The sequence below is a fragment of the Manis pentadactyla genome, chromosome 3, assembly GCF_030020395.1.
Source record: "Manis pentadactyla isolate mManPen7 chromosome 3, mManPen7.hap1, whole genome shotgun sequence".
In the NCBI taxonomy this organism is placed as follows: Eukaryota; Metazoa; Chordata; class Mammalia; order Pholidota; family Manidae; genus Manis; species Manis pentadactyla.
Genome location: NC_080021.1, coordinates 184,981 through 249,070, shown reverse-complemented (window position 1 = coordinate 249,070; position 64,090 = coordinate 184,981). Strand labels below are relative to the sequence as shown.

The window sequence follows — 64,090 nt, the reverse complement described above, 5'->3', positions numbered from 1 at the left end:
GGTTAAATGCATATGCATATATTAACTTAAAAGTTCACAAAACCATTTACTCAACATGAACGATGAAATCTCAAATCCTTGTCTTTAAATGCCTTCTCATCAATGCATGATGGACAGTGACTGTGAAGGGGTATGTGGGGGGGACTTGGTGAAGGGGGGAGCCTAGTAAACATAATATTCTTCATGTAATTGTATATTAATGATACCAAAAGAAAAAAGAAAAAAAAGAAAAGAAAAATGCAAAAACAGGGACTACACCATTTCGAAGACGGAACATTAACAGTAGCTGAAATCAAGGCCACAAAAGTATACGTTATCTGAAAAGAAAACATTAAATTTAGATATGGTTTGATAGTTTAAACAAATATTTCATGTTTGGAAACAAAATAACCTACTACATAACTCTTGGGATAAAGAGAAAAATATAGGACACTACAAGATTCTTAGAATTTTACCTCATGATTTTGAATGTATACATGAATTCCTTTTTATTCCCATTTTACCCCAGGAATTAGCTTGACTTTCCTTTTCTCCCTGGGGATATATTCTTGGATCTCATGCCTCCCACAACTTTTGGAGGTCTGAAGACCTCCCAAGAATTTTTACTACTTCCCATGCATACTTTAAAAAAAGACATTTTCAAGTAGAGTATACAGAAAGTAATAGCAAATACCTCCAGCATACAGCACAGTGAATGTTTACATCCTGAACACCCTGTGAGACTAGTACCAATGTCAGCTAATTTTGGGTGGGATCTTGGAGCCTCCTGGGCTCCCTTCTGGTCACCCAGACCACCTCTCTTGTCAACCCCCAAGTGTGGCCACTCTGTGACTTCCTCAGCCCTGGTGATTCTTGTAGGTGCACTTTATGCCCTTTGTGTGCCTGATAGGAAAAAAATTTACAAGGACAGCAGTCTAGCCCGGGTAGCTCCCTTCTGCTGCTCTTCTGAGCAAAGACAACAGAAACTGCCTTAACTTCCCCACCCCTTCACTGCAGCACTGCCAGGTGCTCACTCCCTAACCTCACTCCCTAAACTTACTCCCTTGCTTGCTCATTTGTTGTGCACGTAGAAATGTTGCAGAAACGGAAGCAGAAAGATATATATTGCTCCCCTTGCCTTTGTTTGGGGATCAGACCTTGGGAGATTACTCCTCTCTGAGCCCGCTGGTGTAAAATTAAAACCTCAACACTCCAAGACCTCCGAGTGCCGCTTGGTTCTTCCATCAGCGATCCAGTCCAGGTTTCTCAGGTTTTTCCGTGACATGCCGTCCTTGCACTTCACCATGACCTTACGAAAGATAGACGGTATTACTGCTTCAAAATTATAGGTGTTGGGAGAAGTGTTGTTATTTGTCTGAGGCCAGCTGATACTTGGGGTAGGGAGCCAGCTGAGCAAGACAGAAGAGGGTCACGGTTACTTGTGTTTATACCATATGTGACAAGAAATGCTTAAAGAACAATTTTAAAAGGAAATAAATAATTTCTAAGAATAAAGTTTGATACAGGGCAGAGATGACCTTGGATGGCATGACAGAAGGTGCCCAACTAACCAGCATGAGTAAAAAAGGCCCTATCTGGGGACAGAGGCAGGTAGGCCCCTCTTGAAAGCCCAAGAACTCCATGCCCAGAGCGGCGGTCCCAACCGTCGAGGCCGCTGTCATGAGATGATCCAGATCTGTGGAGTCCCTGCTGTGTGCCAGGCTTCATGGCCTCACATGGAGGTTGACATTCAGGCCAGTGAGATGAGCTGAGTCACAGGTCTCTGGTTGGTGTGGGGAAGCTGGTCAGAACCCCTGTCTTTGCAAGGACAGATGCACCAAGCATGAGGCAGGGGTACAATAAACATCACATGGACATATGCACCTCCTGGAGCCCTACCTCTGGCTGCCCTTGAGTCTCTGCCTGCAACTTCCCAGTAGGAACTCAGGAGGAGCCCACCTGATTAACAGCCCCATCACCCAGTACCACTTCTTGAGGCTTCCCTGGGCCCAGGGCCCCCAGTGGGCTCACAGCTGCCAGATACCCACTGGGGCTGGGCTGGCATTGCTGCCCATCTCACCTGACTGTGGCACTGATCGTCTATCTACCTGTGGGCAAGGCCCTGGACACATGCCCTGCAGTGGACCTGGTCAGCCTCTTTCTGGCTGTATCGAGGCCCTTGGCAGTCAGCTACAAGGCAGAGAGTGGGGGCCCTGACCTGCTCTATACCCCATTCCAGGAACCTGTGGGACCATCTTGGGGACCCCATAGCCCTTGTATCCAAGCACTATCTCCACCTCTATCCCATTCTCCTTCTGCCCTTTTGGTGCTTGGGCCTGTCATGTGCTGCTCCCAGAACCCTTCACGCTGCCCCAAGGAGGTCCAGGTGCCCCATAAGCCCCATGGGCTGTGCTACCTCCTGATCCCCCATCCCTGCCAAACTGTTGCTTCTTGGGGCCTTATGCACCACTCCCCTCTTGCTCTCCTGTGGCTTCATTTTGTTAGGCAGAAAAACAGAAATGAGTGGGATGAAAAGGAGAGAGCCCCCCCGCACCCTCCCCCTGCCAAAAAATGACTCAGGAAGTTGATCAGATAGAGGCAGAGAGCCAGAAATGACTAGAGAGTTAATCAGATGAAGCCACAGGGTCCAAGAGTGACTCAGGAAATGTCCAGGGTCTTCCCAGATAAGAAACATGAGAAGCACAGGCAGGGCACAGCCAATGTCCTATTTCACCAATCAGAATAAGCCTAGAGAGCTGAGAGCTGTCAATCAAGGACCTCTCTGCCCTGCCAAAATCACATAAAAGAAGCCTCAGAATGAGCACCAGGGCCTGTCTCACCTTGTGCAGGCCCAGTCTGTTACTCTCTTTAGAGTGCATTAAAACTTACTTTACTTTCTTGACTGGTTTCTCGTCTCATTGTATCTGACTTCCCTGCCACACCGAGCAGAGTTCCTTCCTTCCTAACAATATGGGTCCCCCTTCCTTCTGCCCCCAGTCACCTTCTCATGATGTAGTTCTTGTTACCACCCCTCCTGGGCCTCCCTGACCACATTAGTGTCAGCAAACACCACCACAGAATCCTGGGCGCAAGTTTATCCGCGAACTACCGCCCTTACCCCCTCCCTGCCTTCTTGGCTTTTCTTCCACAGGCCTTACCTTTACACCCACAGCACTGATCAGAGGCTCCCCCTGACCCCACCTGCGGACAGCTTTCTCTCATACAAGGGTCTAACCTCCATTTCTGCTGACTTCAGGCACCCTTTCCTGAAGGACCCCCCCCGACCCCCTAACTTCCCTGGGGCATGTCTCCAGGAAACCCCCTCTCTCTGCTTGTGTCCCGCTGGAGGCTCCCTACCTGGGTAAACTTGCTCTTTATCTCAGACCCCCCACGACCCTTCAATAGCTGCTCTCCTCGACTCCAAACCCTTTCTTGGCAAAGTCATCGTGTTCCCTCACGCCCCAAGCCATCCGTCCGGTCAACCTCCCCTCTCAGCGGCCGTGACCGCCGCCCACCGTCGCCTCCTCCTTCGCTCCGTTTTACCCTCCCCGTTTCATGGGAGCTTTCGCTCCTCGACCTGCCCGGAGGCATGCGCGTAGCCTAGGGGAGCAGGGCTCTCCTCCCTCGGGGTCTCCCTGGTCCCAGTTGAGATGCCCAGACCTCTGCTATCACCCAGTCTCTCCGCGGCTCCCATCTCGACCCCCCCAACCGAAGCCCTACGACCCGCCTTGGTACCTCCAAGCAAAGTCCAGGAAGTCCTCGGCTCTCTCCCGACACCCACATCCAGGTACGGCCGCTGTGACCTCTCTGAGGACCCAGCAGTGCACAAAATCCCCGTGTCCTCGGAGCGGCCGCGTTGGCGGGAGTCGGGCATCTGCCATCTGTCGCTCAGACCCCGCCTTCTCACTCTGAGCCACCACGTCTCCGCAGTCAGTCCACCCCTTTCCTTAAAAGGGGCTCTCACCCTGCAAGGGAGCCCTCGCCATACAAGGAGGCCCCCAGCAGGCCAAGACTGGGGCCCCGCGATCCCGCGCTGGGAATGGATCACTCTGTCTAGGGCCGCTAGACACTGGACGTCACTCAAACTATCGGAGCCTCCTCGGCCACTCAGCGAGCGACGCCAGGCGCCCCTCCAACCTCCTCGCGGGCCCTCCAACACCACCACCCCACGACCATCTGACAGGATGGGCAAACTTCCGGGTAAGACGGGAAGGGCGGGCCCTGGCACCCCATTGCGCCTGCGCGGAGGCCGCGAACGGGAAGGGGAGGGGGCTAGCCGTTGACAGCTGTGGGAGGACTACAAGTCCCGGTGCGCACTGCGCTCGCAGAGCGACGCCTGCCCAGAAGGTCGAGAGGCTTTCGGCCCCGCCCCGGAAGATAAGGCGGCTCGCAGGCGCTCTTGGCTCTTCTTTCGGCCGCGCTCGGCAGCAGGTAGGATGCTCTTGCGGCGCGTTGGTATTAGTGCTATCCGCCACCATCCGCCGCCTTTTGTCGCCCTGGGGCCCGCGAGGGACCCCGGCCGACTCCTGATAGAGCGCTGGGGCTCATGGTTGGGGCCGGGGGCTGGGAGGTGGCCTGCGCCTAAAGGGAGGAGCTTGTGGAGCTGGGGCCTTGAAACCAGGGTGGCGGGGCGTCCGGGCAGCCAGGGTGCTGATAGTGAGCCGCTCTCAGACCACCGCCATGGGCCGCGTGATCCGTGGGCAGAGGAAAGGTGCCGGCTCTGTGTTCCGCGCGCATGTGAAGCACCGCAAGGGCGCCGCGCGTCTGCGCGCCGTGGACTTCGCTGAGCGGCACGGCTACATCAAAGGCATCGTGAAGGTGCGGGCGTCGGCTGGGTCGGTGGGGTACCCCGCCGGGACAACTGCTCACTCCGTTCTCGGCTCGCAGGACATCATCCACGACCCGGGCCGCGGCGCGCCCCTCGCCAAGGTTGTCTTCCGGGATCCGTACCGGTTTAAGAAGCGGACGGAACTGTTCATAGCTGCCGAGGGTATCCACACCGGCCAGTTCGTGTACTGCGGCAAGAAGGGTAAGCCTTGCGCCTTTAATGGAGGATCAGGGTCGGGAGGGGACGGGGTTTCTTGAGGAGGCTCACACCCTACGTAGTGGGAGGGATGTCCAGGAAGAAGTCTCACATGTTGAGAACTGCTTGGCCACGGGTACCCAGTGCGTGCCCAGAGAGCTGTGGGAGACGGCTGGACCTTGAGTGCTGTGCTGGCCCCTTGGGGGCAGGGGAATTTACAGTTGCACTGACTAGCAGTAGTCAAGACAGACCACCGTGTGTTGACTGCCTGTGCTGCGTCCCTGTGCAGCCCAGCTCAATATTGGTAATGTGCTCCCGGTGGGCACCATGCCCGAGGGCACCATTGTGTGCTGTCTGGAGGAGAAGCCTGGTGATCGGGGCAAGCTGGCCCGAGCCTCCGGGAACTATGCCACTGTCATCTCCCATAACCCCGAGACCAAGAAGACCCGAGTGAAGCTTCCCTCAGGCTCCAAGAAGGTCATCTCCTCGGCTAACAGAGCTGTGGTTGGTGAGTGGAGGACAACAGTTGAATTAGACCTGGGCTCTGCATGTGGTCCAAAGCGTGGACTTTCTATTTCTAAGCTTGGGCGTGCTCTCTTGCCCCTCAGTTACAAAATCTGTAACGTGCACGGTAGTACCTAACTCAGTGCTGGTTGGGAGTTGAATGATAATTGGGATTAACTCACTGGGACCTGTCAGGCCGGCTTGTCTGCACTCTGGCATAACCTGGATTCCTGATTCCTGCCCTAACATCCATCTGGTTAACAGTTTTCTCAGAGATGATATCTTTAAAGTCACCCAGTTAGGTGCATTAATGAACCCAGATTTGTTCCCTTTGTAGTTTAACAACACCTTTGAATCCCTGTAGCAGATCCAGTTCTGTGGGGGGATGGGAATGGGGGGCACTCTTGAGGATATGTTCACAAAATAAGGAAAATGGGCTGGGATGTGGTAGGGTGGGTTAGCTGTCCTTGTTGGAGTGGGGTTCAGAGGACAACTGACACTAGCATCAGACCCAGTGAAAAGGGAAGGCTTCCTTAGAGAACTGTGGGTCGAGGCATGTATTCCAGAAATGTTGGCTGCCTGTGGAACTTAAGAAACTTGGTGGCACAAGACAGAGTGCAAGGGTGGGGCACTGGCAAGGACCCAGCAGGGGATGCTGTTCCTGATGGGAGGGTCCTGCAGTGCTATGGAGGGTGTGATGCACCCCTCTGAAGTGCATGATCTCCCCAAAAGGTGTGGTAGCTGGAGGTGGCCGCATTGACAAGCCTATCCTGAAGGCTGGCCGTGCCTACCATAAGTATAAGGCAAAGAGGAATTGTTGGCCACGTGTCCGGGGTGTTGCTATGAATGTAAGTAGCCCAGAATTGGGCAGTGGGGGTATTGAGGGTACAGGGGTCATGAGGCTGGGTGAACAAGTCCCTTCTTGGAGTGCCCCCTCCCTTGTGTGTAAGGCAACTGTGGTAGTATGAGGGTCTGGGTGATGGTTTTTAGGTACAGGCCTGTTGGTCCTGCCCTTCTCCAAGCTAGGCTGAGGTACATTGGGGCTATCCCCATATCAATGCTCTCTGTTCATAGCCTGTGGAGCATCCATTTGGAGGTGGCAACCACCAGCACATCGGCAAACCTTCTACTATCCGAAGAGATGCTCCTGCTGGCCGCAAAGTGGGTCTCATTGCTGCCCGCCGGACTGGACGTCTCCGGGGAACCAAAACTGTGCAGGAGAAGGAAAACTAGGGTTGGGGGGTGCTCAGTAAAGCCTGTTTTTGTGCTACTAAGCTGTGTTTGCCTGTGATTTCAGAGGGAAGGGTCCCTGCTGGTAGGACTGCCATGGATCTCCTAGTATAGGTAGAAGGAGGGTGAAGTAGATGAACCAGGGAACAGTATGGGCCCTGGGGGGATCCCTTCATACCTTGACTCCTGTAACTCCCTGCTATAGCATATGGAGCAGAGAAGCCCACCCCCAAGGAATGGAGGCCCCACACCTGCACTCATCACCTTGTCTTGAGCACTTAGTCTTGGTGAGGGTTGCTCCTATGGCCACAGGTTGGAGGGCAGGGTAGCTCTTCTGAGATGGGAGGACCAAGATGGAGTCTGGCTCATCTCCCAGAAAAAAATGGGCTTCCTGATCGGTCACAGCCTGTCACTTCCCAGACTGATATCCTGGTCAAAGTTAATAGAACCAGGGTGAACAGGACAGTAAGCAAGGTGGCTTGGGACTGAGACAGGAGTGAGTGGAAGCCCAGTCAGTGCCTTAGGACCTGGACACAAGCTTCCCAGGAATCAGCCAGAGCCCCTAACCCCTGTGGCTCCCCCGTGAGCTACTGCAAAAACAAGCTGCTGTGCCGAACCTCTGGTGGCAGGTAATTAAGGGACAGTGGGGATAGATGGCAGGCTGAGGTGGTATCTTCCCTCTATAGACTAGGTGGTAGGTTCTTCACTAGAGTCTCTGATAACCATACTTTTGAAGGTCATGCATGAGAACTGGTCACCTCAGGGCTGTTTTAAAGAGACTGCCTGCAGCAGGGTCCCTTTTGGATGATATGGCCTTGCTGTGCTGTCATGTGACTCGTTGCTGTCAGTTTATGCTTGGCTGTAGTGTGAATTACTTCCCCCAGTTCTTGGTCTTGCCTCCCTGGGCCCCACCTACCCTTGGACACCCACCATGTCTAGGCAGTAACCCTAGCAGGACTAGGACCTCTGTCATGGGTAGAGAAGATGGAAAATGTTTCTTTCTGAAGGAAAGAGTTATTAGGTGTGGTGGCCTAGACCATAACCTGCCACTGCTGTATACTGCATCTTTCCAGGTAGTGTCCTGGGACCTTGGCCAAGGGAATGGCCATCAGGGAGGGTTTGCTCCAGGAGCAGTCAGGTACCTAAGGTGGCCCTTTCTCTAGTTAGAGTGGACATGGTCCTATTTACAGGGATTGGGGCTCAGGGCCCTGGGTTAAACTGAAAAGGGCTGCTGCAGTAAGATCCTCTTCACTTAGCTTTCTGGGTGATCACATGGCCCTGAAGAAGAATGTGCTTCTCTGCCTTTTTCTGTAAAGGAGAAGGCCTGATCTTTTGTTGTTTGCAGGGAGAGATTTTCACTGAAAAAGAGAACTGCTCTGCCCTGCTAGGTCTGCGAGAATTAGTTACCCAAGCCTCTCACCATTGCCTCCGTTCTGAAACGTGGGCCGTAATTCCAGATTGCCACCCGGTGGCCGCTTTCCCAATTTACAGTAATGCATTTACGTCAAGGAGGCCGACTACTGAGATGTGTAGTGCGTTTCCCAGAGCGGTCTGAGGGCGCCTTCAGCTAAGACGCAAGGTGCTTACGTCACATCCGGCCGAATCTCCTGGGCCGGGCGTGCGGGGCGGTGCAAGCGCAATAGGCTGGCGGTTTCTGTACGCTGAGGTGAGTGTGGGCGAGGGGGCGGCGGCGGCGGGCCCTCCCTCGCAACCGCAGTGATGTTTGGTGCTGAGGTCGGCCCTCTCCCGGCGGGATCCCCGACCCGTGGTTTCCCCCAGGACCCAAACCCCTATTGGTTTTGCCCTCCTCACTCCAGCCTTGTGTCCCTCTATGCGTCCAGCCACCCTAGCGTCCCGGCGTCTCCCCACCTGACTCCAGGTTGCCCCACGGGACTGCGTTTATTCGGGAGCTGTCTGCGACCCTCGTAGCCTGGGGACCCTAGGCCCTCCGCCTTGCCAGTCCTCCCAGCCCCGCCGACAGCAGCCGGTCCCCGGCAAAGTCACCCTGACACCTCAGCCCCCGTGAACTGGGTCTTTCCCTCGCAACGGGGTCCAGGGTCTGTTGGATTCCCTTCTCTCCGGACCCCCATCCCCTGCGCATGTTCCCCCACCGATTCTTTTCCTGTTGCGGGGTTCCCTCACCCCCATTTCCCTCCTCATTTGTCCTTTAGCTCAGGACAGTTAATGCCAACACACTGTGTCAACTCCCAAATTAGGCGCCCACCCCATATGTCCCTATGCCCCGTGCAGGTGCCCCTTCTGGCCTGTAGCCATTTCCCAAAATGCTGTCCCGTTGCATGTACCTTCCTTTCTCCCCACCCGTTGATGGCTTCTGGCGCTCCATGGACCATCTCCCTGCAGCCAAATTTTTGTTTCTCTTAGAGGCCTTTATTCGGGGTTTGGAATCTTTATTTACCCCATGGTTTTGCTCTTTTAATATATAGTTCAAAAAATCTTTTCTGAGAAAACCTTAGAATAAAATACAGAAATACCAGTGACTGGGATTGCCAGTTTCATTTTTGCCACATTTGTTTCAGGCATTTTTATTTTTTTAATCTGTTATAGTGAAATTACTTTTTGACTCAGTTCCATTCCCTTCCTCAGGCAACCCCTATTTCGAACAATATCCTTTCAACATCTTTTTGTTTGTTTTTTAGTTTTGTGGAATGAAATAAAATGTTGTGGTTCCCCGTGGGGATCCCACAGGCAAAGGGCTATTTGAGCTGCAGAGGGTCAGGTCAGTCAGGGCTCCAGCTGTGCTGTGAAGACACCCTGCAGCCCTTCCTGCCTGTGTCAGCAGACTCAGAGCCCCTCACCTCCACCCACGACCAGAGAAAAACCGGCCTGGAGGGCTTAAAGGAAGATAAACGGTTCAGTTCTCGTGTCACTAGTACAATCCTTTAGGAGAATAACTAGCAGTCCTCAGGGTTGCTTCCTCTCACACAGAGGTGGCATTGGAATATTCACTGCTCTTTTAAGACACTGTCCTGATGTATTAATTGACACCTCTCTTCCCTGCTCCCACCCCCTGTTGCAAAAAAGTATCTAAGATGTTCCCAAACAAGGGGCTTTGGAGCAGTTTATTAGAAATGCTGATAGGCTGCTCTTGGGCCACAGTCCTCAGTAAGACCCTGAATAAACTCTTTCTTAAATTGACAAATAGGACTTGTATATATTTAAGGTATACAACCAGATGTTTTGATATGTGTACCCTGTAAAATAATCACCATATTCAATCTAATTAGTATATCCACCATCTTACGTAGATGCCTTTATTTTTGTGGTGAGGACATTTAAAGTCTACCCTCTTGGCAAATTTCAAAATATGCAATACAGTTTTGTTAACTTCAGTCAGCATGCTCTACATTGCATCTCCAGAACTTACTCATCTTGAATACTGGAAATCTTTGCTCTTACCAACATTTCTCCTTTTTCCCCAACCACTATTTCACTCTCTGCTTCGAGGATTTGGACTCTTTTAGATACCATATATAAGTGAGATTATGCAGTATTTATCTTTTTGTGTCTGGCTTATTTCACTTATAATCCCCCCCAGGTTCATCCCTGTTGTTGCAAATGGCAGGATTTTCTAATTTATGGCTGAATAATATTCTACTGTATATACATGCCACATCTTTACCTATTCATTCATCGATGGACACTTAGGTTGTTTCCATGTCTTGACTATTGTGAATAGTGCTGCAGTGAACATAGGAGTGCAGATGTCTCTTTGAGTTTCAGATTTAATTTCCTTTGGACATATACCCAGAAGTTGAATTGCTGAATTATATAGTAGTTCCATTTTAAAATTTTTTGAAGAACCTCCATACTGTTTTCCAGAGTGGTTATACCAATTTACATTCCACCAGCAATGCACAAGGGTTCCCTTTTCTCTACCTTCTCACTGACATTATCTTTTGCTTTTCCATGACAGTCAGTCTAACAGGTGTGAGGTGATACCTTGTTGTGGTTTTATTTGCAGTTCCCTGATAATCAGTGATGTTGAGCACCTTCTCACGTTATCTGTTGGTTATTTGTCTTTTTTGAGGCATGTCTGTTCAGGTTCTTAACCCATTTTGTATTGGGTTATTTGGTATCTTTGCTGTTGAGTTGCATGAGTTCCTTATGTTTTAGATTTTTAACCCCTTATCAGATCTATGATTTGCAAATACTTTCTCCCATTCCTTAAGTGCTTTTTCACACTGTTGATTTTTACTTTTGTTGTCAGCCTATTTTCTTATACCTCTATGTACCTACCAGTATTGTTGTATTTTAAAATCTACATCCATATCATGCTACTGATATTCTACACTTAAAGGTTTTACTCAACCTTGTAGGTTTTCTGTCTCCATGTCATTGATGTGGTACATTCCTTTAAACTACTTTGACTTTGTTCCCCAAAGACAGATATTGAGCTGGTTTCCCTTTTTTTTCTTGTAAACAGGCATGTGGTAACATTTTGTGTGTGTATGTGCATTCTTTTCTTTTTTTTAAAACTTATTTATTTTATTTTTTGGTATTAATCTACAATTACATAAGGAACATTATGTTTACTAGGCTCCCCCTTTCACCAAGTCCTCCCCACAAACCCCATTACAGTCACTGTCCATCAGCATAGTAAGATGCTATAGAGTCACTATTTGTCTTCTCTGTGTTGCACAGCCCTCCCTGTGCCTCCCCCCACATAATACATGCTAATCGTAATGCCCCCTTTCTTTTCCCCCCCTTGTCCCTCCCTTCCCACCCATCCTCCCCAGTCCCTTTACCTTTGGTAACTGTTAGTCCATTCTTGGGTTCTGTGATTCTGCTGCTGTTTTGTTCCTTTAGTTTTTTCTTTGTTCTTATACTCCACAGATGAGTGAAATCATTTGGTACTTATCTTTCTCTGCCTGGCTTATTTCACTGAGCATAATACCCTCTAGGTCCATCCATGTTGTTGCAAATGGTAGGATTTGTTTTCTTCTTAGGGCTGAGTAATACTCCATTGTGTATATGTACCACCTCTTCTTTATCCATTCATCTACTGATGGACATTTAGGTTGCTTCCATTTCTTGGCTATTGTAAACAGTGCTGCAATAAACATAGGGGTGCAAATGCCTTTTTGAATCTGAGATCTTGCTTTCTTTGGGTAAATTACTAGGAGTGGAATTCCTGGGTCAAATGGTATTTCTATTTTTAGTTTTTTGAGGAACCTCCATATTGCTTTCCACAATGGTTGAACTAATTTACATTCCCATCAACAGTGTAGGAGGGTTCCCCTTTCTTTGCATCCTTGCCAGCATTTATTGTTCCTAGTCTTTTGAATGTTGGCCATCCTAACTGGTGTGAGGTGATATCTCATTGTGGTTTTAATTTGCATTTCCCTGATAATTAGTGATGTGGAGCATCTTTTCATGTGCCTGTTGGCCATCTGAATTTCTTCTTTGGAGAAGTGTCTGTTCAGCTCTTCTGACCATTTTTAAATCGGGTTATTTGCTTTTTGGGTGTTGAAGTGTGTGAGCTCTTTATATATTTTGGATGTTAACCCCTTATCAGATATGTCATTTATGAATATATTCTCCCATACTGTAGGATGCCTTTTTGTTCTGCTGATGGTGTCCTTTGCTGTACAAAAGCTTTTTAGTTTGATGTAGTCCCATTTGTTCATTTTTGCTTTTGTTTCCCTTGCCTCAGTACAGTTTTAATTGGTTTAAATATCAGCAAGCCACATGTAGCAATGCATATGTAGTTCACTAGCATCACACTGAGGGATGTAGATGGCATTGTTCCTCTGATAAAGCTCACCAAAGGCATAGCTTATCTGTGTGGTGTGAGTAGAGGTTTACCCTTGGGAATCCGGGAAGGAATTAGTGCCTGTAGGGCAGGAGGGTGGACCTCACTGCTGCTTCTGTGGGCATAGGCCCTTTGTGAACTGCCCCTTGAGCTATGTGTTCAGGATTTGCTGACTCTTTTGTATAAATATCATGCTTCAATAAAGAGCTTTGACGCTGATGGACAGTGACTGTAGTGGGGTGTGTGTGGGGGACTTAGTGAGGGGGGGAGCCTGGTAAACATAGTGTTCTTCATGTAATTGTAGATTAATGATAGCAAAAATAAAAAAATAAAGAGCTTTGGAGTACAGAAAAGATGTAGAGCTACCATGGCTTTTTTTTTTTAATTAAGGTATCATTCAACCCTTAAATAGAATTCGTGCTTCATATCGAATTTACCGAGTATCATAATTCTTCCAAGTGGTAAAGATACCTCAAGACAAATGCTGGGCATAGAAGCCACAGGGCATAAATATGCAAAGAAGTAAAAAGCTAACCTTTTCAAACAATAAGGCTTCTCTCTCACTTACTAACTTTACATTTCCCTGTATGGCCCCGGAAGATGACTGGTTAGCCAGAGACGGGTAAGATTCCTCAAGGGAGGAACAACCTGAGACAGGCACAGTCGCAGGGGGGCCATCAGGTGAGAAATTGGGGATCAACAGAGGTGAGGCTTAGAACCTCATCCCCCCTGTTCTGAGAGAAATCTTCTGCATCCGTGGATGTTTTATTGCCCTTGTCTAGCTTGGATTAACACATAGTCTACAGGCACACACCTGATCATCTACATTTGCTCTCTTACAACACTAAACTATGTTTTCTGCCTTTATCTTGCATCTACCTACCACTTCAGCATTTTATTAAAAATAATAATAAAAGAGAGAAATGTGGTATCCACATATAAATCAAGTATAAAAATCAAACGAATATTCATATTTGAACTGATTGTTTATAGTTCATAATGCATGAGCAAAACCGAAAGTTTCTGTGATGACTGCCCTTGTACTGTTCACCATGTAACTTATTCACTATGTAAGAATTTGTTCTCCATGTAAGAACTTGTTCGTTATGCTTCAGAAGATTGGAGACTGACGAAAATTAGGCTTGGGGTGGATTAATGATTGTGCATTGAGCATTGACCCCCCTATACAGAATTCTATTGTTGTTAACAACCATTTGATCAATAAATATGAGAGATGGCCCTCTCAAAAAAAAGAAAAAGTACACACTTCCAATTGTAAAATAAATAAGTAACCGGGATGTAATGTATAGCATAAGGAATATAGTCAAAATATTGTAACAACTTTGTATGGTGATAGCTGGTACCTAGAATTATCATGTATATAAATGTTGAATCACTGTGTTGTACACCTGAAACTAATGTAATACTGTGTGTCAACTACCCTTCAATAAAAAATAATTATCTACAAAAAAAAAAATTAAGGTATCATTGATGCAGTCTTATGAAGGTTCACATGAGCAACATTGTGGTTTCAACATTTACCCATTCAGCTCCCCCACCCCACTGCAGTCACTGTCCATTGGTGTAGTAAGATGCTATAGAGCCATTACTTATCTTCTCCGTGCTATACTGTACTATGGCTTTGTTTTAATTAGTGTCCAGTGTGTATTAAATTCAGCCTTTCTGTGTTATTCTAGGTTACATAGGTGCATTTTTTCTATCTAATTGGAAGGTCTTGTGCTTCTAGTAGGTGAATTTCATCCTCTGCTTATTTGCCATTATTCATCCACTGGACTTGTTTACACTAGTTTTGTACTTTTTTTTTTTTTTTTACTTTCTGTACTCTGTCTTTGCTCTCTGTGCTTTCTGTTGGCTTTTTTTTTTTTATTCCTTTTTCTCCTTAACTCTTAATATGTCTTTATTTTCTTATATGAAGTGAATGTATATCTCTGTCCTCCTGAACTAGACGGCTTGGGTGCCAGGGGCAGGGCGGGGCAGGTGACTGAGGCATCCTGCGCTGTGTGTACAGTGATGGCAGGGCAGCCCCAGGTAGGCAGCAGAGTGCACCTGGGAGGCCAGCTGTGGCCTGATGGGGGCGAGTGGGGCCCTGAAGCTGCTTATGTAAGGGGTAAGGCTGGGCCTCCATGTGTTCCTCTCTCTTCCCTCAGTACACAAGTGACTAGCTCCTGCCTACCACCCCTAGGAAGCCCAGGTACCAGGCAATGGCAGCTTTGCACCAGTCTGCCCTGCACCAGGTGAGTGTCCATCCTCCCTGGGAGGTGTGAGGTCTCCACCCAGAGCTTTCCTGCTTGCTCTGCATCAGCAAATACTGTTATGAGTGTCTGCTCTGAGGTGCTGAGCAGAGGAGAGGAGACTCTGTGACTCCCTCAGCCTCCCTTAGTTGGCTGGCTTATTGGCCAAAGGGGCAGGCCACTCCCTGGGTCATGCTGGTGGTGGTGGGGGAAGGTCAGACCTGCAGTCACCCCTGTGCTGATGCCCCTAGTATGCTCCTGCTTCTGTCCCCATGACCTCTCCTGAGCTGCACCTGACCTGCAGCATCCCCTGTCTTTCCAGGCCAAGGTGACTTTCGAGGATGTAGTTGTACTCTTCTCCCAGGAGGAGTGGAGCTATCTGGGCACTGTTCAGAGGGGCCTCTACAGGGATGTGATGCTGGAGACCTACAGGAACCTGATCTCCCTGGGTAAGGCTGCCCACTGAGACACAGCTCAGGGAACAGCCCTGGGGACTGTGGCAGGGGCTGGGCTGGGGGACCTCACCCTGTGGACCTAGAGACAGGCGTCGTTGACCATGATTCCAGGCAGGCCTGGTCTGCCCAGAGGTTGGGCTAGGTGGGTGTGGGTCATCCTTTCCTTCCTATGAACTCGTGGATAAGACTGTCTCCCTGCCCCAGGCCCAAGACAGACCCCTCCCCAGGGGGAGTTATGCACCTCCTGGTGGAGAGACCCCCTGTGCTCAGATCTTCATCTTCATGACCACCCCCAGCCCTCCAGTGAGTGTTCAGACTTCCCATCACTGTGCCTGTGCCCCCCCCACCCGCTGCATTCTTGGGAAAAACTGGTGCAGCCCTGCATCCTTGGCACCAACCCCAGACCCCATCCTTTTCCCAGGAGCTGAATGTGCAGGTGCCAAGCCTGGGGTGATCACACAGCTGGAGCGAGGGGATGAGCCGTGGGTCCTGGATATGCAGGGCGTTGAGGGGAGAGAGCGACTGATAGTCAATGGCTCAGGTGCGTGAGGGGTCCTCTTCCCTATCCCAGTTACTGAGAAGCATTTGTTGGGTTCAAGGTGTGTGGTTAAGTCAGGAGTTTGGAGGTAGGTGCATCAGGAGCAGCATGGCAGCCTGGGAGTGCCCTCTGCTGAAACCCAGGTCCTCTCTGTCAGCCTGGGTGCCTCGTTGGGGTGATTCTTGGGATGAATCTTCCTGGAGGGTGAGAGAGGGTAGTATTGACAGGGGAGAGGGCATGTGTTTGGCCCTCTGCTCTCATGAGGAGGTGACTGGTTTACCTACCATGGATTTTGAGGTGGATTGGCTGTTGTTTGGTGGCCTTAGCCTCACTTCTTTGTCAGATGTCCTCCTTGACTTCCAAGGCCCCTCCTTGCTCTGGTTTCCATGGTGCTGTGAAGCCTCCATCTTCTGTCCCTTTGTAATGAAAAACAGGCATTCTACACTCTCATTCAGTCAGGTTTTATGGGCAGAGGGCAGGCAGTAAGGGCATGGATATTAAGAAGTTCAGACCTAGGTTTAAATGTTTGCACTGCTGCATGACTGCAGCCCAGAGTGAGGTCTTCAAGCCTCTGAGCTCAAGGCTCTCTGTAAGGTGTTGCACCTTTGGAGATGACGGAATTGGTATTCCACAGGTGGTCAGCAGCACCTTCATACCTTCTTCTCTACATCAGAACAGGTGACCCTGAGATGTTGTGTTTGTTGTTTCAGCTCATGGGACCAGGACTGAATATAAGGAGTTGATATCAAGGGAGATGCTTGATGGGGAAGAACTGGATCAAGTCAGGGGAACTATTCCCCAAGGACCTGAGGCAGGAGAAGCCCATGAGCATGTCAGGGAGCCAGAGGAGAGCCTGGACAAACCTGTGGAGCAGAGAGATTCCAGGCCAGTCACATTGACTAATGAGGAGAGAAGCCAGGAATCTGGAGGAAGTCTCAGGCTGGGGTCAAGCCCCATCCCTGATCAGAGACCCCACAGATGTGATATATGTGAGCAGAGTTTTGAGCAGAGATCTTACCTCAATAACCATATGCGTGTACACAGGTTAAAAAAAACAAATATAGTTCATGATTCTGGGGAAATCTTTAGGGCAAATTTAGTTATTAAGGAAGATCAGAAAATTCCTACTGGGAAGATACTGCATTATTGTGGTTACTGCAGGAAAGCCTTCAGGTACAGTGCTAACCTTGTCAAGCACCAGCGGCTTCACAGTGAAGAGAAGCCCTATAAGTGTGATGAGTGTGGAAAAGCCTTCAGCCAGAGCTGTGAGTTCATCAATCACCGAAGGATGCACTCAGGGGAGATCCCCTACCGGTGTGATGAGTGTGGGAAGACATTCAACCAGAGGCCCAACCTCATGAAGCATCAGAGGATCCACACTGGGGAGAAGCCATATAAGTGTGGCGAGTGTGGGAAACACTTCAGTGCCTACTCTTCCCTTATTTATCACCAGAGAATCCACACTGGAGAGAAACCCTATAAGTGTAATGACTGTGGGAAAGCCTTCAGTGATGGCTCAATCCTTATTCGACATCGTCGGACTCACACTGGGGAGAAGCCTTTTGAGTGTAAAGAATGTGGCAAAGGCTTTACCCAAAGTTCTAACCTTATCCAACATCAAAGAATTCACACTGGAGAGAAACCCTATAAATGTAATGAATGTGAGAAAGCCTTCATCCAGAAAACCAAACTTGTTGAACATCAGAGAAGCCACACTGGAGAGAAACCCTATGAATGTAATGACTGTGGCAAAGTCTTCAGCCAGAGCACACACCTCATCCAGCATCAGAGGATCCACACAGGAGAGAAGCCCTACAAGTGCAGTGAGTGTGGGAAGGCCTTCCACAACAGTTCCAGACTCATCCACCACCAAAGGTCACACCATGGAGAGAAACCGTACCAATGCAGCGATTGCAAGAAAGCCTTTAGCCAGGGCACTTACCTCATCCAGCACCGGAGGATCCACACTGGGGAGAAGCCCTACAAATGCAGTAAGTGTGGGAAGGCCTTCAGGCACAGTTCCAACATGTGCCAGCATCAGAGGATTCACCTCCGAGAAGACTTCTCAAGGTGACAGTGGAGGAGGGCCCATGAATTCTGTGCGCTTCCTTCACATGACCCACCCCATTCCTTTATTTGTTATCCACACAGTGTTTTTACAGGTGAAAGGGCAACTTCTAATTAAAAAACCTCTTAAACCAAAAGCAGTGCATGTTTCTTTAAGAGAAATTGAGAGAGAAAAGTTAACAAAAAGGAGAAGCTCCTGTAATCATCTTCCACTTTGAAAAAGAGAATTCGTCACTGCTGATTTAGTGTAAGTTTTTGCTTTCAGACACTAAAGAGCATTTTTAAAAGAAAATACTGCTATGCTTGTCAGACACCTAGAATCTTCATTTTTGCTGTTTCCTCAATACCAGAAAATTCATACAGGAAAGAATTCTACATATTTACATATTTTTATGTATTATAAGTCTAAAAAAATTAACATTCATACTTTTCTGTGCCAATAGAGTTGATAATTACCTTTTTGTTGTGGTAAAATACAAAATTTACCATTTTAACTATTTTTAAGTGTACAGTTGAGTGGCATTGAATATATTCACAGTGTTGTGTAACCACCATCACTATTTCCGGAACTATTTTATTATCCCAAATAGAAACTCTACCCATTAAGAATTCTCCATTTTCTTCCTCTTCTAGTAGCTGGCAACTTTTATTTTCTGTTTCTATGAATTTGCCTAGTCTAGTACCTCACATAAGTGGAATAATATATATATTTTTGCCCTTTATGTCTGGCTTATTTTACTTAACATAATGTCCTCAAAGTTCTTCCGTGTTGTAGCCTGTATCAGAATTTCGTTTTTATGGGTGGAATAATACATCGTTTGTATATAACATTTTTTCATTCTCCTGTTGATGGACACCTATGTGTTTCTATCTTTCGACTGTTGTGCATAATGCTGCTATGAACATTGATTGATGTACAACTATCTGCTTGAATCCCTACTTTTTGTACTTTTGGGTACAATCCTAGTATTGAAATAGCTGGATCATATAGTAATTCTGTGTTTAACTTTTTGAGGACTGGCAAGCTTTTCCACAGAGCTGTGCCATTTAACATCCTCAGTAGCAATGCATGAAGATTCCGATTTCTCTACATCTTTGCCAACACTTGTTATTTTACATTTTTTGATGATAACCATCCTGATGGGTGTGAAGTGGTTTCTCATTGTGTTTTTAATTTGCATTTCCCTAATCACTAATGATGTTGAGCATTTTCTTGGTCATTTATATCTATCCATAACCTTTGCTCATTTTTAAATTGGGGTCTCTGTTTTCATTGTTGAGGTGTAGGAGTTCTTTATATATTTTGCTTAGTAATCCCTTTCTGCAAATAATTTCTCATTCTGTGAGTTGTCTCTACTCTCTTGTGTCCTTTGATACACACATTTTAAATTTTTATGAAGTTCAGTTTTCTTTTGTTGTCTGTGCTTGTCATAGCCAAGAAATTGGTAAATTCAAGATTGTGAAGATAAGTTTCTCTCTTTTCTTCTTACAGTTTTGTAGTTTTTGGTCTTATGTTTTGGTGTTTGATCTATTTTGAACTAACTTTTGTACATGGTATAAGGGTCCAGTTTCATTCTTTTGAATGTGAATATCCAGTTTTCTCTACAACATTAAAAAAGAAGACTTTCCTTTCCCTGTTTAACTGTGTATTATCTCAGGCTGCCATAACAAAATGCCACAGGCCAGGTGGCTTAAAAAACTAATTAATTTCTCATAGGTCTGAAGCCTAAGAAGTACAAGATCAAAGTCTAAATTCCTGGTGAGGGTTCTCTTCTTGGCCTGCATACAGTGGCCTTGTTGTGTCCTCCCATGGTGGAGAAAAAGATCTTAGGTGTCTTTTCCTCTTCTAAGGGTACCAGCCCTATTGAATTAGGGCCCCTCCCTAATGACTTCATTTAACCTTTATCATCAGTTCACAAGCCCTATCTTCAAACAGTAGCTTCTACATGTGAATTTAGGGACACAAACATTCAGTTTATAACATGATCTTGGTTCCCCAAAATAAATAAAAATCAGTTAACCACATAGCAAAGGTTTATTTTTAGACTGTCTTCCTTTGGTCTGTATATCTTTCCTTATGCCAGCATCCTTCTATTTTAATGACTGTAGCTTTATAGTAAGTGATGAAATCAGGAAGTGTGAGTCTGTGAGTCCCCCAACTTTATCAAGATTTTTTGGCTATTGGGGATACTGTAAGATTCATATGAACTGTATGATGGGTTTTTCTATTTCTGCAAAAACTGTCGTTGGGATTTTGATAGGGATTGTACTGATTCTATAGATCACTTTGGGTAGTATTGCTGTATTATTAATAATATTAAATCTTCCAATTCATGAACATGGGATGTCTTTCCATTTGTGTATGTATTGTTTAACTTGTTTCAGTGATCTTTTGTACTTTTCAGTGTACAGTCTTTTGCCTCCTTGGTTAAATTTATTCCTAAATATTTAATTTATTTTAATGCTATTGTGAGTGGAATTGTTAATTTCTTTATTGGGTTGTTTTATTGTTAGTGTATAGAAATGTATAACTAATTTTTGTGCCTTGATTTTGTATGCTGTGACTTTGCTGAATTAGTTTGTTAGTTATTAAGGGTTTTGTGTGTATGTGTGTGTGTGTGTGTGTGTGTGGCGCCCATGCAGTCTTTGAAGTTTTCTACATATAAGATCATGTCAACTTCAAAGATAATTTTACTTCAAGTTTGGATGTCTTGTATTTATTTTCCTTGCTTAATTGCTGTGGCTAGAACTTCCTGTACTGTGTTGAATAAAAGTAGCAAATGTTAGCATCCTTTACTTGTTCCTGATCTTAAGTTCTTCAGTTATTCCCCATTGTGTATGGTGTTATAGAACTATATAACTTTTATTATGTTGAGGGAGTTTCCTTCTATTCCTAGTTTATTTAGTAGGTGTTTTTTTTTTATCATGGAAAAGTATTTAGTTTTGTCAAAAGCTGGGTTTTTTTTTTCACATCAGTTGAAATGACCAAGTGTTTTTTTGCTTCATTCTATTAAGTTGATGTGTGACAATAATTGATTTTCTTGTATTGACCATCCTTGCTTTCCAGGAATAAATCCTACTTGACCATGATATATAATCCTTTTAATATGCTGTTGAATTTGGATTGCTAATATTTTGTTTCGGATTTTTGCATCAATATACATAAGGGATATTGGTCCATAGTTTTTGTCGTCATCCCTCTGATACCAGGGTTATGTTAACCTCATAGAATGAGTTATGAAGTGTTACTTCAATTTTTGGGAAGAGTTTGAGAAGGATTGGTGTTTATTCTTTTTTTTTTTTCTCATCCCAAAAAGATGGAGGTTCTTTATTTAAATCAGTAAACTTGGATTTTTCAAAAAAATTTTTGAATTCTTCACAAATTTGTATGTTATTCTTGCCCAGGGCCATGCTAATCTCTTTACCATTCCATTTTTAGCATACGTGCAGCCAAAGTGAGCACAGTGCTTTTTTAAATGTGTTGGTAGAGTTGATTAGTGAAGCCATCTGTTTTGGCCTTTTCTTTTTTGGGAGTTTTTTTTTTTACTGATTCAATCTTCTTGCTAGTTATAAATGTATTCAGATTTTTATTCATGAGTCTGTTGGTAGAATATATTTCTAGGTATTCATCTATTTCACCTACATTATCTAATTTGTTGGTGTACAGTTCACAGTATTCTCATATAATCCTTTTTACTTCTGTAAGGTCAGTTGTCATTACATATGGAAATGTCCTCATGTTCATTTCTGATTTTAGTAATTTGAATCTTCTCTGTTTACTTAGCCTAGCTAAAGGCTTCTCAATTTTGCTGATTTTTTTCAGTGAGCCGACTTTTGATTTTGTTGATTCTCTGTTTCTCTATTTTCTAATTCATTTTATCCACTCTGATCTGTGATAAAATTATCTTCCATTATCTTGGGTTTATTTCTTTTTCTGCTTCCTTAGAATGTACAGTTAAGTTACTGATCTGAGATTTTTCTTAATGTATGCATTTACAACTATAAGTTTCTCTCCAAACACTGCTGTCACTACATTGCCTAACTTGGCACATTGTGTTTTTATTTTCATTCGTCACTATATATTTTGTACATTGTCTTGCAATTTCTTCTTTGACCCATTTGTTAAAAATTTATCTTAATTTTCCAGGTTTATTTTTTCCCTGCTGTTGATTTGTGACTATTCCATTGTGATCAGAAGATACTTTGTATGATTTTAATCTTTTAAAATGTATTACAGCTTGTTTTGTAAACTATCATATCATCTGGAGAATGTTCCATGTATTCTGCTGGTAGGTAGAGTGTTCTGTGTATATAAAGTCTAATTGGTTTAGTGTTGTCCAACTCCTCTGTTTTCTTACTGATTTTCTGTCTAGTTCTGTTATTGAAATTGGAGTATTGAAGTCTTTGGTCATTATAGAACTGTCTTTTCTTTTTCAAATCCACCATTGTGCTTCATATATTTTGGGGACTCTGTTAGGTGTGTATGTGTTTGTAATTATTATGTCTTTTTTTGTGTCAAACATTTTATCAATATATAATGTTCTTTGTCTCATAACTTTTTTGTTTCAATGTCTATTCTGATGATACAGTCACCTTAGCTCTCTTTTGATCTCTATTTTTATTCATGAGTCTGTTGGTAGAATATATTTCTAGGAATTCATCTAGTTCACCTACATTATCTAATTTGTTGGTGTACAGTTCATAGTATTCTTATGTAATCCTTTTTACTTCTGCAAGGTCAGTTGTCGTTATATACAGAAATGTCCTCACGTTTTTTCCATTCCTTTACTGTCAACCTCTCTGTGTCCTTATATCTAAAGTGAGTCTCTCATAGTCTGCATGCAGTTGGATCCTGACATTTTGAAATAAAATCTGCTAACCTTTACTTTCAGTGAGATAATTTAATCCATTTAACATTTATGTAATTACTAATGAAGGATATACTTCTGTCATTTATCTGTTTGTCTAATGTATATCTTGCTTTTTCTTCCTCAATTTTGGTTACTGCCTGTTTTTTGTTATTAGTGGACTTTTATTTTTTTTTGGTAGTGTACCATTTTAATTCCCTTCTTTCCTTTTCTGTATTTTTAAAATTATTTTCCTAGTGGTTACTTTGGGAATAACATTAACATCGTAAGGTTATAACAACCTGGTTTGAATTTTAATATATAAACACTCTTCTTATACATCTTTGTCCCTCCTCCTTTATGTTGTTACTGTCACACATCACATTTTCTTTATCCATTACATGCCTATTAACAGAGATACACAGATATATGATTATTGTTTTATGCATTTGCCTATTAAATTATGTAGGAAAGAGAAGTTACCATAACACAACTACAGTAACACTAACTTTTATATTTACCTGCATAGTTAATTTTACTAGTATTTTTTCTTACGGCTCCGAATTACTGTCTCATGTCCTTTCATCTCAGCCTGAAGGACCCCCATCAGTATCTTTTTGTAAAGCAAGTCTGCTGTTAATGAATCACTCAGCTTCTTCAAAGTCTTCAATTGCCTTAAATTTTCCCTCATTCTTGAAAGCTAGTTTTGCTGGATATTAAATTCCTGGTTGGCAATTCCCCCTTTCAGGCTTATAAGTTCATCATTCCATTATATTGTCTCCATTATTTTTGAGAAGTCAGCTGTTAATCTTACTGAGGATCCTTTGTATTGAGTCATTTCTTTGTTATTGCTTTAAAAATTTTCTTTCTTTGGGTTTTGAAAATTTGACTATACTATGTCTCAGTGTAGATCTCTTAGTTTATATTCTGTTTGATTGAGTTTCTTGGACACGTGTATTCATGTCTCCTCAGGTTTCAGAAGTTCTTGGCCATTGTTTCTTTAAATATCTTTTCTGCCCTTTTCTCTTCCTACTGGGAATCCTGTAATCTGTATGTTTGTACATTTGATGGTGTTTCCATAGGTTTCTTTGCTCTGTCATTTTTATTCATTCTTTTTTCTTTCTGTGCCTCATACTGGATAATTGCAGTTGTCTTCAGTTTATTGATCCTTTCTTCTGCATCCTCAGGTCTTCTGTTGAATCACTCAATGAAAATGTGTTTTTCATTTCAGTTACTGTACTTTTCAGCTCCAGAAATTGATTCCTTCTTATAAGTTCTGTCTCCTTATTCATATTCTCACTTTGTTTATAAACCATTTTCTTTGTTTCCTTTAGTTTTTTTGTCCATGGTTTCCTCTACGTCATTGAACATACCTAAGACTGTTGACTTAATATCCTTGACTTGTAATTCCAGTGTTTGGACTTCTTCAGAGATGGTTTTTGTTAACTTCTGTATTCCTTGTGATGGGCCATGCTTTCCTGTTTCTTTGCATATTTTGTAAATTTTTGTTGAAAACTGGGCATTTTGAGTATTATGTGTGGTGACTCTGGAATTCTGTATCTCCCACCCCTTAGCAATTGCTGAATCTTCCTTGTTGAGGGCTGGAATGCAGGTCACTCTCCACATGGCTGCATGGCATGGGGCTAGGAGATGAGCACAGTAGGTGCTATGCTGAATATGGAAATTCATTGAGATTTGCTGAAATGTACTACCTTCGTCTTCAAGCTCTCTTCTGAACCCTGCAAGTGTTTTGACTAGACTCCAGAGCTCCAAAATAGTTACTGCAGATAGTCCCTGCCAACTCAGTAGTTGTTCAGGTGGAGGGACAGATTCCTGGAGTTCCTTATTCTGCCATCTACTCTACTCTGACATCACTCCCTAATAATTGTCTTTATAATAGCAACAAAATTTCTATTTAATTGACATAGTTTATGAAACTTATCATTGGATGTATATTATTCCACAGTGATTAATTTCACATTAGTAAGGCCTTTAGTTTCTTTTAAATTATGTCTTTAGAATATATTCCTATAACAGGATAAACTTTTTAAAGGACATTGTTGTATATATGCAAATGGTTTCCAGAGTGATTGTCACCAGTATATGCATCACCAGAACTGAGTCGTTGAAAAACCATTTACTTGCCTGCCAGGATACAAAATTGAGTAGAGCATAATCTGATTTCCACATAATCTCCCTGCACCGCACATTGTAATTTTAACCTCTGCTTGCTAATTAAATCGGTATGACTTTAGTTAGTATTGCATCTGACTGTCTGATTATGCAGGAAATCTGCACTTCTTTGTGCTTGTTTTAGTGGGTACCACCTCTTCTTTTTCATCCTTTGCCCTATCACTCTCATGGGGTTAAGAACCTCTCCTCTGGGCGTCCCGTCATCATATCAGCATGGTTGTCCCCTGAACCAGTGGAACCCCAAGGGACTGTGGACTCCTTAAAGGGAGCCCTGAAATCATGGTTAGGAGGGCAGAAGAGGCAGGGAGGTGTGGCAGGGCAGTACAGTCTGAAGCTTATTTAATGGTATAGTATGCCTGGAAACATAAAAATATGGTGGTTATTTTCATTGTGCAAAACTAGAGAAGATACAGTTTGGCAGGTTTTCTTGGCTGTTTGGTTTTGGCTCCAGAGGGCTGGTAACATGAGTTGGTGACACTTGCACAGAGGCCAAGTGTCTAGGGATGCAGTGGGAGCATGGGCAGAGGGCCCCATTGGTTCTACATATTTCCACTGGGCCATCTTGGACAGTTAATCCTTGGTGTCTGGTGGGCTGACTCCTTGCAGCTGTCCTGTTGTCTCGGGTCACAAGATCAGAAAATGAGTTGTCTGCCAGCTGGTAGGGCCTTTGGGAGCAATGTCATCTCAGATCATGGGCTACATTTTTTTTTAAGGTATTGATACACAATCTTATGAAGGTTTTTACAACATTCACCCATATTATCAAGTCCCCACCCCCACCCCATTGCCGTCACTGCCCATCAGTGGAGTAAGATGCTGTAGAGTCACTACTTGTCTTCTCCGTGCTGTACTGCCTTCCCCGTGAGCCACCTACATTATGTGTGCTAGTCATCATGCATGGGCTACTTTTTAATAACTTTTAATAGCTCTAGGCAGCTAGCAGTGAGTCAGGAGATCAGCTGCTGGGTCAGAGGGTCACACAGCTGAGGAGCCTTGAGTAGACACCCCTGGTAAAGGAGTTGTAACATCACCCACTCTGATGGCAGTGGTGAGGTCAGGTGTGGCCACATTCACAGCATGCATGTATGGTGCCAATGTCCTCAGTCTTTGTGGGTGGCCCTGTGCACACCCTTGGGACAGAGAGATCCAGGCAAGAGATCACATCTGAGCCAGAGGACCACTGGGAGCTGCTGGCTTGGGCCTTCCCACCCATCCTTAAGGGCTGGGCCAGTCTGCAGATGTCCCCCAGGGCTTTGGCCTCTCATGCTGAGGGAATGAGGCTTTGCCCAGTGCCAGCCACATCTGACTTTGCCTGTGCCAGTATCCTGCCAGTGTCGGGAGGGCACAGGCTAGAGCCTCTACAGGATCCGTTGAGGCTGTGGAGAATTGGGTGCCCTCTTGTGAGGGGTGAGCAGCTCCCTTTCCCGCTATGGTGGCTGCACCCGACCAGAGTCATGCCTAACAACACATGGACCTCACCAAACTGAGGTCTTTCTGCAGTGATTTCACTTGATTTTAGTGCTAAGCCTGTGGCATGGGTGGTGATATTCTTACCTACAGATGAGAACTTGAGGTTCAGGACGGGGACTTGACTGAGCTCACAGAGCAGTTGGATGCAGGGCTGGACTCCAACCTGCTTTTAACCACCTTTGCAGAAAGAATTAACCTGACCCCACAGGGCTGACCCCTGCCCTTGGTCCTGGGTTATCAGAATGTCCTCCCTGATGGTTGTCTTTACCTGTGGCTGTGAGCCACACCAGCTAGTCTAAAACTGTGACTTACAGTGGGGGCTCTGGGCCATGCAGCATCAACTCAAACTTATGGAGGCTGGAGACTGAGGTCAGCCACACAGGTGGCCAGCAATGTTGGTCACTGAGCCCCAACAAAATCTCTGGACTCCAAGGCTCAAGTGAGCTTCCCTTGGCAGTACCTTGTGCACATTGTCCACATTAGTGCCAAGAAATTAATGCTCTCCATGACTTTGCAGGGAAAAGACAGCAGCCCTGCATTTGTGGATTTTGCACCATGGAATTACTTGGCCAATTTTTATCCATTCCCTGTAATATACTGTAACCATATGTGTATCAGCTTTCACGTTGCGTTCTGAGTCGCTGTAGCAGTCTTGAATCCGCGAGACAGTGTGAGGACCCCCAAACTTGCAATTGGAGTCAGAAGTGAGTGTAGTTGTGTGCACCCCTTAATTTCGTACAACCTCACTTAAATTTCTCAGCTTGCAACTTTTCTGCATGAAACCAAGTGTTCCCAAATTCAACCAGATGGGCTACTGTAGAGACCTCAGTGCTGCCCCCACTTCCACCCACTGTGAAATACTTCTGGGCCTCCACCACCAGACCTTTGTGCATGGAGTGGCCTCTGGTGGCCAGAGCACCCCAGCCTGTCCTCCAGGAGGGCCCCTGCCCCTTACAGCTGCCTCTGGGCAGCCTGGGCCCTGGGGTGCAGTCATTTTCCTCCAGGAGAGCTGGGTCATGCTGTTATGTCCTTGAAAGAGGTAGGGTGTATTGTCAGCAGTGCACAAAAGCACCCACTTTCCCTCAACTTGACAGCTCTGTGTATTACAGTATAAACATTCCTCTTAGGAGGAAGTAGCATGTTTCTGTTTGTAATTGGTGCAATTTGGCCCTTTCCAGGCCTTCCTGACTCTATTTTCCCATATTGGGAATTGCCAACTCATGTTCTATGGCCACTTTGTGCAGATCCTTATGTCAAGGTTACTGATCTTCCTATGTCCACAAATGTGTTCCAGTCGTTACTTTTTTATTAGGAAATAAGTCAAATTATACACAGCACACAGAAATAAGTTCAGGTGGACTAAAATGTTTTTCACTTGAAGAGAACGAAGTGTCAAATTCTTGGTAGCTAGGAAAAATAATATAGATTGATTTAAATACATAAAATGTAGACATCCAAAAAAGGTAAAAACAAAATAAGTGTGGAGTGTTGCTGACAAGTCAGAGGTGGGACATAATGGCCGAGAAGGGTTAGGGTTAGGACCCCAAAGGTCATTCTGGCCTGATGCCACTTCCAAGAAAGACAGACTGGCCTCGTGTTCCAACAGGTCATGTGCTACTTCTTGCTTCTTAGAGAGGTGAAGGGCAGTGCATGCCTGGAGTCTTCCCCAAGGAGAGGGGTGCTGCAGCTCACCTCCCAACACCTGAGCCTGCATGCTTATCTATGGGTCAGTGGCAACTGATAGCAAGAAGGGGCTGAAATGGTACTAAGTACACTTCACTTAAGAAGGCAGGAAAGCCCACTGATGGACAGTGACTGTAATGGGGTATGTGGTGGGGACTTGACTTGCTAATAGGGGGAGTCTAGTAACCATAATGTTGTTCAAGTAATTGTACATTAATACCAAAATAAAAAAAACGAAGGCAGGAAAGCCAACTATGTTTTGGAAAGATTTCTCAAAGAACGCTTAGGTTATCTGTAGGATTTAGCAATCCAGGATGACCTGCACTCTGTATCTTAAGTTGTCCTGTGATGCATATAAAGGGTCTTTCCAAACAAGTATTTCTATATACTGAATTAGACTCTTATTCTTGACTGGAGTATGACTTGTGCCTTATTCCAACCCTTCCACGATTGGGAACTGTGCCGAGTAGTTGGGGGCGCTCTGAGTAGCAGCCACTGAGTCAGATGCCAGCTGTGGACTGGCTTAGTGTGGGGTGGCAGTTTGCCTTTGTGGGGAATTTGTAAGTTAAAACCTCACTGGTCTCAGCTCCTCTCTGAACTAATACTTCTGTTGAGTCTGGAGCTTCACTTCAGGTATTCTGGCTTCTCAGCAGTTAACCCTCTGAATCTCCCTGTGACCTCGGATTTCATACATCTCTGGAGTAACACTTGTATCATCTCAGCTCCAGGGAAGGGACACCTCAGTGATCTTGCCTCCACTCTACCTTAGTGATCGCAGCTACACCAGGTGCTGCTGGTTATGTGAGCCCGTGATCACAGCTGCTGTGTGAAATGCACCAGCGATCTCAGTTCACCAGCATCTCATGAAGGGAAAAAACAAGCCTTTATCTGCACCACAGCTGTGGACCTAATGACTGACATCCTTGATCTTGCCGGAGAAGCTGATATTTTCAAGAGGAAAGAACTTGGGAGTAAACCAAGTTCACCACAGTTATTATGATAATGAATACTACAGTCTCTTGGAAACAGGATTTAAAAAATTAAAACACCCTCAAACATAGGAACAGAAATAAAGATAATAAGAGCTATTTGAATTAAGAGAAATTTGTCTTAAAAACTTGTGCCAAAGAACTGTCTTTCTAGTAACATTTTTTTCTTTGGAATCCCATGTGTTAAGAGGCACCTACCTGGTGTAGCAGCTATGAGGTCTGGGCTCTGAGCACAGAGCTCCTGTCCTGCGCCCAAATGGGGCCAAGAGGCCATAAGGGTGGGTTTTAGGAAAAGATGTTTTTTCCAGTTGAATTTCCAGTAAAAATTTAGGACATCCTTTCTGATCTTAAAGTACTGAATAAAGGACTTTATATCATTTTATCCACACAGCACTTTAGTGTTTGAACAGAATACTGAAAACAGTCCAATATTCTACATACAATAGAATAATCATTGTTATGTAGGAAAGGCGTGTGACGTTCTAAGATAAATCAGTGGAGTGTCAGGAAGTTTTATTGTGACAGCAGTCTTTATGCCTTAACGTCTTACTCCAAATAAACTGTCTAATGCTGAAGAATGAATGAATTATGGCTGTCCTGACTATATTTCACCATAATTGTGGATTACTCTCCACTGTGACTTCAAGATGTTGAGAAAAATAAAACAGGTGTTCGAGGTTTCTCCACAAGACACACACTCACTCCTGCACCTCGGAGTTATTCTGTGCCACAGAGTCACTGAAGGGCCCCTGCAGCCCAAACGGGGGCTCCTCTGGGACGTGAGGCTGCCCTGAGCCAGGTGCATCCCGGCGGCGCGGTCCCGGCGGCGCGTGCACCTTCTGGTGCTGGACCAGGTGCCCGTGCTGGCTGAAGGCGCGGCCGCACTGCGCGCACTCGTAGGGCCTCTCGCCCGTGTGGGTCCGCAGATGCTGGACCAGCACCGAGTACTGGCTGAAAGCCTTTCCGCAGCGGCCGCACTCGTAGGGCCTCTCGCCCGTGTGGGTCCGCAGGTGCACGATGAGCGTGGCCTTCAGGCTGAAGGCCTTGCCGCACTGTGTGCACCGGAAGGGCCTCTCGCCCGTGTGGACCCTCTCGTGCTGGACCAGAGACCTGCGGGCGCTGAAGGCGTGCCCGCACTGGCCGCACACGAAGGGCCTCTCGCCAGTGTGCACGCGCTGGTGCTGGGTCAGGTGCGAGTGCTGCACGAAGGCCTTCCCGCACGCATAGCACCCGTAGGGCTTCTCGGCGCTGTGGATCCGCTCGTGGTTCATAAGGGTGGAGCGGTGCCCAAAGGCCTTGCCGCACTGGCCGCACTCGTAGGGCCTCTCGCCGGTGTGCACACTATGGTGCTGGATGAGCACCGAGCGGTCGCTGAAGGCGCGGCCGCACTGGCCGCACGCGTACGGCCTCTCGCCGCTGTGCGCCCGCTGGTGCTGCACGAGTGCCCTCCTGACGCTGAAGGCGCGGCCGCACTCCCCGCACGCGTGCGGCCTCTCGCCAGTGTGTGCCCGCTGGTGGCTCCGCAGGACGGTGCTGTGGCTGAAGGCCTTCCCGCAGAGCGCACACACGTACGGCCTCTCCCCTGTGTGGATGCGCTGGTGCTGGATCAGGTGGGAGAGCTGGGTGAAGGCCTTCCGGCACTCGGGGCACTGGTGCGGCTTCTCGCCCGTGTGGATCTTGTGATGCTGCGCAAGGTCCGAGCTCACCCGGAAGGCCTTGCCGCACTCGCCGCACTCGTAGGGCTTCTCGCCCGTGTGGATCCGCTTGTGTTTGCTGAGGACCGAACTCTGGCTGAAGGCCTTTCCGCACACAGGGCACACGTAGGGTTTCTCGCCCGTGTGCGTCCGCTGGTGCTGGAGCAGGTGGGAGCTCCGGCCGAAGCTCTTCCCGCACTCCACGCACCTGTAGGGCCTCTCCCCGCCCGCGGGGGCCGCACACCCGGGGGAAGGCTCGCCGGGGTTCGGGGCTTGGGCCTCAGGGCCAGCCCGCCCGGGGGGCGCTCTCTCCAGGGCCGCGGCTACTGCGTCTGGGGCCGGTGGCTTCGGATTCGAGCCCCTCTCTTGGGTCTCGCCCTCGTCCTCCACTGCTGAAAGGAACCAAAGTGGAAGTGTCAGCACACGAACTAACCGCCCAAAACCGCAGAGCAGGAGCAGCTGCGTGGGTGCTCCGCTGGCGGGGCGTTGCCGGCCGGGGGCGGTCCCCGAAGCCCAAGGCTGGGGGCTGAGGAGCAAATGGCGAACGGGCCCCACCAGAAAAGCCGAAGCCTAGGGGGCCGCCCGCCGGGCCGTGTGACTGCGCGCACAGTGGGGCTACAGTCCAGGCCGCCGGGCCGCTGCGCTGAGGACGCGCCGGAAGCAAGAGGACACAGGCAGTGGGAATCTCGCCTCGCCTTGGCTGGAGACGCGGCCTGTAGATGTTACTGTGACAGGGCCGGGTGCTTTGGGGACTGTGGGATGGGACGGCAGGGATGCTGAGGACTGTAGTTTTTTTAATCTGGGAGACTAAGCCAGTGAGATGACAAGACGCCACTCACACGCCAGGACTTCACGAGGGGATATGCTGTTCTGGGAGAATGGGCTGTGCTCATAGGGCAACCATCACGGACAATGGAGCCAGCCCCAACCACGGTGGGGAGCACCCAGTGGCCGACCGCATAGCAGCAGGACGTGCGGTCAGGCCCTTTATGCTTCCCTTTCCTGGGGGACAGGCCAGCAGCCTGGTCTCCCCGTGAGCTTCCTAGATCCCAGTCCCCGCCCTGCAGCTGGGGACACCAACCCCACTCAGAGCACCACCACAGCCCTAGAAACCGTGTCCTACCTCAGTGAGGCACCAGGAGCAGCCGTGACAAGTGCTGGGGGGCCAGCAGCCCTTGGGAGAAGCAGATTTACAAACGCTACGCCAGAGAAACGGACACTGGGGCAGCACCTAAGTGTGTGCATGGCGACTGCGCCCCCCCCCCCCCCCCCCCGTTCTCCTCTCCAGGGCAGGCGGAGTCACTTGTGTGAATGGTTCACTTGGGTAAGAACCAGGCGCTCTCAGCTCAGGAAGACCTGCCAGCTCTGCCCCCACGATCACAGAGCTACAGAGACGGGCCCCCAGGTGGGGTTCCCTGGTGGTGCCTCCCTGCCTGAATCTGGTGGTGTCTCGTTCTGGCGTCTACCAGAGGAAGCAGACTGAACGGCAACCGCATTTTTCAGTTGTGCTTTATCTGTAAGGATTTTAAGGCCTTGTTTCCAGTACAACAGCTTCAGTTATCTGAAGTATAGAGTAGCAAAGACTGTTTTGTGTGACCAGGTAAAGAAAAAAAAGCAATTCTGCTGAGACTAATTTTTAATTAAAAGAACCCCTCCCTGGTGTTTTGCAGAGACTGTATTATATGATGAGAACATACATTCTGCATCAGAGCACCCTGGGAATCTGCTTCTGGTGAATTATAAGCACTAACACCTTCAGGGATTGCACTGGATTAAAAAGACCAGACATGCACATACCCCATGGACAGGATGAACTGTCTTGCATATGAGCTGTCACATGGTCACGTTTGAGGTCTTCTGCAAAGAAACAAGAGTTGAGGTGACAAGACTACAGGTCTCCAGACAGTGGAAAAACTGTTTCCTTTGCTGTTGTAACAACTAAGTGCAATTCACTGAGTTGAAAGCCCAGAACAGAGACGGGCAGGTGCAGCTCCCTCTGCTGCTTGCGCAGTGCCTCAGGCTGACGGGGCTCCTGCTCTGTGCACATCACTGATCTCTCCAAGGCCTGTGCAGGAGACTTAGTAGGTGCTTCTGTGCAAAAACTCGTCTCCAACCTGCCACACTCTTGGAGAATTTCACAATCTCTGGCATCAAATCTCAAGGGCATTTGTTTAAGAGTCATTCCATCAGGTGAAACCACAGCTGGCTGGCTACCAGGGAGCTCAGGTCTGGTTCAGAGGTAGCTCCATGTGGCTGCAGTCAGCAAACAGTTGAAGTTCAGTGCAAGATTTCCACAAAATAATGCTGTCTTTTTTTAACATTCACTGGAAAATTAAGTTCCTCTGGGCTGGCCCATTCAGTCTCTGATGACATGTGATCTTATTGGACAATAAGACGCAAGCTGTCTGTAAACCTGGTGCTCCACCTACACAGTGCCTAAAAACATGGTGGAGAATGCCAGGCCTGAGACTTGGAAGCTGATCAGCCAGAGGTGCTGTGCTGTCCCATACACCCTGAGTGGGGGTCACATCCTGCAGGACAGGCTGACTGAGGTTTTCCCAAGACTCAGATGTCATCTTCCTGCACTGGACATCTTTGCCTAAAGCAACTGAACACTGCCTATGGGGCTGGATCTATCTGCCATTATCTTCCCTTTTATAATTTTCTCCATAAAGGTTTTGCACATTTTTGTTAATTACTGGATACTTTCTATTTCTGATGCTACTATATGTAAATACTTTCTTTTAAGAAAAAAATCACACATTTAAAACAAATATGTATATATATACATGTAGGATGGTGGATGTGAACTAAGCTTATTATGTTATTTCATAATATATAAGTCAAATCATTATGCTGTTTAACTGAAACTTATACAGTGCTATATATTAATTATAACTCAGTGAATCTGGGGAAAAAAAAATCACACCTTTGCTGCTGAACAGAAACAAAACCTATTTTGTAATCAATCTTTTTCCAAGAAGACATCATAGGAACGACAAACAACACTTTTTTTCTTTCCCTCCAATTCTTACAGCTTTAGTTTTGTTCTGTCTTGTTATTAGTTTATCTTACCTGATTCCACATGTGGGGTCCCCAGGACAATACTGTGAGGACCGGGGGATGGATTCCAGGGTTGTATCACTAGTAACACCTTTGCTCCAAGCATATTCCCTGCATAACTAATTGGCTGTAAGGCAATTTTGCCATAAAACATGAAATAATAAAAAATTGGGCATTATAAAGAATATAAACATGAAAAATAATTAACAAAATTAAAGATCTTACTGTGAAATACAAAATATTTGAGCACATTCAAAACATATAGTGTAGATCCTGGCAATACTGCCAAATAACATTTTGTGGATTGTACCTAAGCACTTGTCCTCAAAGTCTTGTTCATAGTATTAGCAAAGGTCTTATTCAGCAAAACTTCCTCTTTTCCTCACTAAAATTTCTTCCTCTATTAAGAGAGGTATCAGTTTACAAATACTAGGATGCCCATTTGTAACTGAGTTTGTATAAAAGCCTCCTACACTGTTGTTCATTCTTGGCAATTTGTCACGTGTGTTCACAGATGCTCCAAAGTTCTGTGGGAAATGTGGAAGAAACACTAACGCCTTACTGCATTTGAAACTTTGTTACCATTATAACTGAAGTGTCATTTTCTAGTGCAGTACAGTATGGAATCTGGCTTTATGTTGTATTTTATGTCAAGTTGATATACACAGTTGTTTTCATCTGCTGTTCTAAGACCACCACATCCACCTGTTAGTGTATAGACCATGACTCTTAAAAAATGAGTCCTTTGTCAACAAAGAAGTCAACCAGTTACTTTCTCTTTCAGGGCAAAATTGCCTTATTAATGATAACAAAATAAAAAAAAATTGCCTTAAGGCCAATTAGTTATGTGGTGAGAATGTCTGCAGTGAAATGCTTGTGTCAAAGATGCTCACAGTGAGAACAGTGGACCAGTGTGGACGGTGAGCAAGCTCATGTTGTTCTTCCTCTCAGACAGCATTTTTTCAACTCCCACCATAAGTAGCGGGTTAAGGACTTCCTTCTACACTTAGCATGCTTTGCTGTTTTCTAAATTAACCAGGAAGCCCTCAAAACCAGAATGTTCCATAAGGATGGGGCCTTGGCAGGGGCAGAGTTGGCACACTCACTGCCTGCCCTGGGCACTTGCCTGGCTCAGTGCAGGCCTGGATGCAGGCTCCTTTGCCAGAAGAGGCCCTCGATGAAGCCCATTCCTGCTGTTTCCTGTCAGCACCCACAGCCAGTGGACCTGCTCGGCCCTCAGTGAATTGAGAGCCAGCTCCGCTCACCCACCTGAGTGGCCACTGCCTGGGCCTCTGCTCTCCTGAGACCCTGGCCTGCCCAGGACCCACGGCTCTTCTCCTCGCTCTAGCTGGGAGATCAAGTCCGGCTTGGATCCTGGAAGTCCTGCTTGTGGGGAGGGAAGTCCTCTGTCTATGCAGCATCTGTGAGTGCCCCCACCCCACCCGCACAGCCTGCCGGCATGAGACAGACAGGACTGACCTCCCTCCGGAGCTGAGGAGCCAGGAGGTGACCCTAAGGCTCCCACCTGATGAATGCCCCCCCACCGCCCCTGGCCAAGCACAGACACACACAAGTCGTACTGAGGGGCCATACCCAGTGAGACCACATTCCCGTAGGTCTCCATCATCACATGTCGGTAGAGGCCCCGCTGAGCAGGTCCCAGGTGGTCCCACTCCTCCCGAGAGAGGAGCACAGCCACGTCCTCGAAAGTCACCTTGGCCTGCAATGACAGGGGCTGCTGTTGGACCGAGTCTCCACGTCCAAGACAGAGTGGGTGCCAAGTGACATGGCTTTGAGGGAGATGCCCTGGGAGCAAAGGTGGTGACAGGAAGGGGCCACAGATTTCAGGGGTGCAGTGACACTCAGCTGCCACTGGTGGCCTGGGTCTGGGAGAATTGTGAGAAAATGAGGAGGCACCACACAGGCTGGGGACAGCTCACCTGGGATCCTGCTGGGAGGGGCAGGAGCCTGGCTGCTGCCATGGCCCGGTCCCCTGGGGTGTCTGAGGAAGATGGGAATCGGAGGATCCTGTGGGGCCAGTAAGAGAAGAGGGCACATGAGGGACCCAGCCTCATCCCGGCAGACCCACTTTGGGGGAAAGGACCCCATAGCCCAGGAGCTACACAAACACAGGATTCCTGGGCTCTCTGGGACATCTGAGATGCCTGGGGACGCTAGTGCATCCTGAGTGCTCCAGCCACAAGGCTTTGCTCTCCAGGCCTCGGGGGGCCTTGTGGTGAGTGGGTCGCACCTGTGGCTGGGGGTCCAGCAAGGCTCTGGGCTGTTGGCATGGCTCGCCGTCCACACACAGGCTGTTGGGTCTGGTGCAGGTGCAGGTGCCAGGCCAGCTGCCTCTAGAGACTGTCCCCCAATGAGGAGAGGGCCCTGCTCAAGGCCCACAACCTTGTGGGGCCCCACCCCAGGTCCCTCATGCTTGGCTTGACCATGATACTCTGGTGGGCTCATGGATACCTGGGCACACTGGTCTTACCCCTGAGGCCCTTGAGCTCTGATGCAGCAGGGGCTGCTAGCCCAGTGATGGCTCCACAAGTGGTTGGCAATGGAGGCATGAAGGGCACACTGGGTTCTGGTGAACTGGGTCCAAAGTGATCCAGGGATCTGGTCTGAACACCTGATGCGGAGGCCTGGGTGTGGGCAGGTTCTGAGGACCTATCAGACAAGTTAAGCTGAGGTATATGTCTCACTCAACTGCTGGAAAACGTTGAGGGGCAGAGTTCTCCTAATGGGGAATGGGTTCACATCTTCTGGAGTGCCAGGGAGTCTGCAACGGACACAGACGTCAGCAGACCGCATCAGCAAACACAGTGGACACAATCGACTATATGCAGCCACTTTCTTGTGTGGCTGAGCAGGCCATCTGCTCCCCCTGAGCTCGACATCTCTGTGTGGTGTCCTATGGCAACCCAGATACTTAGACCCAACTCTGAGCCCGTTTCTGTCCCCAGCTCAGCCTGCACCTGTACATGAGACCTGATCCTGAAGCCACTTTTCCTCACCCTCTCTTCTAATCCTCCCCCTCCAAGACACCCAGAGCCTGGCCCCGCTGCAGCACAGTTGGGAACCTGTCCCCATGGGAAGAGTGACTGTCCTCAGCTCCAAACCTTCCCAGCCCTTCCTCGGCTCCCACGAGGCCATCTGAAGCCCTGCCCAGGCCTGCCTTCTGCAGGACAGGCTCCTGTCCCTTGGCTGCCACTGGCCACGTGGCTTTCTCACAGGCCCTTCTGACCTGTGCCTTGGGGGCTTCTGCCCCCCACAACCCACACCCTCCCTTCCTGTCCCCACAGAGCTGCCAGTAGTCCAACATTGGTTGAATGGCTGAATGAAAGTAAAAGAGCAATGAAACCATATTTACACCCTTTCTCAGGAAAGCCACCTGGCACTATTGAGGCTCAAGTCACATATGCTGTTAGACAGCAGGTACCCCTCTGGGATGGACACAGGCTTAAAGATGGTATACCTCAGGCAGGTCACACACCCCCTAAGAGTTAGGCTGTGTGAAGTGGTGGGCTGGGTAAGGGAAATGAGGGGGTGCAGGGGACATGTCAAGGGGGCTCCTATTTCATAAACAATGATCCCACGGTCATGAAGGGTGCACTTTGTCACACCTTGAAAATCACACCCCTGCTGAGGGCCTCACTTGGACGGAGGAGGACTCAGCACCGCATGATCCGAGACAGATACTGCTGGACCATGCGCTGTTACCTCATGAAATCAGATTAACCCAAGAACCAGGCTGTCAGCACATGTGAGGCGTGGAGTGGGTGGGGAGGGAGAAGGGGGAGATTTCCACCTGGGTGAGTCCTAGAAAAGCATCAAGATAGTATCCCTGCCTAAGGTATCCTTCACATCCCACCAGGTAAAGAAAGCACACACAGAGCATGCTTGCTCCAGGGCCTGATGTGCCCCCCTCCGTTTACATGGCGAGATCCTGATTGCCAGTGTGATGCTGTTAAGAGGTGGGGCCAATGGGATGAGCTTAAGTCATGAGGGTGGAGCCCCCACAAGAGAATCAGTGCCCTTACGGAAGAGACCCCACAGAGCTTCCTTGCCCCCTCCACCATGGGAGGGCACAGCCAGAAAGAGGTCTGCAACCCCAGAGAGGTGCTGAGCTGGCACCCTGATCTCGGACTTCAAGCTCCAGAACTGTGAGAAATGAGTGTGTTAAAAGCTACCCAGTCCATGGTATTTTGTTATAGTACCCAATGACTAAAGGCACTTGTACTCTGATAAAAACCGAACAAATTTAAAAAGTGGCACTAACTAGTTTTTAATCTTTCTTTATGTGTACTTTGGTAAGATAGGTCTGGCACAGGTCTGTGATGGACGCAAAGACATGCAAAACATTGCGGGCCTCAAACTGAAACCGCCAGACAGTTCCAACCCTAACCTAGAGCACCAGCACTGGCTTTTAACAAGCCACCCTCTTGCTCACTGCCCCCCATGATTCTGATGCCCAGCTCCAGGCTTTGCTCCATGAGAACAACACAGTTCAGACAGGAAGGGAGCACAGGTGGGCATGACAAGTCCTATTCAGATGGCTCCCAGAGCCAGAATCACCAACACCCACTGTCAGGACAGACTTGGAGGAGCCACCTGGGGAGGCCAGCTCCCCCAAGGCAGGGGTAAGTGCAAACCGCACCAGCAACCTCCCAACCACCGGTCCCATCATTCTTCAGATTACAAGTTTTGTTTTTGCAAATCTCCCCAGGAAATAACCTGAACAAATCAGAACAGATCAATGTTCTGAGCACCAGGGGTCACTTCCTCTTCATCTAACGGAGCCCCACCCTACAAATGGAAGCACCTTCAGAAGAGGCAGCCCTGAGCCACTGGCAAGCAGGAAGCACAATTCTGCAACCTCTGGAGTAAATGATCATAAATACACATCCAAACCGATAGCTCTCCTGTACAGTAGCACCATCTAGTCAGAAACTATACAGCGAAAAGATTCTTTTACAAACGATAAGAAGCAAGCTTAAAAAAAAACCTTTAGAAACGTGAAATTAATTCTGCCTACTGTATCCAGAAAGCCACCACGCTGAGAAAAGAGGAAGAGTGGGCCCAAGTCGACATGAACAACAGAGTCAGAGCAGCAAGTCAATCTTCTGGGGCAGTGGTATCAGAATAGTGGGTTAAACGGTTTGGGAAAAACAAAATTAGATCTTTACATAAAGCTCAACAAATCTCCCAGGAAGTAGAGCAAAGGCAAAGAGATGAAAACAGGACAGAAAAAAAATTAGATAATGTCATAACACATACCCAAAATCTAAAGAATCTATCAGGCTAATGAATGAATGAATGAGTTAAATTTCAAAATTTCATCATAAAAGAACTTGAGTAAAAATACATGTAAATTTTTATTATTTTAGTTGGCAAGGGCCTTTCTAAGCAAAATACCGAAAGCAAAGAGCCTGGCGGGCAGAGACCCCCAAGACCTGCCGCATGAAAACCAAAGCCTTAGGCAGATCAAAGCCACCACATTTTCAGAAATGGACCAGTGATGCACAAAAATTTAACACATGACAAAGGCTGCTTCCCAAATCACGGGGAAGATGAATTACTCAATAGGTAGTGTTAGAAATAGCAAGATTTAGAGAAAAAGAGAAAAAAATGAAGCTAAATTCCTAATTCTCCCCACACTAAAATGAATTCCAGATGGACCCAACCTTTTACAAGTACAAGAGAAAAACGAGAATTCATTTTCAAATATAATTCCGCAGCAGGAAAAGCCCTTTAAACATAGCACAAATCAAAAGCCTGTAAGATCTGAAAAAAATCCCAAACCAGAACAAAATGCCATAAGCTTAGTCAAAAATGGCAATTTAAGAATATTTTCAACATACGTGGAGAAGAATGCGAACTGGAAGATCACAAAGGAAATACTAAGACTAAAACCCACACAGTCTCGACCTCACGCCACTGGGGGGGAAAATGGCAACTGGTGACAATTGGGGGGATCCAGCTCCCCGAGACACTGGGCGCAGCCCTTCCAGGCAGTGGCTGCGACCTTCGCTTTATTTTTTAGACTTGCTTGCATTAAAAAAATTACTGCACATTATTTTCTAGTAAAATATTAAAAAGCAAATGATAAACAAGGAAAATGTTGGCAAACTACGTTAGAAAACGTTGGTCTTGCTCATTAAAAAGGGGCTGTTACGAAGTAACAGTGAGAGGACCGCACGCGCTGGGGAGCCCAAGAGGGTGAGAAATTTGGGAGCAAGTACGTTCGGGCAACAAGGCAGGGGGCGCCGATCCGATCCCCGGCCCTCCAACTCGGGGGGCCCGGAGTCCAGGAAAGGGGTTCCTGGAGGGACGCGGGGCCCGGGAGGGGTTCGAGATCCAGGGAAGGGGAAGCGGGGGCCCGGGTAAATGGTGGGGGGCCCCGGGCGGACGTAGGGGCCCGGGGAAGTGGCGAGGGGTTCCTGGAGGGGACCGGGGACCTGGGACGTGATGGGAGGCCTAGGAAGTGGCTGGGTCCCCGGGGGTTACCGGGAGGGGGTCGGGAGTCGGGGTGTATCAGGAGAAGGGGCACGGGGTATGGCAAAAGGTTGAGGGGCGGGAATTAGGAGTGAGGTCCGGGGAAGGTACAGAGCCTGTCCGCGGGGAAGCTCGCGGTCAGTGTGGAAGACACGCCGACTCCGGCTTCCGCGAGTGGAAAGAATCCCTGCCGACGGGGGCCCACCCGAGGCCCTTACTCACTTTCCACGCCGCAGCCTCACGCACAAAGGGGCGGCCGTCCGCAGCGCACTCAGACAAAGAGGATGCCCCGCCTGGTCTGGGCATCCGCCAATCACTGTGGGCCACGCCTCCTTTTGCAACGCCCACACCGCTGGCCACCAGTCCTAGAGTGCGACACCTCCCAGTCTGGCTGTCGGCCCCGCTTTCCCAGCCCTGGCTTTTCTCCTGACTGACGGTTGTGCTGCGCAGTCGAAGGCCAACGAGAGCTGAGGCCTCCGCCGCGCCTAGAGAGGCCAAACCGCGTCCCCGGCTTCCACAGGCCGCACTTCCGGCAGCCCTGCGGAATCTTTCGGTGCAGACCTGGAGCCTCAACGTGGTGGGCGCTCCCGTCCCTGTCGCGCCGGGCTGCGGGGCGGGTCCCTTCCTCGCTTCAGTGGGTGCCACCCCCTCCGAGGCATGGCTTCTCGTTGTGCCCCAGACCGGCCAAGGGCCTGGCGGTGGTCTCCCGCGTGATGGTGACCGCTTGTTCCTCCAACTGCTCTGCTGTTTACGGACTCCTGTGCCGGGTTTAAGCCGCACGCCTAGAAAGGCCATGGGCGGCGCAGACCCCCAGCCCGGGGGGAGACTTAGGCAGCCAGGACTGGAGTACCCGAGGAGTATGGTTCGGCGACTTGGAGAAGCAATTGGGGACTGGAGGAAGAGCTGGCAGTCTGCCGTCTCCTGATACACAGCCCCTGCCTCCCCAAGGACGGGCCATTGCCCTTCCGTCTGGCGCGTGTGGCCTGGGGCTCCGAGGCTCTCAGGAAGAGTTCAAGACGGGAAGGACAGGACGGCCCAGAGGCGTCGGGTAAGGCGTGCGGCGGAGCCGGTGCTCTGTCCGTGGTGGTGGAGGAGAGGTTATGTATGATCGGGGAGGCCAGAGGAGGGCAGGCAGTGGGGAGGAGCTGGCAATAATTCAGCCCGCAAGTGGGTGCTTCCACGAGTGTCCTCTTATCCGTGTGGGGCAGAAGTTCCCACTTTGTGGAGAGTGAGCTCAGCTTCCCACCGAGAGCTCCGTCTGCCACGCACACCCGAGTGTAGCAGGGTCCCCTCGGCTCCTGAAGCTCAGGACCAAAGTTTTCTGAGTTTGTTCCCATTATTGGACCGGTCCGATGGTTTTGCCAGTTGACAGTGTTGAAGTAATTAAACAAGGAGGACGTTAGATAAGGGTGGCTCTAATGCCTTGGTAGCTACTTAAGCAAACTGTATCTAAGCTTTCCAAATAAGGCAACTTTTCAAGCTACAGCCAACCAAACGATTTCCTTGCTTTGCTTCTGTGTCTTCTCTTTAAAAACCTATCCCCTTGCGCCTGTTGGCACAGTGCCCATAACCACTTTAAGTTTGGCACTACCTAAATTCCAGGCCATTTTGGGTCAAACTTAATTAAAATTTAATATGCTTCAGTGTAGCTTTCAACAACAAGTTAGTCCTGCCCCAGCAACGTTGGTCCCAACAGAGAACGGATGCTTTTACGACCTCAGCACACCAGTTTTCTTTTTTACCCTACACATTTTATTTTGCAAATGTTCATTCATAAAGGTTGAAAGAATAATGCAATGAATACCTGTTGTTAATTTTAAAATGAGACTGTCAGTTATTTTACCAGCACAAAAGTGGGTTTATTCAGGAACACCTTTACACAAAACCACAGGCAAATCCTGAAAACAGCAGAGGCGGCTCCTGTACAGAAGAAAAAAGAGCGTTGGGGGGGCTTTTGTAAGAAAAACGCCCGTTTGCGGAAGCCGGGAGTCCCACACGTGTGGTTGCTCGCTGGCTGATTACGGCAGACTCTCATTGGCCGGACTGTTGCGGAGGAATAGGCTTAACCTGTTGGAAATGCAAATAATTCGGCATTGAGGGCAGGATAGCTTCCCTTGCTGGTCTCCTGGTCCCGTTTTAGTGAGGTTTTTACCTTTTCTTAGTTTCACGCTGTATACCTCTCTTAGATGCAGTACCATTGTGATAGTTTTTCTAGCAATTCAACAACTAGCATTCTTCTCCAGAACATCTTTGTGCATAGCTCTGCCACCACTTTGCCACTCTGCTTCAACAAAAGCATGGTATTTATTGAGTGCCTCTTGTGCTAGTCGCTGTTCTAAATGCTGGGGCAACATCAGCGAACAAGACAAGAAACATTGCCAACAAATCCTTGTTTTCGTGGACTTTACATGCAAATGGGGAAAGCAGGCCATACCCAGAATCAGTGTTAATCACAAAGTGTGTCCAGAGGTGGGGAATGCCATGAAAGGTCTGGGCAGGTGCCGCTGCTGCTCCCACAAGTTGTGATCTCACACCCTGGTTCGCTGGGTAGCAGGAGAGAGCTATAGACCCACGACTACACCTTCCTCTAGATCCTTCAGCTTTACTGATTCCTGATTATATTTAGCACCCTGACAAAGGGTTCCCACTTCTCCTGCAGGACACCTACATCATCACAGAAAACAAAGGGTTTTTTGGTCCATCCTCATAGGCTCCAACTCATGACCACAGGTCCCAGCTTGTCTTAGCTCTCCCCACTTTGCATCCATCTTCCCTTCCCAACTGCCTGTTCTGCTCCAGCATTAGATGCAAAGACAGTAGTCTGCAGGAATTGTTTGTGTTCAATTGTGTAGGGCCAATCGCTGTAACAAGTGATGTATATTATGCATACAATTTCTATCTCATAGTGGTTCTGCTTCTCTAAGTGAACCCTAATCCAGTATATCTATAAACACATACACAAGTGCATGCACACACATGCTCTCCTATTTGTTAAAGCAGATGGAGAATTAAACATTTAGTTACCCTATTGTAGCTACTTCTTTGTTTCCTTTATTAACTTTTCTAAGTGGATAATGAATTCAAGGCCTTTCACCAACTCCAGTTAACTCAATTAACTGCCACGATAATTATTAGTTACTTTTAAAATGTCCAAACAGTCCCACCAATCAGAGGGAGACCTTGAGCTTGGCTGACATCCTTGAACCTGCCCTGGTTTTAACCACAGGGTTCCTTTGTTTTCTTGGCTTGCAGGTATGGACCAATCCCCTCAGGACTCCTGACTGCTCTTGGTGAAGAAGAAATCAGAGGCCAAATCTGGACTTCTAGGGGTACACCTGAAATTTTTGGTGCGTTATTAGAGTACTGAACTGAAACTGTCCTTTTGAAGCTGTGGTGCCGGAGTCCAGCTCCAGCCGAGGGGTGGGATGCCCGAAGGTGCAGAACGGAGTCAGCGAAACGGTGAGGGAAAATGAGGAGTCAGGCACGGAGTCAAGCTGGAATCACCTCTTAGTCATAGCTCCTAGTGAGTGTGCCAATAGTGGTTTTATTTATATGATTATTTCCAGACATTTTCCCTTTGATCAGTAATGTTACAATCTTTATTTATCCTTTGATCAGTGATGATACAATCTTTTTTCCTTTCTGTTTCTTTCTTATTCCAGGTGATTACCCTTAATTGCAGACAGCTGACATCTCTATTTCCTTATTCATGCAATTCTTAGTATGATTATTTTTGGACATTATCTCATTTTTATGCAGAGCATGTTCACCAGAATACATGATGTGTACAATGGGAAAAGGACAGGTGCAAGAGTTCAATCAAAGTTCATTGACTATAATAATTCACATTACAATTCTCATCTTCTAAAGGCCTAATACAATAAATACATTTAATTTTTCTATACCATTTATTCCACATTTCTATCCACACTTTACATGCTTGACGTGTCCAAAGACACTAAGGTTTCTTTCCTCTTTTAGTCCTTTCCCATAATGAGACAGAACTAAATCAAACCATCTTATAATCAATCCAATACCACAAATTCATATCTTCATCATATACTCCTTCATAGGGTACTGTGTGTGGGTAACAAAGTAAACTTCTCTATATTGCTCATGAATTTTCTTCCTCTAGGGAGATACCAAAATCTTCCTCCTATGAGATAAGCGGGGCCATATGGTCCTGCTACAGTGGGAACAGCTCTATTTATTTTATCTAGGCCTTTATTAGCCTCTTGCATCAGGGGGCTTTTCCAAGGGCCTGGATCCATGATTTCCTTATGCTGGATTTTCTTAAAGAATTCCTTATTACACACATTAGTGCTATTACAAAACGGGGGGCATAATTCTTGAGGCTTTTCTGTAATTATTAACCTTTTACTTTGTTCTTTCTGCATTTCATTTTCTTTCTGTGTTCCATTATGTTCCTTAGAATTATTCTGCAAACCTGCTGGGAAATCAGTGTCCCCATCGGTTCTGGTTAACTTATCAAAGGAAAATTAAGCCCTGGGTATGAATACAGGTAAGAAAATAGCCAGTATTATTACAGCTATCAAGAATGTTAAGGCAGGTAATAGAGAGAGCCAGCTGTGAGGACCCCTGCTTTACAGGAGCCCTCCTCGGGCCTGGACTTTGTCAAAACAGCCTGAGTAGCATGGCTTCCGCCACTGTGGCTATGTTGGCTTTTGACCAATTTAACATATGTTACTGTCTCAGGATTAGCATTGACTGTGTACAACTGAAATCTGTTTACAATGTTTACAGTAGCTCAAAGAGGTGTTTTTTTTTTTTTTTAAGGAATAAAAAGTCCAGAAGGAAGCTGTCTAGGCCCTGTGATTCCAACAGGTCTCTAGGTTACCCCTTTATTTCTTATTGACCATCTTAATGTTACCAACCCAAATTTTGGGTCCTTTTGCCTGGCATCATTTACTCCCAAGACTGGGTTCAGTTTAGCAGAGCAGAAGCTTCAGTCTCTGAGCAAAGAACAGAGAAGGGTGAGTTTTCCAAATGCCACCTTCTTCCAGAAGGGAGGAAAGTGAGGATTTCTTGAGGGGTGAGGGGGCATGGGTGGTAGGAGCACCATCTCAACCTCAGGAAGAGGACAGAGTTCCCAGAACTGCTGGAGCATGTGCAGTCCTTCAGGCTTCTTTGTGCTGGCCTGAAATGTGCCTAGCAAGGGGCACCTCTCTCCCCAGGGTGAGGATTTTAGTATTAAAATGAAGGTATAATGATCTGGAAGTAGGTTAAAGGTGAAGCTCAGCCAGCTTCTTCAGTTTTTCTGATTCGAGCTGGTTCTGTGCTTGGCCTTCCTAGTGGTTATCACCGACCTGGCTCGGTTCCTATAAGCAAGCCCAGCTTCAGAAAAAATTCTTAGCTTTTAGTTCTTTTGTTATCTTATTCATAAGCAGACTTGGGTGACAATTTTTCTTCCTCTATGTCCCGCTGTTCATTCTTGAGGGGCAATGGATGAAGGTCCATCTTCCGTAGCTACTTTGTTTGAAAGCCCCAGACTCACTGTTGGATGAGTAAGGGTCTCAAAATGCCTGATCAGCTCATGGACATCTTCTGACTGGCTGAGCATTAGGCCACTAGGAGATATTTCATGAGTCTCAGTTATCAGTCTTCTGGCTCCAACTAGTCTGGTGTCTACATGCTTGTGGTGAGTGTGGATAAAATGAAAGTTCCTGTGGCTAGGTTTCTCACCTGGCCCTGGATGGCAAGCTCACTACATATGTGTTGGGCCATGCATTGTTATTGACTTTATATAAAGAACCCTGCCCAGTGCTCTGTGCCACTTGGTGGCATGGCTGCAAGGCTACAGGAGAGCAGAGCAGAGGCTGGAGTGGTGGCAGCGCCAAGGACAGAGGGCAAGAGGACAGCTGTACAGGCAGAGAGCCTAGAGGACAGCTCTGCAGGTAGAGAGGCCCAGAGGCAGAGACCGGCTTGCTGCATGCAGACTCGCTCTGAGTGAACAGAATTTTAGTGACTGACCTGCCATCGTGGAAATAAAGTTGGGTATAACCCTTTCACCCCAAGAATGTCCTACTGTCCTTTCTTTGGTCATACTGAATCCATAGTGAGCTTGCCCGGGGCTGAGACCCATTGGCAAGACAGCATGGGGCCCATTTGGTGTGTGTGTGTGGGGGTCTCAGCTCTTATGAAACACCTCAAGGACATTTGGTCAAGGCCTCTGTAGCTCTTTAGGGGAAGTCCTATGACCCTGACTTACATCTAAGCTAAGGTATCATTATTACTCTTGCCTAACCTGCTTTTCCTCTGCTCCTGCACATACCCATTGCCTTAATCATCATTAACTATCTAATCCAATTCCCACACTCTGACATGGGGGGCTCAGGGCCAACAGAGGAAAAACAGTTCTGAGAGGCTTCACCAAGGAGGCAATATGTGTTCAGTTGCAGTAACATTTGGCTTTCATTGTCATTCTGTGGCTATTGTTTCTGCCTTGTGGTTGCAATACAGCTGCTCCTTCTCTAGCATCACATCCACATTCCAGACAGAATGGGAAAAAAAAGAAAGACAGAAGCAAACCCTTACTCAGTCAACCCCATTGTAAGAGCTTTTTCAGAACTAAGCTCAGTGACTTATAGTTCTTTGACCCAAAAAGTGTGTTACAGGACAATCTCTAGCTATAAGGGGTCCTGGAAAATGTAGCTTTTCAGCTGGGAACAGAACCATGCTGAACAAAACTAGGGTTCTGTCTTTAAGGAAGAAGTGGGAATGGATATTCCATAGGTAACCAGTTGTTGGCCATAGTCTATCCCACAGTTCTCAAAGTATGTATTTTAAATTACCACTAAGGCCTTCATCTCCATCAATATTTGTGGGTCTAATGATCATGGGAAAGCCTTCCATACATAGCTGTTCTTTCTTTTTCATTACATAATCCACTCTGGAGAAGTCCTGCATCAAATATAGAAGGATAAATTTTACTGCATAAAGAAAAACCCCACATAAGCAAGGGAAAAAAAAAAAGACAACCCTTTAATTGGGAAAAATACTTGTGACTCATTTTATAGCAAAAGGGCAATTAAAAAATATAGTTTCCATTAATCATTAAGAAAAGCTAGGCAAATAATATGGACCATTTACAGAAAAGGAAATACAAATGGTTCTTAAAACATCACTCGTATAAGAACAAAGCAAAAACTGAAGGAACAAAACAACAGCAGACTCACAGAACCCAAGAATGGACTAACAGTTGCCAAAGGGGGAAAGGGACTAGGCAGGAAGGGTGGGAGTGGAGGAAGAAGGGAAATAAGAGGCATTATGATTAGCACACATAATGTAGTTGGGGGGGGCATGGGAAAGGCAGTATAGCACAGAGAAGACAAGTAGTGACTCTATAGCATCTTACTACGCTGATGACAGTGACTGTAATGGGGTATGTGGGGGGGACTTGATAATACGGAGAGTCTAGTAACCATAATGTTCATGTAATTGTACATTAATGATAGCAAATAAAAAACAAAACAAAATCACTCGTAATGAGGGAAATGCAAATTAAACCTCTCCTGAGCACCTTTCCCACATACCTCTGGGAATGTTAAGTGCTCACTGGTATGTCTAAGTACCTAGAAGAGGACCTGGTGAACGGTGGGTTTGCATGTACAAATGAGCAAATGCAGGGATACAAGACATTGATAATAAACAAACACCCTCAAATACCACCACAGGGGCTACAAATCTGGATGACTTCTAGGGACACCAGCCTGGCAATATTGGTCCACCTTACAAAGGGACATGCTTTTTCATCCAGAAGTTCCTCTTCTGAGAACTGACCCCACGGGACTGATGGCTGTAGGAAATGACTTATGTGTTCCTCCCCTGGTCCTTTGCTGGATGTCAGGAGGATTTGAGGAGACGGGGCCTGTGCCTACACGTGCTGTCCAGGAAGTGACTATCCCTGTCTTCAACCTGTCTTATCACCTGTCTTCCAGTCTCCCAACTTCCTTTATCCACTCAAAACAGTTACTACCAAGTGTTGGTTTCCAACTGACCTGCAAACTTATCAGTTGTAGCTGAAAACCGACCCCCAGATTGTGAAAGCATAATTTGGTGTGAGGAAGAAACCTGTACTCTAGTATAAGATGTCATTGAGAAATGAGACTACTGCTAGTTTCAATTTGTAAAATATGAAAATTCTAATTTAAAAAAGTTAATTCATAAGATGCACCATGAACTATTAAACATTCACACATTTGAGATGAAGAAAATATAAGTATCAATACATATATTTGAGTTGTGGGGAAGCACATACTAACATGTTTCTGAAATGACAAAAGCAACTCTGACTATGCCTGTTATATGTTTTTAATTAGTATTTTAAAAACAGTCCATGTATATTCATTAGTATCTAAAAAGAATACTTAAACACAACGCACAAAACACAAAGTCATCAGGTAAATCCACTCCATTTTTTGCTCAAGAAATCTTGCATCACGATGCTGTGCTAGATTTAGCCAGGGGAAAGAAAGAGTGCCTTTTACTTTGCCTGAAAACATTATCACCTCACCAAGAGAAGCATGTGTGAGTTTAAAAATAGAACACAAGACCTAAGTGTACCTCTGCATCTGTGCCTTAGAATGGAAATGTTTTACTTAAGACACCCAATATCTAAGGAAGATCTAGACACATGCTTGGCAATCCAGTTTTGTTGTTTTATTGCTTAACTCTCCCAAAGACTATGGAGGATTGGTAGGAGGAGGTCAGAAAGAAAGACTCAAAAGGGAAACACTGATGGAGAAGGGAGGAATAGAGGTACTGAAGACCTTGAATAGGGGAGAGAAAGAAGATACTCAATCTGGAAGAAAAAGAAATGGTGGACCTTCAAGATGGCGGCATGAGAGGTGAGACAGAACACCTCCCAAAAGCACAAATAGTACAAAAATATAGTTAATTAATACAACTAACCCTAAAACAGCAGCAGGAAAGAAGGCTGCACCAGACTGCATAGAGACCTCATGAACAGAGCAGACCTCATGAAACAGGGTAACGTACCAAAGCCTTAATCGAGTCGGACCCAGGCCCTTCCTCCACCCCAGCTCACCGGCAGCAGGAAGAGAAATGAACCCGGGAGGGGGTGGAAGCCTGGGATTGCTGAACACCAGGCCCTGGGGATCTGCTTTGTGAGCAGAAACCTACATTGTGTGGTGCTCTGGAGGTTCGGGAGCTGGGACAGGTGGAGTGCTTGAGAGACTGACATTCTGGCCTTTTGTGGAGGAGGGGACCCCCACCCGGCCACTCTGTGTCAGCAGAAAGGCAGGCGGTCTGAGAGGTGTCCTAGCAGCGAGAGGGCTGCTGTAGGGGCAGGGTTTGCACAGAGCTTGCTGCACGGGAGAAGGGAGAGTGGGACAAAGTTGTCTGGGTGCGCTCTGCCCAGCACGTTGGGAACTTTGAGGAGCTTCAGGCGCTCCATCCCCCTGGCTGCCTCCTCAGCTCTGTGGCCCACCACTATGATACACAGCCTGCCGAGCCATCCTCCTGGCCTGACGGCACCAGCTCACAAACTGGCAGTCACTGTGCTGGCGTCAGGCCAGCCAGAGGGAGGCCCCACCTACAACAGCTACAGACACAAAGCACAGAGGCTCACACCTGTGTGCTCGGCCCACTGGCTCAGACACAGGAGACAGGCACTGCACCAGGGAAACAGGAGACAGCTCTTTCCTCCCCCAAGGCACCAGCTCCGCTCCCCTATGACCCCCAACCTCCCTCCAGGGGCTGAGCAGCTCCAGAGACTGGAGCCTCTGGGCACTAGAGGACACCACACAGAAATATGAAATGTCAAAAGAACCTGGTTCAGACCAAAATCTCAGACCAGAAAAAGGGCCAAATGAAACTGAACTCACCAATCTTCCAGAAAGAGAGTTCAAAATAAAAATTATAAACATGCTTATGGAGGTACAGAAAAATATTCAAGAACTCAGGAACGAATTTAAGATGGAGATTTATTCATTAAGAAATTCCATATCTGAAATGAAACATACAATGGAGGGATTTAAAAGCAGTTTAGATGTAGTAGAAGAGACGGTAAATGGAATAAAAATTAGAGAAGAGGAATACAAAGAAGCGGAGGCACAGAGAGATAAAAGAATCTCTAAGAATGAAAGAATATTGAGAGAACTGTGTAACCAATCCAAACAGAACAATATTCGCATTATAGGGGTACCAGAAGAAGAAGAAGAGAGAAAAAGGGATAGAAAGTGTCATTGAGTAGGTAATTGCTGAAAATTTCCCCAATCTGGGGAAGGAGATAGTCTCTCAGGCCATGGAGGTGCACAGATTTCCCAACACAAGGGTCCCAAAGAAGACAACATCAAGACATATAATAATTAAAATGGCAAAGATCAAGGAAAAAGACAGACTTTTAAAAGCAGCTAGAGAGAGAAAAAAGATCACATACAAAGGAAAGCCCATCAGGCTAACATCAGACTTCTCAGCAGAAACCTTACAGGTCAGAAGGGAGTGGCATGATGTATTTAATGCCATGAAGCAGAAGGGCCTGGAACCAAGAATACTCTACCCGGAAAGGTTATCATTTAAATTTGAAGGAAGGATTAAACAATTTTCAGATAAACAAAAGCTGAGAGAATTTACCTCCCAAAAAACACCTCTGCAGTACATTTTGGAGGGACTCCTATAGATGGAAGTATTCCTAAGGCTAAATAGATGTCACACAAGAGATAGATAAAGAGTACAGAATATGATTCATAACATACAAAGAATGGAGGAGGAAGAAAAAGAAAAAGGAGGAAAAAAAAAAACTTTAGGTTGCATTTGTAATAGCACATGAATTGAATTAAGTTAAACTGTTAGATAGTAAGGAAATTACCCTTGAACCTTTGGTAACTACGAATCTAAAGCCTGCAATGGCAATAAGTACACACCTGTTGATAATCACCCTAAATGTAAATGGTCTGAATGCACCAATCAAAAGACACAGAGTCACTGAATGGATAAAAACAAGACCCATCTATATGCTGCCTACCAGAGACTCACTTCAAACCCAAAGACATACACAGACTAAAAGTAATGGGATGGAAAAAGATGTTTCAGGCAATAGGGAGAAAAAAGCAGGAGTTGCAGTACTTGTACCAGACAAAATAGAGTTCAAAACAAAGAAAAGTCAGAAGAGACAAAGAAGGACATTACATAATGATAAAGAGTCAGTCCAACAAGAGGACATAACTATTATAAATATCTATGCACCCAACACAGGAGCACCTACATATGTGAAACAAATACTAACAGAATTAAAGGGGGAAATAGAATGCAATGCATTCATTTTAGGAGACTTCAACACACCACTCACTCCAAAAGACACATCAACCAGACAGAAAATAAGTAAAGAGACAGAGGCACTGAACAACGTATTAGAACAGATGGACATAAGGGACATCTACAGAACACTCCATCCAAAAGCAATAGGATACACATTCTTCTCAGATGCACAAGGAACATTTTCAAGAATAGATCATACACTAGGCCACAAAAACAACCTCAGTAAATTCAAAAAGATTGAAATTGTACCAACCACCTCAGATCACAAAGATATGAAACTAGAAATAAATTACACAAAACCAAAAAGCCCACAAACACATGGAGGCTTAATAACATGCTCCTAAATAATCAATGGTTCAATAACCAAATAAAAACAGAGTTTAAGCAATATAAGGAGAAAAATGACAACAATAATTCAACACCACAAAATCTGTGGGACACAGTGAAGACTGTGCTAGGAGGGAAGTATACTGCAATACAGGCCCACCTCAGGAAAGAAGAACAATCCCAAATGAACAGTCTAAATGCACAATTAAGGAAACTAGAAAAAGAAGAACAAATGAGGCCCAAAGTCAGTAGAAGAAGGGACATAATAAAGACTAAGCAGAAATAAACAAAATTGAGAAGAATAAAACAATAGAAAGAATAAATGAGAGCAGGAGCTGGTTCTTTGAGAAAATAAAATAAATAACCCCCTAGCCAGACTTATCAAGAAAAAAAGAGAGCCTACACACATAAACAGAATCAGAAATGAGAAAGGAAAAATCACTACAGACACCACAGAAATACAAAGAATTATGAGGAATACTATGGAAAATTATATGGTAAACTGGATAACCTATAGGAAATGGACAACTTTCTAGAAAAATACAACCTTCCAAGGCTGACCCAGGAAGAAACAGAAAAACTGAATAGACCAATTACCAGGGAATAAATTGAATTGGTAATCAAAAATCTATCTAAGAACAAAACATCCAGACCAGATGGATTCACCGCTGAATTTTATCAAACATTTAGTGAAGACCTAATACCCATCCTCCTTAAAGTTGAAGAGGAGGAAATACTCCCAAACTCATTCCATGAGGCCAGCATCACTCTAATATCAAAACCAGGCAAAAACACCACAAAAAGTGAAAATTACAGACCAATATTCCTGATGAACATAGATGCAAAAATACTCAATAAAATATTAGTAAACTGAATTCAAAAATACATAAAAAATATCATACACCATGATCAAGTGGGATTCATTCCAGGGATGCAAGGATGGTACAACATTCAAAAATCCATCAACATCATCCACCAAATCAACAAAAAGAAGGACAAAAACCACATGATCATCTCCACAGATGCTGAAAAAGCATTTGACAAAATTCAACATCCATTCATGATAAAAACTCTCACCAAAATGGGTATAGAGGGCAAGTACCTCAACATAATAAGGGCCATATATAACAAACCCATAGCCAACATTATACTTAACAGCAAGAAGCTGAAACCTTTTCCTTTAAGATTGGGAGCAAGACAAGGATGCCCACTCTCCCCATTTTTATTCAACATAGTACTGGAGGTCCTAGCCACGACAATCAGACAAAACAAAGAAATAAAAGGCATCCAGATTAGCAAGGAAGAAGTCAAACTGTCCCTGTTGGCAGATGACATGATATTGTCCATAAAAAACCCTAAACAATCTACTCCAAAACTACTAGACCTAATATTTGAATTCAGCAAAGTTGCGGGATACAAAATAAATACACAGAAATCTGTTGCATTCCTAAACACTAATGACGAACTAGCAGAAAGAGAATCAGGAAAACAATTCCATTCACTATTGCATCAAAAAGAATAAAATACCTAGGAATAAACCCAAGCAAGGAAGTGAAAGACCTATACTCTGAAAACTACAAGACACTCATGAGAGAAATTAAAGAAGAAACCAATAAATGGAAACTCACCCCATGCTCTCGGCTAGGAAGAATTAATATTGTCAAAATGGCCATCCTGCCTAAAGCAATCTACAAATTCAATGCAATCTCTATCAAAATACCAACAGCATTCTTCAATGAACTAGAGCAAATAGTTCTAAAATTCTTATGGAACCGCAAAAGACCCCAAATAGCCAAAGCAATCCTGGGAAGGAAATATAAAGCAGGGGGAATTATGCTCCCTGACTTCAAGCTCTGCTACAAAGCCACAGTAATTAAGACAATTTGGTACTGGCACAAGAACAGACCCATAGACCAGCGAAACAGAATAGAGACCCCAGATATAAACCCAAGCATATATTGTCAATTAATATACAATAAAGGAGCCATGGATACACAATGGGGAAATGATAGCCTCTTCAATAGCTGGTGTTGGCAAAACGGGACAGCTACATGCAAGAGAATGAAACTGGATCACTGTCTAACCCCATACACAAAAGCAAACTCAAAATGGATCAAAGACCTGAATGTAAGTCATGAAACCATAAAACTCTTAGAAAAAAACATGGGGAAAAATCTCTTAGACATAAAGATGAACAACTTCTTCATGACTATATCCCCCCAGGCAAGGGAAGTAAATGCAAAGATGAACAAGTGGCACCATGTCAAGCTGAAAAGCTCTGTTCAGCAAAGGACATCGTCAGTACAACAAGTAGACATCCTACAGTATGGGAGAATATATTCATAAATGACATATCCAATAAAGGACTGACATCCAAAATATATAAAGAGCTCACACACCTCAACAAACAAAAAGCAAATAAGCCAATTAAGAAATGGGCAGAGGAGCTGAACAGACACTTCTCCAAAGAATAAAATCAGATGGCCAACAGGCACATGAAAAGATCTCTCACATCCCTAATCATCAGAGAAATGCAAATTAAAACCACAATGAGATATCACCTCACATCAGTAAGGATGGCCAACATCCAAAAGACAAACAACAACACATGTTGGCGAGGATGTGGAGAAAGGCGAACCCTCCTACACTGCTGGTGGGAATGTAAATTAGTTCAACCATTGTGGAAAGCAGTATGGAGGTTCCTCAAAAAACTCAAAATAGGAATACCATTTGACCCAAGAATTCCACTCCTAAGAATTTACCCTAAGAATGAAGCAGCCCAGTTTGAAAAAGACATATGCACCCCTATGTTTATTGCAGCACTATTTACAATAGCCAAGAAAGGGAAACAAGCTAAGTGCCCATCAGGAGATGAATGAATAAAGAAGATGTGGTACATATGCACACTGGAGTATTATTCAGCCATATGAAGAAAACAAGTCCTACCATTTGCAACAGCATGGATAGAGCTAGAGGGTATTATGCTCAGTGAAATAAGCCAGGCAGAGAAAGGCAAGTATCAAATGATTTCACTCATCTGTGGAGTATAAGAACAAAGAAAAAACCGGAAGGAACAAAACAGCAGGAAACCCACAGAATCCAAGAATGGACTAACAGTTACCAAAGGGAAAGGGACTGGGGTGGATGGGTGGGAAGGGAGGGATAAGGGGGAAAGGGGGTCATTATGATTAGTACATATAATGTAAGTTGGGGGGCACAGGGAAGGCAGTACAACACAGAGAAGACAAGTAGTGACTGTATAGCATCTTACTATGCTCAAGGATAGTGACTGTAATGGGGTATGGGGGGGGACTTGATGATGGGCGGAGTCTAGTAACCATAATGTTGTTCATGTAATTGTACACTAATGATAGCAAAATTTTTAAAAATTAAAAAAAAAAAAGAAAAAAGAAATGGTGGACAACCAGCACTGAAGTACCCTTCAATAAGAATCCTATCTCCCATAAAAATTTTGAGAGCTTTGTTAATATTCCCTAAAAAGAAGGTGGTAAATGGGCAAAAACAGAAAATTAATCTTCTTGATCCAAGAACTAATCAATGACTTTGGAATTTTTTCTCTGAGAGAAATAGCAAACTCAGCAGTGTTTCACTAACACGGTAAAATAATTTTTCTCAATTATTCTTTAAGAAATGGTGTCCTTGCTTCTTCCTGTTTGTGATAACTGTTGCTTGGTTTTGGAGATGGCCAATATGGTTTCAAAATATTAAAATCCTCCTCTTCTTTAGCATTCATGACACAAAAGTAATGAGGTTAAAACAGAAACAGTTTTGATTAAAAGCATATTGCTTCATGTTAATATATTTAGTGGATGGCGTTGACCTTTAAATTATAAGACACATACATAAATGAGCTAAATAATAGGTCATCTGGCAAACAGATGTTCTATTGCAGTTTATAAAGCAGAAACAGCTAGGAAACATGCTTTTGATGGCTAGTGAAATACTTCACAATAGAGGAGCAAAGCATTTTTCTTATTAAAATGACAGTCTTTTTAAAATGAAGTCATAATAGCAAGTTTCTTACATATACATATTATTAAAATAGTAAAGTATAAACATAATTAAACATTTTTTTCCCAGAAATCTGGTATAAGTTTTTGCTCTCTTAAACATATGTGTATTTTAAGGGATGGTCAGAAATAAATACCATTTTTGTTAAATTAAGTGTTTATATCTGTCAGAAATTTAAATTGGTTAAAAATCTTAATGAACAAGCCATAGTTTGGCTTTTCTGCGAAAAATAAATACAAGGCATTATTTTTTGAAATCCATCAAGAAAATGCACCTTTTATGTAAAATATAGCTTTTAATTTTCTAAAACTGTTCATGTAAATTGACTAAATGCAAATGAAGACATGAAGATAATGGATTCTTCTGTATAATTTTATGTGCCAATTTTCCAAATGAAGATGTTCAATAAAAAAAACTCCTTGTATACACACACAGTTTCTACCACTTCTACCAAGAAGTATGTAATCACTAGATACTTTAATTTCCATTAAAGTCTATTATACAAAAAAAAACAAACCTGAAAACTACAAGACACTCATGAGAGAAATTAAAGAAGAAACCAATAAGTGGAAACTCACCCCATGCTCTTGGCTAGGAAGAATTAATATTGTCAAAATGGCCTCCTGCCTAAAGCAATCTACAAATTCAATGCAATCTCTATCAAAATACCAGCAGCATTCTTCAATGAACTAGAGCAAATAGTTCTAAAATTCTTATGGAACCCCCAACTCCACATTCATGGATGGCAGGAAGGGTCTCAAGAAAGGGGTGGGCAGGCCACTCCAGAATGGTAAGTGGCGGGTGTAATAAGCAAGGACACTTAACGTACAAGGCTTGTCTTGAGCTACTCGACACCAGCGGGGTTGCCGCATGTCCCATCAAGGTGGCCTCAACACCAGGCACTGCCTCAAGGCTGTGTGGGCCGTGGGGCAGCTTCTGAGGCAGGGAAGGCAGGTAGAAGGCACACTCAGGGGACGGTGGTGGGGGAGGGCGCGGCGCCTCTGATTGCCTGGGCTTGGCTCACTGCCTCTCCATGGGCTCCCCCAGCACCAAGTCCTGCCCTAGGTTCTAGAAAGTGCACAGTGACAAAGCCGACAAGCGCCTTCCGTGAAAGAGCCGGTGGGGGAAAGACCTTCAACACGCGATAGGATGGCTGCGGGCAGAGAGCGTGCTGAGAGGGGAAGGAGGACGAGGCAGGTGAGGCGGACAGAAGGCCCCTCTTCGGGGACCTACTTTTCCCTCCTACTCTTTCTTTTTAACTTTTAGGTTTTTATTATGGGAAGTTTAAAAGATACACAAAGATAGAGAAAATAGTGCAATGACCCCATGTGTCCGTCAAATGACTGAAAGTTATTGACCTACAGCCAATCTTTTTCTCACCTATTTCTCCATCTAGCTATGTCCTCCCCCAATCCCATATAAGAGGTCATTTTATTTATTAATTATTTCTATATCTGCCTCTAAGAGAGAAGGGCCCTTGAAAAGGTAATTACAAAACCATTATCACACCTAAATTTTAATGATCATCTCTTGTTATCATCAAATATCCCCTCATTGTTCATATTCTCCCTCCTATCTCGTACATTATGTATTTTTTATAGTCACTTTGTGTAAATCAGGATTCACACAAGGGGCAAACAATACATTTGGTCCACAGGCTCTTAAACATCTTAATCTATGGCTCCTCCCACCTCTTTTTTGCTCTTTGAAGTTGGCTCTGACATCTTGTGAGTTTCTCACATTTGGGATTTTTCTGTTTGCATTCTGTGGTGTCCATCTGCCCACAGAAGTTCCTGAAGGCAGACAGAAACCGACTGGGTTTGGGTGGGGAGGCAAGAACATATCATGAGCAGCACTATGGTTACCGACGATGGCTGCCCAGGGGCAATGTGCTAGGAGTTTGCAAGATGGTGGCATTCTGGTATCAGTGACCATTCTGCATTTGGGTCATAAAGACAGAATTCTCTCTTTCAGTTTGTTTGGCTACCGTTCACCCAGGAATGGCAGGTTAAATACTTACTTATTGCCTCTGTTTACCAGTTTTCAAAATAATGAATTGGTTCTCTAGCATTTTCCAGAGGTGACCAGTTAGATACTTTTTTCTGTTATCATTTGAACTCATAGATTTTAATATATTTGATGTGTTGTAATCCATTGCAGTTTTTAAAATTGATAGTCATGCCATCTCATCTTTGGCTAGTGGGAACCTCTTTCAGTTTGCCCTGCGTCTCTGACATGAGCCCTGGGATCCCTAACAGCTTCCGCAATGTGTGATATGACAGGACGTCCCAGGCTCACCTCCCATGACTGGGTCCTTAGATCTGGAGTCAGCACACTTCTCCCGAGGAGGCCGGGTCCATCTCCGTGGGTGTGGTGTTCGAAGCACATGCGGGGCTCCCGACCGCTCGCTGCTGCTAGCCTGGTCAGGACTTCCAGTCTTTTCAGAGGATGAAACTAGGAAATATTTTTTAAGTGTAAAAACACACTAGGAGTTCACACAGGTATTTCAAATTCAAATTTGGGGCTAGGTAGTTATTAATTTCTGATTCATTTTTTTCTTTTATTTCTTGGACCCTAATTATCTTAATACAATTAGTTCTTTGCCTCATTTGCGTTTGGGACATGGACGGCTCCCTTTTGCTGAGCTCCTTTGCATTTGGATGCCCTAAGTCACAAACAACTGCCTCGTGAATCTCCTCGGAGGAGGGTGTCATCAGCGTAGTGCCTCCTGTGCCCCCAGACAAAGGTGGATGCGTTAGGGTCTGTCTGCTAGGGCTGTGTGTGACAGCAAGGCTCCTGAGATAGCCCAGAAAAGCTACGTGTTCCTCCAGAGGTGGCAGCAAACTGACTGAAGGGCTGCCGAGACAAGTGCGGAACAGGACATAGCACCCCAATCTGTAACAGAAAATACTCAGCAGTCCCTGACTGGATGGAGTCAGTGATCCCAGCAGTGCTGGGTGTGGGGACCTTGCTCACTGGACCCCAGAGGCACCATTCACTCTTTCCAGGTTAAGGACAGGCCAAACTGGGAAGTAACTGAGAGGCTGGGGGAGATCATCACTTACATAGCCCTTGTGTAAGGGGTCTCAATCCTTGATTGCTCTGTTTTAATTTATGTTGGGTTGTATTGGCTATTTTAGCTGGGGGCCCATGGGGTGTCCCATGTTGTCAAGCCAACTCGTAAATGGCAAAGACATCATCCAATTTCAGTTTGCGGCACACTGGGTCAGAGCGCCTCTGCCTGCCTGGGCTACTTCAGGGCAGGGGTGCCACTCATGGGAAATGTAGGCGAACGCTCTGATGGTCAAGGGAGGCATCCCTACTTGTCCTCTATTTTTAGATTCAGTGGCTCTGTTGCAATTATAGGGATCCCTGTTTAGATTTAGTGGGATCCCTAGGAATACCTGTAATTTGACAGCCAGTATCAAGTCTGTGAAGGTTTGCCAAAAGGTGTATTTCATAAGGACTAAGCTCAGAACCTACATCACAGAGATGGAAAAGCCTTTTATTGTTTTAATTTTACAAGTCCTTTAAGTAAATTCTGAAGTTGCAGTTGGGTCACAATGTGGACCTCTGTTTCTCATTACACACTGTTTCTTTTCCTTTTATGGGGAGGAGGGGTCACTGGATATACTTCAGGGGTCCTCTCTACTTCACTCACGAAAACCTTCCTCCCGTACTGACGGGGTCACCTGCCTCCCCATGGCAATGGCTGTTTTACAGGGTTTAAGGACCCCAGGTTTAACTTTGGTTTGAATTCATCCTTTGGCTCTGCTTTTCCCTAGGACTCTGAGGGTCGGGGTCTCTGTTGTGACAAGAGGTGGCAGCTGACGCAGCACCGGTATTTGATGGGCCTGGTGAGTGGATCCCCGTCTCTGGAGTGAAAACCCCGGCGTGCCACCCGATGCCTCACCATACACCTGCTCTTCCACAAGCGGCTGTCCAGTGGACACTACAGGCTCTGCCCTGAGTCTGGAGTCAGTTGCAGCTTTGCCCAGACACACAGGTAGGTCTGGGGCCATACACAGTGCAGAGCCTCTTTAAGGAGGCCCCAGTCCCACAGCCCCATCCCCAAAACCAGTTAATTATCAACACTGCTGGCTCAGGTCAGCTAAATCTATCAGACTCCGCTGGACTCGACGCAGCACAGGTGGCAGATGTGCACACTGGCCCACAGGCAACAGCCAATTCGCGAGACAAAGCAGGAGCAGGCAGGCCTGGGTGGTGCCCTGGAGACATCCTGTTCACAGTGCCCATTCCAACTGCTATAGTCGATGTGGAGGTGGGTGGAACCTACACAGGATTTGGTTCAGATGTCAAGACTGATGGCGCCACATACACACCACAAGGGTGTGAAAGCTTATTACCTACATAACTGAGGTCAGCAGGGCAGTGGGGTCCAAGGTGGTTTGAGAGCAGGAGGCAAAGATGCTGACCTGGGTGAGCACCCCCATGTTCAAGCAGGAGCTTTAATGGTTTGAATCTCCTGCCAGCACCAAGGGAGGGTGCCCAGGTGTAGGCATGCGGCAGGGGGAAGGGAGAAGAGGTGAGGTTTACACAATGTCAACAGTCAAAACATCAAAAAACAGGCTACAGCTGCTCGCTCCTCCACCAGAATATGCAGTAGCTCTGGACAGTCGCTGTGCCACTGCTGCCTGCTGGGATTCTCAGCCTCCTGTATTGGGGCAAAGAGGGCCCCGGGGAACACAGCGCCTCAGCCCCACACTGTGTCCCTACAATGTGCTAGGTGTGGGAATTATGTGGGATTCCATTATCTTGTTTCCTTTCTTAAATTTGCATTTTCTAGAATGTTAATTTTAATATTAAAAAATGTTGGGGGAAGCTCTGTCTGAAACCAGGATTGCTTCCAGGAGCATGTCGGTACAGCGTGTGAGTCCACCCTGCACCCAGCAATGGGCTTTTTGGTGGTTCCTAGTTCCCTCTGTGGGGTTATCAGGGTGGTGGCTGGAAGCAACCAGGAGGGAGTGGAGGGGGCACTCCAGCTCTCTCACTTGTTTGGTGATTTTAGCCCTCTTAAAAATACCATGCTGAGATATGTAGTACCCAGGGTAAGGAAGGCAGGGGTCCATAAACAAGAGATTTGGGAGCAAGGTTCAGTTCCATCTCAGCTGGAGATTGTGATGGGTTTTGCTCCCTGTCTGCCACATTTTCCCCTTTTCCTCCCCAACCTGTTTCCCTACCAATATAAACCTAATAACTTAAATAATTAAGGGTCTTTTCAGAAAAATAATCAACTCACCTTGGTAAAAAAAGAAGAGGGCCTCCGTATGGCCTCCCAAGCTGCCCCCACAGGTGTGGCCACGTCCTGCTGAGCAGAGGGGCCTGGGTCCATAACGACTTTGCAGGTTTCCTCTACACATGGAAACTCAGCAGTTGTTTCCCAAGAAACATGCTGCCAGGGACATAATGAAACTCAAAAGAAACCAGTTGTGGTTGACATAAATTTGCTTTTCAGGACCACTTCTCATTGGAAACATGACATCCAGAAATTAAAATTCCTCAGGCAGGGGACAGTGTGCCCAAGTCTGGCTAATTCTGCCCAACTGCCAGCAGGGCCAAGGGACCCAGGAGCTTGACACTCACCCCTTCCTGTGGACAGCCAATCCTTGCCGGGCCCAGGGGTCTCCCCACGCTGTGACAGCTACGCTGAGGGGTGACACAGGGAAGAGCACAGAACCCTACGCAGCAGGTGGCCGTCCCGCCTTGGCTTGCTCCACGCCCATCACACTGACCCCTGGGAGGGTCCCAAACACTATGGGCTCAAAGCTGAACCCTTTTGCTCAGGGTCAGGACAAACAACTTTTGCTGTTTCTTCTCAGGCACTTAACAGTATGACAACCCTGCTCACACCAAGTCTGAATGTTTGGATAAGGCCCTGAACCCAAGTTACCACTTTGTTTTCCTCAGGGCACCTTTAACAGGTGCCACCACCCTGCTCCCCAGCCTCCACTGGCTGATGGCCTGGGACGAGGAATGGCTCACTGTGCCCTGTCCCCCGAATCTTATGACTTCCTTTGTGTGGGTGCACCAAATCTGCACCTTCAGCATAATGTCCCCAGTGCCTTCACTTCTTCAGAAGAGAGCCTGCGTGCTGAGGAAACTGCCTGCTACCCCGGTGGTGGCTGTGGGGTCACTGGTCCCCTGCCTCAGCAAGTCCTAGTCTGAGCACTCTTAACTCAGGGCACACCTATAGCCCACTGACTCCTTGCCACCCCCGGTCACGCTGGTACTTGTTTCCCTCCAGTCGTTGCTCTGACATCTCAGTGAGGCCTTGTCTGGCTGAGCCTCTCGCCAGACCACCAGTCTCTACCTCGCTGCTCTGTGGAGGTCCTGACCAGGTGGTTCCCTCCCACCAGAACATCCCCTCAGGCTGGCTCTTGGTAACTTGTTTCCAGCTATATTCCCCATGAAGGGAGCAGAGTGTTTACTGATGAGTGGGATGATCAATCCAGGCTGGCAGGAGAAAGGTGAAGCCATAGGGTTGCCTGGTGGCAAGAAAGCAGTAGGGTCAGCAGACTGGAGGTCTCCAGGAGGTGGGAGGGTCGGAGCAAGGTGCCACCAGAACCGCATGTGGCAGCTTCCCCTCAGGGTGTCGCCTCGGGAGAGGGGGTTTGTGTGTGTGTGGGGGAACCTGAGGGGCAACAGGCTACTTCTGACAGTCCCTGGTGTGAGGGCAGGCCTGCATCCTAGCGCACCCTGACCTTTGCCTCGACTCAATTCTCCTACTTCCTTCTCTTCAAAACTCCCCAAACCTCTCATTCGCAGCTGATGGCTCTACTTCCTTCAAAAGACAGGAGCCAAACCCTTAACCTCCCACCCTAACTACCTGCCTGACCACATTTGTGTTTCTTCCTTTCCTCCTGCAACAATGCAGGCGGCGCCTCTCCATCCTCTCCAGGATGTCAGGTCAAGACCTGCTGGCTGCTGTTCAGTGACCTCCCTAGGGACAGACATACAGCTTCTGGGCTGAGGTCCCTCTGTTGCACAGCTCTGGGAAACTGAGGAGGTGGCCAGCCCCTAGGGGCATCTGACAGGAGTCCCGTAAATACCTGATGAGTGGACCTGGGAGAACACTGAGCCAGGGAGAACACTGAGCCAGGGAGCTCGTGGGAACAGGATGGGCTTCCGTGGGGCTGACAGCCTGGACTGTGGAGAACAGGACTAGAGGCTAGGAAAGAGCCGCACGCACTTGTGCAGCACCCCAGAGCAGGCAACATGGACGTGAGTGACAGCGGAGCCATGAGGAGAAAGCACACTCTGGGCAGCAGACAGGCACAAAGGAAACAGAGCAGCAGAGGAGTCTTGTGTCCAGTGACTGGACAGCAGGGACAAAAAGGGGAGGAACTGGGGATAGTGAGTATGCGCCACCTGAGAAGGTGACGGCAAGCAGACCCAAAACCCTCTGAACCTACTCTGACATGAAGACCCAGATCACAGACAGTGACAAAGGGCTTACTCTCCACGACTAATCACCAAACAAGACTTACTGTGGGAACCATGAACCAAGTGCAGTTTACTTTTCGAGTCATGTCTGGTTACAGTAATCAACTCTACTCCCAAATATGCAGCCTCTATAGTCTTTCCCCTACTGACAAACAAGGCATCTGACAACCAAATGTACAAACAAGAAAGAAACGAGGTCACGTGAGGCGGAGCAATGGAGGGCAAGGAGGGTCCCGGCTCTGCAGACAGAGGGACGCAGGATGGAGGGCAGCTGAGCGGCCAGGCCTCACACCTGGGAGGAGGGGCTGGGGTAGCCAGAGAGGAAGCCGTCCGGCTTCACTGCCTGGTGTGGACCAGCTGGTGCTTGACCAGCTTGGACCGCTGGCTGAAGGCCTTTCCGCAGGCAGCACACTCGTGGGGCTTCACACCAGTGTGGATGCGCTGGTGCTGGATGAGGACGGAGCGCTGGCTGAAGGCCTTCCCGCATTCATGGCACTTGTAGGGCCTCTCGCCGGTGTGGATTATTTGATGCTGAATGAGGTGTGAGCTCTGGCTGAAGCCCTTCCCACACTCGACACACGTGTACGGCTTCTCTCCAGTATGAACTTTCTGGTGGTGAATGAGGTTTGAGCTTCGGTTGAAGGCTTTACCACACTGGTTACATTCATGGGGTTTCAATCCATTATGAATCCTCTGATGCTGAATGAGAGT

At 46.4% G+C, this 64,090-nt stretch overlaps 4 protein-coding genes, 1 long non-coding RNA gene and 1 other non-coding gene across 15 annotated transcripts in view; 3 read left to right on the top strand and 3 right to left on the bottom strand.

Moving 5' to 3' along the window:
* The first annotated feature begins 4,307 nt into the window (after positions 1–4,307).
* RPL8 (ribosomal protein L8) lies at positions 4,308–6,780 on the top strand. The gene is made up of 6 exons (XM_036923050.1): positions 4,308–4,410; positions 4,651–4,797; positions 4,867–5,008; positions 5,292–5,510; positions 6,239–6,354; positions 6,581–6,780. The coding sequence occupies exons 2-6, from the start codon at positions 4,660–4,662 to the stop codon at positions 6,737–6,739; spliced, it is 774 nt and encodes a 257-aa protein (XP_036778945.1). The 5' UTR covers positions 4,308–4,410; positions 4,651–4,659; the 3' UTR covers positions 6,740–6,780.
* Positions 6,781–8,256: 1,476 nt separating this feature from the next.
* ZNF34 (zinc finger protein 34) lies at positions 8,257–19,833 on the top strand. 3 transcript variants are annotated; one of them, XM_057497602.1, is made up of 6 exons: positions 8,257–8,402; positions 14,678–14,764; positions 15,084–15,210; positions 15,421–15,519; positions 15,638–15,757; positions 16,465–19,833. In XM_057497602.1, exons 2-6 carry the CDS (start codon positions 14,732–14,734, stop codon positions 17,826–17,828), a joined length of 1,743 nt encoding a protein of 580 aa, XP_057353585.1. In that variant the 5' UTR covers positions 8,257–8,402; positions 14,678–14,731; the 3' UTR covers positions 17,829–19,833. The 3 variants fall into 3 exon arrangements, with proteins under 3 accessions (XP_057353585.1, XP_036778944.2, XP_036778942.2); XM_036923047.2 differs by lacking the exon at positions 15,421–15,519 and having other exon boundaries at positions 8,259–8,402; XM_036923049.2 differs by lacking the exons at positions 15,421–15,519; positions 15,638–15,757.
* Positions 19,834–21,181: 1,348 nt separating this feature from the next.
* Positions 21,182–21,284, bottom strand: LOC118931067 (U6 spliceosomal RNA). The gene has a single exon (XR_005032263.1). It is a non-coding gene; the product is annotated as a U6 spliceosomal RNA (small nuclear RNA).
* Positions 21,285–29,341: 8,057 nt separating this feature from the next.
* Positions 29,342–40,695, bottom strand: ZNF250 (zinc finger protein 250). Of its 4 annotated transcripts, none has more exons than XM_057497598.1 (7): positions 40,481–40,695; positions 36,252–36,430; positions 35,701–35,788; positions 35,354–35,480; positions 35,030–35,146; positions 32,495–32,554; positions 29,342–31,089 (listed from the first exon to the last, which is right to left on the bottom strand). In XM_057497598.1, exons 1-7 carry the CDS (start codon positions 40,562–40,564, stop codon positions 29,702–29,704), a joined length of 2,043 nt encoding a protein of 680 aa, XP_057353581.1. In that variant the 5' UTR covers positions 40,565–40,695; the 3' UTR covers positions 29,342–29,701. The 4 variants fall into 4 exon arrangements, with proteins under 4 accessions (XP_057353581.1, XP_057353583.1, XP_057353582.1 ...); XM_057497600.1 differs by having other exon boundaries at positions 29,342–31,086; XM_057497599.1 differs by having other exon boundaries at positions 35,030–35,143.
* A 158-nt stretch (positions 40,696–40,853) lies between these two features.
* On the top strand, positions 40,854–46,296 carry LOC118931001 (uncharacterized). Of its 2 annotated transcripts, XR_005032245.2 has the most exons (3): positions 40,854–41,355; positions 43,511–43,781; positions 43,921–46,296. It is a non-coding gene; the product is annotated as an uncharacterized LOC118931001 (long non-coding RNA). The 2 variants fall into 2 exon arrangements; XR_005032244.2 differs by having other exon boundaries at positions 40,866–41,355; positions 43,511–46,296.
* A 17,127-nt stretch (positions 46,297–63,423) lies between these two features.
* The window catches only part of ZNF16 (zinc finger protein 16), a 16,336-nt gene continuing 15,669 nt past the window's right edge, over positions 63,424–64,090 (bottom strand). For all 4 annotated transcript variants that reach the window (XM_036923034.2, XM_036923035.2, XM_036923037.2 and 1 more), the window contains exon 3: positions 63,424–64,090. This exon is cut by the window's right edge and continues 1,466 nt beyond it. In XM_036923034.2, the coding sequence (XP_036778929.1) occupies positions 63,716–64,090 (375 nt within the window). In that variant the 3' untranslated portion in view covers positions 63,424–63,715.

Coding starts and splice junctions, on each gene's coding strand:
- ZNF250 (XM_057497598.1), bottom strand. CDS start 40,564: ATGCCCAGACCAGGCGGGGCATCCTCTTTGTCTGAGTGCGCTGCGGAC. Junction 35,789..36,251: donor AGAGCTCAAGGGCCTCAGGG/GTAAGACCAGTG, acceptor CTGGCCCCACAG/GATCCTCCGATTCCCATCTT. Junction 35,481..35,700: donor CCCTCCCAGCAGGATCCCAG/GTGAGCTGTCCC, acceptor CTGTCATTGCAG/GCCAAGGTGACTTTCGAGGA.
- ZNF34 (XM_057497602.1), top strand. CDS start 14,732: ATGGCAGCTTTGCACCAGTCTGCCCTGCACCAG. Junction 15,520..15,637: donor TGACCACCCCCAGCCCTCCA/GTGAGTGTTCAG, acceptor TCCTTTTCCCAG/GAGCTGAATGTGCAGGTGCC. Junction 15,758..16,464: donor ACTGATAGTCAATGGCTCAG/GTGCGTGAGGGG, acceptor TTGTTGTTTCAG/CTCATGGGACCAGGACTGAA.
- RPL8 (XM_036923050.1), top strand. CDS start 4,660: ATGGGCCGCGTGATCCGTGGGCAGAGGAAAGGTGCCGGCTCTGTGTTC. Junction 5,009..5,291: donor CGTGTACTGCGGCAAGAAGG/GTAAGCCTTGCG, acceptor GTCCCTGTGCAG/CCCAGCTCAATATTGGTAAT. Junction 6,355..6,580: donor TCCGGGGTGTTGCTATGAAT/GTAAGTAGCCCA, acceptor CTCTGTTCATAG/CCTGTGGAGCATCCATTTGG.